General features: G+C 40.2%; 1 protein-coding gene across 1 annotated transcript; it reads right to left on the minus strand.

Moving 5' to 3' along the window:
* Positions 1–2,046: 2,046 nt before the first annotated feature.
* XPO7 (exportin 7) lies at positions 2,047–41,984 on the minus strand. Its single transcript, XM_087866628.1, has 28 exons — positions 41,702–41,984; positions 41,032–41,178; positions 38,539–38,632; positions 37,915–38,081; positions 36,825–36,917; positions 34,256–34,360; positions 32,752–32,917; positions 32,070–32,143; positions 30,339–30,458; positions 25,451–25,597; positions 24,128–24,300; positions 22,216–22,409; positions 21,648–21,753; positions 19,147–19,282; positions 18,564–18,637; positions 17,322–17,405; positions 16,347–16,407; positions 15,834–15,942; positions 14,832–14,938; positions 12,161–12,249; positions 11,327–11,434; positions 9,245–9,327; positions 8,817–9,031; positions 8,206–8,344; positions 6,675–6,835; positions 5,484–5,582; positions 4,674–4,801; positions 2,047–3,650 (listed from the first exon to the last, which is right to left on the minus strand). Exons 1-28 carry the CDS (start codon positions 41,720–41,722, stop codon positions 3,557–3,559), a joined length of 3,294 nt encoding a protein of 1,097 aa, XP_087722754.1. The 5' UTR covers positions 41,723–41,984; the 3' UTR covers positions 2,047–3,556.
* Positions 41,985–72,089: the final 30,105 nt, after the last annotated feature.

Here is a 72,089-nt window from a genome sequence, read left to right on the forward strand (position 1 = left end):
CTAGAACATTTTTCCACTTAGGAGGAAAAAAACCCCAAGTTCTTAATAAGTTCATGTTTGCAGAATATAAACCTCTTATTTTTTTAGCAGGTTGTCACTTGTCATTAGAAAATTAACAATTAGATGAAAGTCATTACTTCTTAAAATCTAAAAATGTAAAAATTTGACCCCGGGCCAAATAATTCTTCCTCTGATTTATACTTTAGTGGGGATAAATAACCCTTATTTGGGCAGAGTCCACAAAAAAAACTCCACATACATACATAATACAACTTAGGCATCTGCCACAAAGACTTTAGGTGTTCTGTCAACATAAGGTATAGTCTGTGTCACGAAACACTGTCTAAAGATACTTAACTACTATAGTGCTCAGGATACCCTAAAAACTAATAAACTCATGTTTTAACTGAATAAAGCCTCCTCATGACTCCTTGGGGGAAACCAATGTTTAAAGATAACTGGCTTTTTAAAGGATGGATCATGTTAAATGGCTGGTAATTTGACCAGAAAAAATTTTCCTACTTGGCTGTTTTTTGAGTGCCCCCTCTTTTAACTGCCAAGAAAGGAACAGCTTCACTGTTTAAAAAGTTCGATGTGGTTGTGGAATATTTTAACTATGGTGTTTGTCTGGACTGGGCTGCACTTGGGGCTGCAACAAGGAGACACCATCTATGGTGAGTTTCTTGCCTCTGAAATTGTTTTTGTGGAAGGGAAAGGAGGGGGCTGGGGTTTTGCTGATCAAGCAGCATCTCAAGATAGTTGGGGAAAGGGGGTTCTTTGTCAAGTACCTGTGAGAAAGTTGTTTTTTATCTTATTTACTACAGAATTAGAATTCCAGGTCACTGGGGCACATGACTAGACTGCTTTGCATATTAATGAAGCCTGACCATTTTATCTTTCTCTTAGGCTTAGAGACAGACTTGGCTAAGATGAATCAACTCTTATTTGCCTTCTAGCCCTGAGAATACAAATTTTTGCCTTCAAAATAACTTAGGACCAAGACAGTCCCCGGGACACTGAAACAGCGAAGAAAGGTAGCAGGATATTTAGATAAGGTGGACAAGAGTGGCACTCTAGGGGCCCCTCCCCCTCCGTAGCTCAGTAGGTTCAGCGTTGACTCTTGGTTTTGGCTCAGGTTGTGATCTCAAGGGAGTTCAGCAAGGAGTCTGCTAGAAAGTTCTCTCCCTCTGCCCCCCCCCCTCCCGAACTCACACACACTCTAAGGTGAATAAATAAATCTTTTTTCCTGAAGTAGCACTCTAGGGTCTGTGATTTATTGGATGTAAATCTACATTAAGGTACAGATACAGATACAATGTTCCTGGCAATTGAGTTCTCATATCTAGGTACCACATAGTATGGGGATGAGAAATAGTCCTCATTAACTATAGTGTTCTTCATTTGGTAATTCTGGCCCATGAGGCCTGCAAAGTAGTATAGGGAAAAAACTCATCCATGAACTTGTCAGGGTCTAATGAATGAAGCAAACCCCATAAGAGGAGCAGAGGTCAGAAAATTAACAAAGGGGCACCTGGGTGGCTCAGTCATTTGAGCATCAGACTCTTGATTTTGGCTCAGTTCATGATCTCAGGGTCCTGGGATTGAGCCCCACATTGCACTCCCCACTCAGTGGGGAGTCTCTTATCCCCCTCTCCTTCTGCCCCTCCCCCTGCTCACCTGTGTGCTCTCTCTTAAATAAATAAATCTTAAAAAAAAAAAAGAACATTAACAAAACTGGGCTTTCTGTAGTTATTGCTTCTCTGCTGGTTGCCGTGTTACTACCCAGAAGAGATAGCGTGGCTTCACCTTTATAGCTGTGGACAGCAGCACTGTATCTGTATCTATCTGTATAGATTTGTCTCAACTAGAACAATCATATTTTTAAAAGAAATCGAGTCAGACTTAGTTGAATGAGAAGCTAATTTTACAAGGGTGAGAGGCACCTGCCATCCACTGGCTTTTACAAATGCATGTTCCAAACATGTTTGTGTGTTTAGAGTGAGCCATGTCCCTACAGACACACTAGACTTGATTGCTGAAGCCAGGTCAGTAGAAACCATTGAAGTTTATTGGCGGTCACAATGCTTACACTGTATGCAGCAAACACCCTTACAAGTCTATCCGCAACCTGATCACGCCAGAAAGGATTCACCACACAGTCGCCAGAGGAGAAGGAAAAAAAAATTAACAGGCTTGTTTTTGGGGGCAGAGGAAAGAAATAAAGATAAAACCTAATTGATGAGTGTCCCATGGGCAAGAGCTGAACTAGAGATGCGTACAACTAGCAGCAGCAATTGTGGAAAAAGTACAAGGCAAATAGCTTTCTCCATTAATTTTCTTCTGTAGGTTAATTTTTTTTAATATTCAAAACATTTATTATGGTTTTCATTTTATAAAAATGTATATTTTTAAAGGGGTGGGAGACTATTAAATACTTCATGCTAGGCAGACCTTGTTATTAAGAACCCCTCCACTGTAGTAACTTCCTCCAGTTCATACATTCACGAGTGCAGGGTACAGACATAAATATCCATGCGCACACACCCACACACACTGCCTCAAGGGCTGGGGAAGACTCAAAGTTATTGGCCACACAACTGGGCCTCTGGTGGACTCATCCAAATCGCTCACCAGGAGAGCCACTGGCTCAATTCCTTCTCTCTGGTCTCTACCTTTACAGAGACCGAGAACCCTAAATCATAGAGTTACATCCGACTTGTAAAAGCAAGAGGCATCTGTCTGAGGATGAGGATAAGCGAAGTGGGAAAAAGGATGAAGCTGAGAACACCAAACACTTTTAGCTGGAGTTGTCTGTCACTGCAAGAGGCCAAGGGACCTAGGGCAGCATCTATGGTTGAAGGGGAAGGATGGTGCTCCACATGGCTTAGAGTTCCTAATAACAAGGGTAATACAGTAACAGGAAGTGATAATTTGGGGGGCAAGGAAAGGGCAATAAGAAAAAATATACATTTGGAATTTTTACTTTTTTTTTTTTTTTGCCTCTCTACACTGTGTCACTAAATATATCTCTGCATGTTCATACATCCTCGTCCAGTAAAGCTTCAGGCCACCAGAATACACATTTTTTCCTCACTCGCATACACAACCCCTCACATCAGCATTGGTGCACTAGACTCTGTAAAAATTTTTCAGTCACACTTTTTGTTTTTAAACTTGAGTCAATATAAACCTTGTTCAAAATGTTATGAAAAAATGTACATGTTTATACAAGGCAGGTTGTGGCAGGACACTGGGGGTCCTCCCCCCGCCCCCTGGGGTGGCCCCAGGAGGAGGGGCTGGAGTCTCACACATTTGTGTCTCTATCTCCTCCCACCACCCTTCCCACCCAACCCCCCAGGAACCAGCAGCGCCCTGCCCCCTAGTGAGTGCACACACACCCCTATTCCCTGGGGAAGTAGCCAGTTGACTTTGCCATTTTCCCCACACCCCTGGAGGAGGGAGCCAGGGTCAGCCAGGCCCTCTCCCTTGTAATTAGTTGCCCCTCTGGGCCAGACCAAAGGGGCGCTGCTCTGTACAGGTAGAGTCCAAGGGGGTGTCAGCTCATCATATCATTGCTATTCACGCCGTAAGTGGAATTCTTCATCGAGTCGTTGACTTCTCGACGGAAGGCCGACAGGTTCTGGGTGAACCTGCAGAGGGGATGCATGTAGGTTGGGGGAGGAGGGCAGAGGGGAAAGGTCTTGGCCTAAAACACTTCTGGCAGGGTAGAGGCTACTGAGAGGCAGAACACATGAATCTGTTCTAAGGTCGGTTAACCTCAGTCTTCAGACCTTAAGGGAGAGCTGGGCTAGTTCTGCAACCCTTTCAACCTGACAACGTTGTGGCAGACCTTGAGATCTGGTCAAATCTGGGGCTTTGCGGGCCACCTTGGGCTCATGGCAGCACAAAAGGAATCTGACAGAGGTGGGAAGTAACCCTTCCAAAGTGAGGGGATGAAGAGAATGAGGCTGTCTCAATGCTTAATGCTGAGACCTGTGGGATAGCTCTGTGCTGTCCAATAATAGTAGCCACTCGCTGCACAGGGCTGCTGGGCACTTCAAATGTGCCCAGTGCAACTGAAGAACTGAAGCAAATTAGATGAAAGTTAAAATTCAGTTCCCCGATGTGTGTACCTTAATTAATTTTAAATTAAAATACCATTTTTCAAATTAATTAAAATTAAATACAATTTAAACATTAATTCGGAAAAGCCTGATATTCAGTTGACAACCAGACAACTTCTAAGTATGTCTGGTATACCTGAATATGGTCATCTACTTTGTCAACTGTAAATTTTATGAAGTCTTAATACAAATCAAGTATTTCAAATGAATATTTAGTATCTGACTTGAGATGCCCTGGTAACTGTACAATACACAGGATCTTGAAGACTTAGTACAATAAAAAGCATGTTAAAATTCTGCATTTTTAAATATGGATCACACATTGACACGATAATCTGCATACGTTAAGTACAATGTATTAAAATGAATTTTGTCTATTTACCTTTTTTTAATCTGGCTACTAAAAAGTTCAAAATTACATACGCGGCCTGCTTTTCTACTGGACAGCACTGCTTTAAGATGGTCTCTAAAAAACTCTTAAGGAGTCTCCCCTGTTTCTGTGACTTGAGAAATTGCCTAGGACTTCTCCGCAGGGCCCTCTACACCTACCTGTCTCTGTTTTTCGTAAGAAGATTTCGCTCGATGCCTTCCATCAGGTTTTCGAAACACAGATGCATAGCCTGCTGTTTCTCTGGCGGCTGGCTGTTCACGATACTGTTCCTTAGGTCAGAAAAATACTGCGGGGCAAGGAGTGAGATAGCGTAAGGAGAGGAGATAGGGATTAGCCCTCCCTTATCTGCAGGGCTGAAGGGATGTTCTCTAAGACATAGAATTATCTACCAAAATGGGGTACATTTTTTTATTCAAGTAAGTATTTGCAAGATAATGTGTCTTTATCTTACTTAAAAATCAAGAGTTTTAAATTTGTTAACACTCTAAGGGTCATCTGATCTAGGTTCTATTTTTTCTCTTTAAGGATTTTATTTTTAAGTAATCTCTATACCCAGTGTGGGGCCTGAACCCACAACCCCGAGATCAAGAGTCTCATGTTCTACCAGCTGAGCCAGCCAGGTGCCCCTGATCCAGGTTCTTTTATAGGAATCTCTAGACTTCCTTAGGTTTGTGGTGGAGCTGGAACTAGAATTTAGGTTATCAGTGGTCTGTTCTCCAGGTATATTCTCTCTTGGTAACACTTCCTCATCCTTTCTCTGAACTGCCACACATGCTGACTTCTAACAGTTCAGTAATTATGTGCTGCTCAGGGCATGAACAGTACAGGCTCAGAAAATGGACCATTTCCCCTCTGCTTCACCGTCGTACGATGCTCCTGTAACGTTTCTCACAGTGCCCTGGAAAATGATAGTCAAACGTGTCTACCCGTGCTTCTGGCTCTGGGCACCAGGGAGCTGGCTCTCTTACCTTTTCATTAAGTAGTATCAAGCCAAGTAGGGGCCGGGACATTGACCACTGGTTCCTACAGTCTTCAAAGATGATGATGTTCAGCACCGTTGATAGCATCTGAAAATGGAGAATCTGAGGCAGTGATCTAGCGTGCAGCTACCCAAGACAGAATTGCAGGTTCCAAAGAGAGGAATTTATTGGGTTGAAGGCCTCTTCTGTCTAGGGCAAAACCAGGCATGTCCTGTTCTTTAAACTGGTTTGATAATTCCTTTAAAAACGGACATTCCAAGTTCACCCTGATTTTTGTGGGGAATGGTCACACAACGATCATAGTAGGCAAAATCACTTTACACTATAGCTCTCAGGTACTTGTCTCAGAGGAGACAGCTTTGTAACATTCTGGGGATGTGATGCAAATGTGAGTTACTTCAGTGTTTCTTTAGAGAACGATGCAAAGATGAGATGGGTTAAAATTAACTAGTAGCTAAAAGCTAAATAATTCTATCGATCCCATTTCCTTATCTACTTTTATCTAGTATAGTTGGGCAAATCTTGCTTCTAGAAAGAATGCCTCATACAAATAAAGCAATGGCAAACAAATGGTTTGATCTCTCTGTGGTCAGTTATTTCCTTTTATCCTGTATTCTTTTTTTTTTTTTTTTAAAGATTTTATTTATTTATTCGACAGGATAGAGACAGCCAGCGAGAGAGGAACACAAGCAGGGGGAGTGGGAGAGGAAGAAGCAGGCTCATAGTGGAGGAGCCTGATGTGGGGCTCGATCCCATAACGCCGGGATCACGCCCTGAGCTGAAGGCAGACGCTTAACCGCTGTGCCACCCAGGCGCCCCTATCCTGTATTCTTGTTCCCATTCTGCAAATGGGAGTACAAGCTTTACAGCTAGAAACTGCTAACTCATGCTCCATTTACAGCAACGGGTGAGCACAGACATTGTTGTAGGAGGATAGGTCCGAGGCATAGGGCTGGTGTGACACTCGGAAAAACAATTCAGAACCTGTTTTTTTCAGATTTTTTTAATATCTGATGGTTACTCAGCACACTCAAAATCCGCTGCAATTTTAAGGCATAAACTTCACTTCGGCAGCATGAGGCTGCTGAGATGTTAGACTCCTCATTTTGCTTGGCCTCTCCTCTCTCAGAGAGGTTTCCCGCAGGACATCCCACACTGCCTCCTACTCATGTGCCTTACCTGCTGGATCATCTCTGGATGCTGCTGCATGATATGCAGGAAGCGGTCACTCTCCTGGTTCAGGGGTGTCGTCCTCTTCTTGGTGCTCCGTGACAGCTGCTTAAAGAGGTATGTCACGATGTGGTCCAGGCAAGAGCAGCAGCCTGTGCATACCATGGTGTCTGGAAGAGGGCAGGGGTGGATTAGAGCAGGGGTATGGAGCTGCTGACGGTGACGTGGGCAGCTAAGGGATCGCCCTTAGCAGAGATCCTATAGAGGCAGAAGTACCCCAGCAGACTGGGAGCTGTCCCCAGCTCAGTCAAGGCCTGTGCCTGGGTGCTTTCTATTGACCTCTCACCCTCATCATACAGCAAGACCCAATTCTAAGTCTGAAAGTGAACATGTGGTAAGAGACAATATGAATAAATAATATCGACATTACTGACTCCATGTGGTACAGATGTGTCTTGTGCTTCATAAAAAATAACGAATAGTTTACATACAGCAAGTACTTCTACTATGCCAGATATTATGCCAAGGACTTTATAGGTATCAACTCTAATTTATCCTCTTGAGAACTCCGGGAGGTAGTTGTTCCATTTTAACAAATAAAGCAAAGTTTGGAGAGGTTATGTGACTTGCCTCCGGATCACACTGCTAATAACTGGACGAGCTGTGATGAGAATCCAGGAAGTCTGAGTTACTGGGGGGAGGTCATTAAACCCAGCTTCATACAGCCTATCAATATTCGGAGTTTGTCAGAGGTACCGTATTCTTTATCTACCAAGCATTTTGCGGGGAGCTGCAGACTGGTTTATGCATTTTACCAAGGGGACGCTGCCGCACAGCTTGTGGACAGAGTTCTGACGAGGTGAGGCACAGGCCAGAGGACTAAGGGCTGAGCCCTTAAAAGAGTCAACCATTCTGTTTCTGTTTACGCAGAGGTCCCTTGATTTTCAAAAAGCTATAAAACAGCCTTCAAGAGCAGGGTCGGATCCCTTGGCTGGACTGTGCGGTCTCTGGCTTCGCCCTGCCCACCTCCCTCCAGCCCCTCTGCACCAGTGTGCTGCACTGTGTGCCGGGCATCTGGACTTCCCGACTCTCTCTTCCTGCAGGTGCCAGTACTTGCTCTTCCAAGCACTAACCTGCTAACGCCTGTGCAGCTTTTTGGCCCATGGTTTTCGATCAGTGCTTTTGGCCAGCCTTGTTTGAAACCAGGAGTTTCGGTGTTCTTCCCGACAGTGCTCACGGCACTCCCTCCTCACCCCCACTGTGGTGCGGAAGTAGGTAAGTGCAGTAAATAGGCACTTATCTATGTGTCTGTTTCATCTACCAGCTACAAAGCTCCTAAAGGACAAGAGCTGTGGCTATGAATAATTACTGCATCTCAGTGCCTAGCACAGTGCTTGGGCCTCAGCAGAGGGTCGGTAAGTCCTTCTGGATGAGAATGTATCTGTGAGTCATAAATACCCCAAAGCAGTAACACTTCGATATCACGGCAAAATTCTCCCTTTCTGTTAAGTGGTAAAAACCAACCAATCCATGTGCTCACCAAGTGCAGTAAGTCCTTCAGAAATGGAAGAAAGAATATACATGATGACATGAGGTTCCAGGCTTGCAATAAAGTTCATGTGGTCCTGGGTGAGGACTTCCAGTAGTGAATAGTAAGACTGGCTGAGCTTGGGGTAGTCCTGTGGGAGAAGAGGACAAAAATCAGCTTGGGCACTATGCACCTCAATATGTCGGAGCAAGACTTTTTTTTTTTTTTTTTAAGATTTATTTATTTATTTTAGAGACAGCATGAGCGGGAAGGGCAGAGGGAGAGGGAGACAGAATCTCAAGCAGACTCCCCGCTGAGCGCAGAGCCTGATGAGGGATCAATCTCAGGACCCTGAGATCAGGGCCTGAGCCGAAACCAAGGGTTGGACGCTCAACTGACTGCGCCACCCAGGGGCCCCAACAGGGAGCAGGATCTTAAATAAAACAGCTCTGCTCCCTTCACGTGGAAGACAAAAGAACTAGCTGGAGTTAGCTTATAGTTCTCCAGAGAAACATTCAATCACAGTGTCAGGCAAAATAACAAAAAAACCAAACCCTCAAACAAACAAAAACACCTGTATACAATGAGGGGCTTGGATCCTGTCAATGAAGCTTGACACCTACCAGGAGGTCACTGTGGGGAATAGAGAGGAGCAGCTTGATGAAGGTCTGTAGAGCATTGTCCAGGGCATCATCTCCATAGAGACGGAAGACTCCAAAATTGACGTAGCTCCCACTGAGGGCTGCCTTCAGCATGGAGAAGCAGATGGAGATGCCCTTGAGCTTCAGTGCATAGACCTGATCCTTTGGGACCTCTCCTAGTGTCAGGATGCGATTGCCTGAGTAGACGGACATGTGATATATACATTTATTCAACCACATTACTACTGATAGTTTAGGTGACCAACTCAGCCCTCCTACTCGAAGGCCCTCGGTGCAAGGTGGCCCTGTAATACTAGTCCTGGCTGTTGCCAGGGCTCACCTACACTGCCGACAGTGTGGCGACAGAGCTGCAACTCCCTCCCGGGGTTATGCTCCTCTAAAGCACGTACCATACATCGTTATCATCTTGCTGGTTTCTCTGAAGAGTAAGATGCCATTGGGGGAAGAGACATCAAATTGGAGTCGCTGGGATCTGAGCAGAGAATACAGAAGCAGAGAAAGTCACCCGTATGCTGCTGGAAGAATGGGGTACTTCAGGGTCTCATCTGAGTACCCTGCGTGATTCTTTTTGCACTAAGATGTGCAGACTACCTATCTGATGTAGAATAACCAAGTTCAAGATATTTAACCAGTGATAGAGCTTCTACCTTGGAGACCTCCATGCTAGACTCAAGTTCTGCTTCTCAAACTGAAAACATTTAAAAGAAACAGAAGAAGGCAGATGAAACTACTCTCTTACAATTCTCCATTTTGATTAAAGTATGGCTTCTGTGACCGTCATTTCTTAGAAGTACTACATCACAACACTTCAGACATTAATTTACAGTTACCTTTATAGCTTCGGTGGCAACTAAGGGAGGGTACAAGCATTGTTACCACCTGGTAAGAAGAAAAGAGGCAAAGGGACTGGGAACGCAACTAGAGAAAGTAGGTGAGGCAAGCATTTTAAACAACGAGTTTTGAGTTCCTGACTGTTCCCTGGACCAGAGCACCTCTTTGCTTTGCGCCACCCTTTAATGAGCTGCCAGATGGTCTTTTTACTGACTCTAGCTGGTTAAAGCCTCCAATTCAGGAATCCTTCTTGATTCTTCTTTCCTTTCCTCCCCACTTGGCTCCATCGAGGTCTAGCTCTACAACATGCCCCGAATGTATTCACTTCCTGTACGTTCTCCTGCTTCCACTCTGGCTCCTCTACAGTCTTCCTCACATGGTAGAGGGGTATCTTTCAATAATGTCAACAAGATCATTTTAGTCCTGTGCTTCAAATACTTCAGTGGCTTCCGGCTGCCACGAGAGCGTGTGCGCCTCTGCACAGCTGCTGGACTGAGGCACTATAGGGCTGGGCCTCTGCCTGCCTGACTCCTCCCCTCCCAAGGCCTCCCGCAGTCACCATGCTCCAGCCAGTGGCATTTTTCTGTCTCCAGTCCCAGTGAACTCATCCCATCTTAGGACTTCTGCAGTTGTTCTCACGGTTTAGAATGCTCTTTCCCTTTATGTTTGCAGGGCTACCAGAATCTCTCTTGTCATTCAGATTCCAGCTTACACATCACTTTGTCTGAGAGGTCGGTTCTCTGACCCTCCTCTCCTTCAATTCCCCTGTTTTACTAACTTTTATCTTCATAGCTCTTACCACTATTTGAAATGATTTTCCATGCTTGTTTTACTGTTTGTTCTTCCAGAATGTAACATCTGAGAGGGGAGAGGTTTTGTCTGGCACAACAGCTAGGAAAGTGGCTGGCAAAGAGTAGATGCTCTCAAATATCTATTCTGGAAATGAATAACTCTTGACTATGAGCCTCCTGGGAGGCTACAGGCTCTTTGAGTATTACCTACCTCCTCACTAAGGTAATTTCAAAAATTAATTCTCTCAGGAGTGCCATGAGAGGCAAATACATGGACCTGAAATTCTGGGGCAGTCAAGGGGGTAGATTTTTCTTTTCCTCCATCCCTAAATTCTTGGGCAAATTTAAAATTTGGTTATTTTGGAAGTCTGTCTTACTTTCTTCTTAAGTAGGTCTTTAACCATCCAGCTGCAATTTGCTGAACAGACACCTCTCTTAAAACAGGGTATTCTAACGCGTCTGGCATCACTCTCAAGTGTCTCTCTGAAATGTGAACTTTGAAATGTGGTGGACATGACACCATTACTAAATGTTAACTTTTATATGTGGGCGGGGAGATCCGAATACTGGTTGCCAGATTCACCTCTCGTAAGAACGGGTTATCTTGAGACTCTTTCCAAAGTGACTTATTTCCTGCAAGCAGCTATGACTTTGTGTGGCTGGGACACCCTTCTTCCAAACAAACAAAAACATATACACATTAACTTTTAGAGATGTTTCTCAAATTCTGAAAGCAGTGAATCTTATTATCTTCCACAATCTGCCCAAACACGAGATAAAATCTATTGTCCCAGAATTCTCTCAGATAAAAGGGCAGTTGTGTCCTTTTAAAATCTTCGTCCGGCTTACCTGTTATGGACTAGTTCAGCCATCAGCTTGAGCACAGGAGTGGTACAGGCTGGATCATGGTACCATAGTTCAATGGCCCGCTGGAGAATTGGCATGTAGGATGGATATCTGTAAGTGAAAAGCTAAGGAAGAATTCTAAATCCAGAAAGGTACAGAACTGAAAGTAATCTCTCCGCATTGGCAAGCACAGCACAACCGCCTGTCTCCCGCTTGCTAATCTTGCAGTCTTTTTAACCCGAAGGTGCTAAGGTGACTGTGTGCTCCTGAAATTGTAACAAGCATCTAATATGCGCTGTCATTTACATAATGACTTCGTTCTGAAGAGCATAATGTATCTCATATTGTTAATTTATCTTCTTGTCCCTTCTGTGACATGATAGGAAGTAAGCTATTTTTGTTACATAACTGTTGGATAAACAGAGGCATTCAGCTTTGAAAGGATTTGTTCAAGGTTATGAATTCAACAAGGTTAGACTTTCTCATTTCTAGGAAAGCTGTCTTTTTTTAGTAGATTGAAATGTTTCTTTTTTCTGACTGTAGCAAACTTCACGTGCAGCAGTTCCACAGGCGTTTATTTGTATCTGGGACTCAGAAGAGAACATGGGGAGCGACCTCATTCATTTCCCCGTCTCTCTGAGCTAAGCAGGCAGCCCTCTGCCATTACACCACTGTGGAATGGCAGCTTACAAGACATAGGGCAGGTCTTTGGGGACAACTCCTTGCCTTCGTTGCCTCCCCAACCCTCCCGCTCTCCCTTCCCTTATGACTCCACTGCCCATCCACACTCCAGTTAAGGCTTTCAGTGGCAAGCCTTCCTGGTCTGCAGTAGGATACATCCACTCAAAGAGCATCATGAAGCTGGTCTTGGCATTGAAGGCGAAAGCTATCCCTCTCAGGTCTCTTACAAGGCCAACCAGAGTTCGCTGTAGTAGAAGGCAAAAATATATTAAAATAGAAGAAAAACCAAACCTATAACCACGTGATGGGGATTTCACAAATGTGTAATCAAATTCTTCCATCATTCAACAAATACTCCTTCCCAGATATTTGGAACTGATCTCTTCCACACAAGGATGGACACTTTTTCACTTGGAAAATTAGTTTTGGAAGCTTGTTATATACTAAGAAAAAGCAATGATTCCTGGTCCATCACAGCAAAAACAGAGGTTGATAGAATTTTAAAACACTAATGTGTTAATTCATATGTAAAAAGTGAAAAAGCAAAAAGCTCGATTCAAGAAGAGTTAGAAAAAAAATGGCCAAAACGTTTACACAAGAAGAGGGAGAAGGACTATATATCCTAAAGGTCCGGTACCACAACTAATTACAAAGGCACCAGTGCTCCAGGAAATCAAATGCAGACCCTGCTGGGAGGAAGACAATGAAGACTATGTGTTACCTGCCCCTTGGTTGGGGGGCCTGGAAATAAGACTATGTGTCATCTCGGAGCTGTAAAGTACAGTTTTGTAGAAGGGACTGCAGCCTAAGAGGTCAGACACCATGCCCACAGTCATGCTGCTAGGTGGCAAGAGGGCCAGGATTAAGACTCATACCATCAAGACTCCAAATCCAATGTTCTTTCTCAGTGGAACTTTTACTTGTCCCGCGGGCCCTGAACAGCAGTAAGACTGCGTTGAAAAGCTAACAGTCACCAACAGGCTCAAGGACATGGCACATTTGGGTATTCTGATTCATTTGTCAAAAATGATCGCACTTCTGCTAACGTAACAGCCTACTTTAAGCAAAGTTCTGTTCCTAAACTGATACATAAACTGTTTTCAAGTCTAAGACATGGTCACTCTAAAAGACTTATTACATGAAGTGTAACAAACACATGGATAATACTTGTAGTTCATGGCCAAAATGGTTTTTACTAATTCTACTTGCTTTGTATGGAACTAAAGTGATGGGGAAAAGGGCAGCTATTCACTGATATCCCTCAGTTATCCTTGGTATTCGCTGGTATTCTAGCTCAAGTTACTGCCGTGCTCCACACTAACTTCAGCTTTGAACGGTACCTATCTCAAGACATTGGTATAAAGAGGGAGAGCTGGACAAAGCAGTGTTGCTCTCTGACTTCCCTGATGATTTGGAGACAGAAAACCAAGAGGCTTTCTAAAGATGAAAACAGAATTTTAGAATATTAGGTGAAGCCTGGCATTTTGGGGGCAATACTCCTGGCTATTTGGTAACTGTAATTCAGCCTCAGTGTCATTATGAACACTGCAAAAAAGTCCTATAAATATTAATAGCCTAGTGTCTTTTTCTTTTTTTTTAAAGATTTTATTTATTTGACACAGAGAGAGAGAGAGAGAGAGAGAGAGAGAGAGAGAGAGTAAAAGCAGGGGGAGTGGCAGGCAGACGGAGAGGGAGAAGCAGGCTCCCCATTGAGCAGGGAGCCCCATGTGGGGCTTGATCCCAGGACCCTGGGATCATGACCTGAGCCGAAGGCAGATGCTTAGTCAACTGAGCCACCCAGGCGCCCCGGCCTAGTGTCTTCTGATTTTGGTGCAGAGAACTATAGATAAGGACAGCAGGCATGTGTGTGAAGATGAGGAGAGCAAAAATCAAAAAATGACAATTCTGAGAACCAGAAATCAATAACTAAAGGTAACTTTAAAATTCCATATATATGGAAATTCACAAACCCTTCTAAAACACTCCTGTCAAAGAAGAAATCTTAATGAAAATTAGGTAATACAAAGAACTGAATGACAATGAAAATGTTACATATAAAAACCATAGACTCTGGAGGCTTAGAGTATAACAATGTTAATATACTCAATGCTATTCAACTGTACACCTAAAAATGGTTAAGCTGGTAAATTTTACGTTATCTGTTATTTTTTACTATTAAAAAAACAACAACCCAAAACCAACGTGTAGAATAAGATACCTAGAGGGACAGTTATAGTTTTCAATGATTACATTAGGAAAGAAGGAGGGCTGAAAAGAAGTTAGAACAATGGACAACCCCCAGGAAAATATATGAAAATAAACATAAAGAGTAGAAACGAAATAGAAAATACAGATACAACAAAGGTTAAACAAAGCAAAAAACAAACAAACTTATTTTTGCAGAGACTAATAAACACATCTCTGGCAGGACTGATGTAGAACAAAAGAGAGAAAGCACTAATAAGCACTATTAAGAATGAAAGGGGAACACAACTAAAGATACAACAAAGATTAAAAAGGTTAGGAAAGTATACAAAATAACTTTATGCGGAAAGTATACAAAATAACTTTATGCGACTACATTTGAGAATGTAAACAAAAATCCTAAGTGCTGCTTAAGAACACACTTTAGCATAAAAATAAAAGACTTTATAAGTCTCTACTGGTTCTTCTATTTCAAAATCCCAGGAGTCCAAGAGATTAAATAAAAAGCGGAATCGGTGGAAGTGTATGGTCGAGCCCTATCTTCTGCAGTGCTAGCCAACCGAGTCTCTGTCAGGGGCTGCCAGGAAGCAGAAGCTGGTCTGTCAGCGGGTGAAGGCCTCACCTTTGCCTCTTGCTCGTTGAAACTATTCGTGCTAAACATCTGGGCCACAGCCTCAAACGCTGCTGTGAGTGGCAGCATGAACTGCTCATACTGATCTTCGTCCTCTCCTGTAAGGGAAACAACCCAGGCTGTGACTGCAGTATAAACAATTCAGAGCTGTGTATGCAAGGAAACAGGACGGTACGAAAGGTGAGCAGACCCAAGGGTAATCCAAGTGGGCCCTTTATCATCCCCATGGGTGTCAGTAGTAATTTCCAAATGAAATGTCAACAGAGAGATCATTTCTAAACTAGAAAAGGGCAGAAACCATCCAGTCCAGGGACGACCACATTGTTTTTCCGACACTGAGCCGTAATACGAGGTTCGTATGTGTACAAGATGCTATGTTTTATTTACTCCCCTTGAGTGAGGGCTAACAGTCAGCTGAGAGAGGACTGAGTCTGGTATATGAGAGCTGACGAGACTCAAACTTGAATCAGGTGCTTGTGGAGGCTCTCTTCACACTCTTCTTTGCACTAACCTCCATAAAGCTAGAAGGTTTTGTTACGTAGTAGGATTAAACTTAAATAGCTCAGAATGAGAATGAAAGCCTTGAGTTTCAGTCATTAGCTGACCCAAAACTGCTACTATCACAACGAGCTAGGGTTCACATGTGCTAGTGAGCGGGGGCATGGAAGGTTCTGTTGACAGTCGGAGGTGGGTTGCGCCTTCACTTGGGGTGGAGGGGTTATCTGGCCACTCTCAATTCTCTTAACTTTCAGAGGAAAAATATGAATAGGTGCACACCAGATCAAACTTCTGGCACATACTGTTCTTCTCTTCCAGTTACAGGGACCATGATAGCACGATGTGTTCTTGGTGAAACCAGACTGTTATTTCAGATAGTTCCGCTACTGTTGAAACAACAGGAAAGACCTCCCCCACATCTAGTTTTCTATGCTCAAGTAAGAATTTAGCACAGTGCCAGACTACTGCACCAGACTCTAGGATTTATTGCAGTACCTAAATCCACCATGAGGAGACGCCCAAGTGCTGTGTAGAAGGTAGTCCGACACCGCATGTCTGTCAGATTGGACTGATTGTTAATACCCAGAAATGAAAAGTGCTCGCTCTATTGAAAAAAAGAAGACAAGTTAAAAAGATAAAGACATGGGTCACAGGCAGAAGGCAAGCCAGGAATTTCAGAATTACTGAACCTTTTCAAGCTAATGGCTATATCGTCATTAAGAGTATGAGGGACATTAAAAAAATTGTTTCATTATTGTTGTTATCTACAACTAATTTATGTCTGTATGAATCACAGTAGGCAGCATCATCATAACTCAGATCATCTGGCTCTGAAGAGCAGCTCCGAGGCCAGCTCAGTGTGATCTGGCAATGTGAAGGGAGTCAGGGAGCAGTCTCTGGCTGGGGGGGCACTGCGGGCCTCAATTGAAAACAGCCCCTTTATATGGCTGAGGAAGTGTGTGTGGCTGGCTGGAGAGGAGAACCAGAGAGAGGTGCTAAATCACTCACCGTGTGATTGTTCAGCATGAACTGTACCGCACTAAGCTTCACTAGTTTCCTCACACTACTGTATGTGCAGACAAAGAGAGCAGGTCAAGGAAAGTGTGTACAAATGAGGAATCTCTAAGGCAGAATGCAGCTTTCTAAGATAAATAAGTACAGTTTCTTTCCTGAGTATGAGTTCCATACCTGGATTATTTTCCTTAAACACTTGATTATTATACCTGCCAAATGGAAAAAAGATGTGTTCTCTTCCAAGCAGTATTTAACTGATCAATGACAGAATACCCGTACCAAACTCCTATCTGTAAGAAAAGAGATAAACCCAGCAATTTCCCCCAAGAATCATGAATATCCTAGGGTAGCTTTTCTCGCTGGGGCTTCTGAGCGAATTAAGCCCTAAATCCTTGCCTGAGGCATCCGCGGTGTGTGGTGAATGAAGTTCTCTCCTATGCATTTAGAGCGGTACTAGCTATGCACAATCTCTGGGGTGACGGAGAAACAAGTCCCTCATTTTTAGAGGGCTTAGTCTCCTGCAGACCCCTGGTTGTGGAAGGCTGTGTCAGAGCAATTCAAACTTTACAGCACATGTGGTCCAAGTCAAGTCCAGAGCGCGTATAGCCACTACTTCTATTGCAGAGCTGTTACCAGGCTGCTTCTACCAAAAGGCTGACAGACTGCATCACCGAGGATGCAAAAGTATTGGCTACAGAGTGCAGACTGACCGGACAGATCTGCTGGGTATTTCTGGATCTCAGAGATAAGCAGGGTAAGTCTGCAGAAACTGTTTGTGGGGTGGCTCCGATCTGGCGTCTGGCATTATCCCTGGGTTCTGTGTGGGTACTGCCTTTGGCTTCTAGGAGAACAGAGGACACCTGAGCACACATAAAACTAAACCAAAGCGGAACGAGCGGGAGGCCATGATTTCTAAGGCCATGGCAAGCCATGGTTCCTGCTCTGCACAGAAGCTGGCTTAGAAAAGGATATCCAATGGAGAGGTCATTGAGAAGCTGTAGTGTCTTGGAGGTGATCGGTTCACAGCGGCCCCAGTACTTTAGGTTGGTGATGCTGGAGGACAAAAAGAAAAAAAAAAGCAGGAGACACTTTTGATTTGCCTGGTTTCCTTGAGGATTGGGAGAAGAAGAAAATCATCCATCAAGAGTCACCACACATCTGCATCACCAATTCACAGACATCACAACCACAAAAAATGGGTATAAAATCTCCGTACTTACATTTGGTTGACTAGAAAAATTATCCTTCAGATAATCTTCACTACTTGGTTCCAAAGCTACACTGGCCCATACCCAGGCCCTTGGAATTCTGGGGCACTCCAGGGCTGATTTCTGCAGCAAGGGTAAGAGATTTCTGCGGCAGTGATAACATGCAGACGTATGCAATTCTGCACCTGCACCATCCACTGTCAGCTGCAGAATTCTAGTAGCCCTTGCTTCTGGGTTCTTGGCTGGCAGAGTCCTTTAGACCCCCTTTGTTTTTTGCATCTTAAATTATTAACCAGCTCATGGATATGAGTGTTTAGGATTGGGATGGCTGGAGGGGGCAAAATGTCACTTTGCACACAGCCCTGGGTAAAATATTTGGCTCCTAGTGTGTGCTTTGAGATACTGAGCTCCTAAAAAGGTGAAAATGTGAACAAAGGGGCATAACTTAAAAAAAACCAAAACCAAAACAAACGAAAAAGGGCCAATGAGGAGCTCCAACTTTGAAGACAGTTCAAATAGCACTTGATTTTGCAGATTCAAGACTCTCGAAGGGTGTGATGCATCTTGAGAGGAAAAGCCTGTTTTAAAGTGGGGCTCTCCTCCTCGAGGGGTGGGCACACCTAGTGGAAATCAGCACCAGAAACTGAATGCCTACTCTGGGCATCCTCGGCCGCAGGGTGTTTGGGTGAGAGGCTGAGCACCAATCCCTGGGGAGGGAGGTCCATTTTACTAATGCCATGACAGGGTTTCACCAGTGATTCCAAAAGCTAGAGATGAGATTCTACATGAACAAAATTAAATCCTTGCCTGTACAAGCCTGGAATGCTCTGGGGCCGGGCCATATCTCTAAGCACAGCTTGTCACACACTCATATGCACAATTTTCTGACGCAAACGATCAAATGCTGGGATACCAAGGCACTGGCAGCATAACGCCAAGACCACATTTTACAGTTGCAACAGGACTGCAAGGGACTCTTGCTGACGGCAAGCCAAACACTTACATTTTTCCTATGAAGACGCTTAGGACCATGGTCTCATCATTCAAGCCCAGAACTTCTGAGAGTCGGCGGTACAGCTGGTGTGTTAAGGGAAGAGAAAGTAATCAGAAAATATGGATTAGAAAAAATCACATCCCAACATTGTTTTTGTCCTTATTCAGGGGTAAGATGTGGGAAGAAAATGAACAGAAGTGTAGGGGAGGTCTTTGTTGAGGGGATAAACTAGTTTCTAAGGATTACTTGATACTGGAGAGACACTGAGCTATTTTACCAGTCCCCTTCACCCCTGAGATTACAAAAACTGTCAAAACCTTCTGTGGTTCTGAACATCAATTCATGTCCAGAGACTGAGAATCGCCAATGTTGAGACCAACAGATGTTCTGACTGGCCACCTGTTAAGCACGTGGAACACTAGAGAAATGGACCCAATTCTTTGAGGAATCTCTCAAAATTCTACAGTTGAAGAAGAGACATCTGGACCATCCTGATACTAAAATCAATGTCTGAAGTGCTATCGGATGTTTCTTAGTCAGCAATTCCCAAGCGTAAGTGAGAACCAAGTGCAGCCAATTGAGAGCCTGTTACCTTAGAGGATTTTTGCACCTGGTCCCCAATGTAGATCTTACGAAACTGTTCAAAAAAGCTCAGCATGGCCAATTCTAGCTTCTCATTACCCGCTTGAGCCAGGCGAGAATCTGTTAGGTTCATCAGCTGGAGCACCCTAGAGGAAGAAGAGCAATGATTCTCTCAACAGCAGGGTATCCTGGTTGCTCTAGAAAAGCCAACCTACCCTCAAATAGTCCTGTGTGTCTCCTCTCCTTACCCATCCTATCTGAAAGGCATTCTCTGCAGGCTCTAGGCTCTGCTGAGAGAACAAAATTCTCCATTTCTGCCCCACAGGAACCACAGCTGAAGAATGAATATGAATGACTGGCTGGATGTTTAAAAGTTCACCAAGAGTATAGACTGAGGCAGAACTAATAATTGGCTTAAAAAAAGTGGGAAAACAAAACAAAACACTGGCACCGGAGTAATGGTCTTTCTTGAAACTTTTTTGAGACCATAAGTAAAAGCAATTTATTTTCTGAATCCTCATCTATAAAATGAAGGAGACTGGACTAAGCCCATGGTTCTCAATCTTTTTTCCCACAGAGCCATGAAGGGAATGAACACATGAAGGGCAATGTCCACAGGGAGGTAAAAGTTCCAGAGACCAAGAGCAGATATCCTACCCGTGACGTCATCTCTTTACCCCTCCCCCCACCAAAGAAAGTATACTGGAATGCAAGTGTGTAAATACTGAATGAATAAGAATGTTATTACAGGTGAGTCATTTGTCATTCTGATGGTATGAGAAGAGGTAAACTGTTTTTGACGTATCATGAATGAATTAGACTCAGGTATGATGTTGTAACGCTCAGTGTGAGAACCAGTATATAAGACACTCTCTAAACTCACTTTATATTATGACACACACACAGTATCACACCAGCTGGCTGAATCAGAAAGCTGATTAGCTTTCATCCTTATCAAATCTTTGCTCAACTCTTCAAAAAATGCCAGTGTGACACGCCATGGAGACTTTTGTCAGGATTAAGGCACCTAAGGGCAGGTTGGCATCTGATAAGAGAAATATGGGGATTTTCAGAATAAGAATTATGGATCGAAAAGTCTAGGAACCAATCTATTATAAAGCATCATGTTAAAATGTGTTTATTTCTAAGGAGAGCATCTGAAAGTTCAGAACTCATCAGGGTGGCAGTTCCCCAAGGCTGCAGTCCCTTCGCACACAATCCTGAAACATGATCTGCCCTTCCACTTGCATTCTGACAGGAGGGTGTAGTGGGTTGTCCAGGAGCTACTGGACATGTGACACCATGACAAACTGGATGCAGATGCAGATAAGAGAATCCAGCTGACTTCTGGGCCAGACATTAAAACAAAGCCACTTTCCTCATTAATTTTTTTGAAAAATATTTAAAAAAATAGTACTTATGTTCATATGTAATGGGGCTTATTGTTATTTTTAAGTGAATAAATTTAAATTTTCTCAGTTTTACTTTTTATTTGTTTACAAAAGATTTTAAGTCATCTCTCCACCCAATGTGGGGCTCGAACTCATAACCCCGAGATCAAGAGTTGCATGCTCCACCGACTGAGCCAGCCAGGCACCCCCATTTTACTTTTTAATACAATAAATACCAATAACTATACCTTATAAACAGAAGTTCTTTGAGATCCACTGAATAGTCCTGATGAAAAGGTTTGAGAACCTCTGTGGCAGAGTATTAAAAAATCCTGCCTTTTTATTTTTTTTAAAAAGATTTTATTTATTTGAGAGAGAGAGAGAGAGCACAAGGTGGGGGGAAGGGCAGAGGGAGAGGGAGAAGCAGAGAGCAGACTCCCCACTGAGCAGGGAGCCCGATGCAAAGCTTGATCCCAGAACCCTGGGATCCTGATGTGAGCTGAAGGCAGACACCCAACTGACTGAGCCACCCAGGCATCCCCAAAATCCTGCCTTTTTATTTCTATGTTAGGTGTATTTTTGGAAATTGTTAAGTGTTCACTTACAGGCTTTTAAAAAGATGGATGAGAATTACATACATACAAAATAACCTGAAATCCTCTAGGTGGAAAAGTGTATGTCAAGAGATTTCATTGAAAGGCTACAGAAACTGTAATTCCATATTTGGGGATATCTGAAGAACCATACTTTCCTCTTAGTCTTACTCTGCTATGGCAAAAGCAGTCCACATTTCATTAACTCTGAGATATTGTCCTTTAAACTAAAAGCTACTCCCTACTCTGGTTTTCCTAATTCTGTATCCATCATTTCCTTTCTGAATTACTACAAATGTTTTCTCAGTAAAGACTGTAGGTAGAATTTTTGCTGTATTTGTAAAATGTCTGAAGTTGGATCTATAACAGTCCTTCATTTTCATGGGCAATCAGCTTCATGAGATTATATTCTATAAATGGGGAGGAAAGCATTAATAGAAGCATGCCCAGTGCCTGTGATGTTAGGACCCAAAAGGAGGGGTGGTGGTCAAAGCAGTGCAACAGAAAGCCTCTGTGCGAGCACTTACCGACAGACGAGCTCGCCATCCATAGCATCTTGCTCATCAGTGCTGGCAAAAGAAACCCGGCCACCGATCACTGCGCCAATGATGTAAACCAGCCACGTCAGCCTTCCTGCAACAGAAAGAAGACCTATTAGTGTCCCCTCCAGTGGTCGTTTCATTGAAGAAATTTCCTCACGGTGAGGTGCGTTTCTTACTGAGGTACGTTTCCTAGTAAGCAGAGCTCTTAGTAAGTAAAGCCGTAACATCTAACTTTTCTTGCCGAGTATAGGTATCACCCTGCTCTGGTAAGGGGAATGCCGAGGGGGAGATTCATTAGATAACCAACAGTCCCCTATCAGACAAGGTCATTATGTTTAGAATCCAGTACTTTCTTGAAGTTAAACACATCCATGTGGACACGATTTCAGCTACTCTCCCCAGACCCATGGCATTTATTCACAATATTCCTTTGTGGGGATGGAGGTGATGGGTGACGGGAGAGTCCTTTCGGGGGGCAGGTAGAAAGAGAGGTGACAGCAAGTGAAGGGGTACGGACAGCAGCGCCTTTCAGGCTGCAGCACCGTCCGCTCACCTTCCTGCACCGCGATATCCATTGGGCTGGCACTGGCACTCTGCAGCAGCTCCTGATAGGACTGGGCAGACTGGTCAAACAACTGCACGAGGAGTGCGCATGTCTTCTCGTACTCACAACGCCCGATGGTAGACAGCTGGTCCAGCTGTTGCTGCACCAGGCCGGTATCCTCCAGAGGGTCTTCCAGGCCATCCCTGCTCCCAATGGAAGAAGGAAGGAGGCTCTCTTAAAATATGCCATTGATTTCCCCACCACGACAGCTCTGTTCTTCTGCATTTAGCCACCATTTCCAACGGTAGAGGCCCATATCCCAAAACGACTTTTTACCAAGAAAGGAATATAAAAAGTGGGAAGACAGGGGTCTTCAACCTAACATCTGTCTTCTTTATATACATTCCACAAGTTGGTGTCCAGCCCTTGGATCTGAACTCCTGCTCCCTTAACATTCGTCTGCCTTGACCCTCTCCGTCCTATGCTTCTCACCCCAGGAGCTCTCGGGTCTCTTGCTTGTTCTTGACCCTACAAATATCCTGTCCCTGTGTGGGGCCATTGTGGCCAGATGTGTTTTGGAATTCACAGATTTTCAGATTTTAAAGAGGCAACTAATGCTTCTACCACGTGATATGAACCCTCAATGGACTCTCTGTTGTATCAATTACAATACTCCTGTAGCAATAACCATCAGGAACAGTCATACAAAGCAGAAGTTTTTTAAAAAAAAGGCTCTAAATGGTCTCATTATCAGCACATGTCAAATTTTGCCACCAAATGAGTTTTGATTCCAAACTTATGAGAAAATTTAGTTTCACATCTTGGATTTCAGACCCGCAGATGAGGCACTGTGGATCTCTACCAGGTCCTACCTTAGCGATCGGCTCCTCGACTTAAAAATTATGTCATAGTCTGAGCTACTGCTAAATCACAGTATGACAATCCAGCAGCTGTACCACCACAACCATTACAACTAGAGTTCACAGCTGTGTGTCTACTACGGTCCACACACTGGGCCAGGACACAGTAATTTAATCCTTTGAATAACCTTGCCCAAGAGCACGCAGCTATTAACCTGCTATCCAGGGCCAGAGCCCACACCTGTAACTACTCCTCAAAATGCCTCACTGAAACCAGCTGAATCCTCAGGAACAGAAACTACGTAGTTGACAGAACAATGCTTTCCAGTGGACTTCACAAATACTTGCATTTTGAAAGGATTCAAGTCATTAACAGTTGAGCCTATAACTCTCATGACAATTAAATGCACTTGACTCTGAGCCAATTAAGATCTGATTTAAAGAAAACCCCAGACCCTCGGAATCGAAGTAAATTCCCCTGAAAAATAACCAACAAAAAAATATACAAGAAAGGTCCCTAAGCAAAGACCAACTTCACTTTATATAGGTCACTTCTGAAAGGTCTACCATTTCTTCGGCTATAGATTTCCGGTCCAGTTAACAGTCAAGGTAGACAGAAACCATGCGTTCCTGTAATGCAATCGGTGATCAGCTGCCTAGGAGTCTACTCTTCTAGTAAGCTGTGCATTGTGTCATCTTATTTATCTACTTCTTCTTCAGGGAACTCCAGCACCTATAACTTACAGATCATTCTTATCATCTACAGCTTATAAATGTTCCTGTCATGTTGAAAAGAAATCATCGGCAAGGACAAACAGAATACTGATATACTTGTATTCAAAGAGATCGCTACGGAGGGCAGAAAAGGGGACATGAATGAGGATGTTTCAGAGAAAGCCTGTTCTCTCAGATCTTATGCTCCACCTGCTATTCGGCTGACATGAGGAAATGGCCGTTAACGGCGTCAGCTCCAAGGAGGCCCATGTCAAGTGCGCTTTTGCCAACTGGGTGTCTGACCTCTGGCAAGTCTTGACATCAGGCGGCTGTTCCAATTTCCTTACCTCAGGATGATGTGCACAGATTCCAAACGGGATGTGATATAGGCTTTGGTGACCTCAGGAGTGTAAGTTTCCAGCATGTGGGGCTCTGTGGCTTTCACGTATGGCACAGAGGCTGCCAGCCGCTGCCAGAGGCTCAGGAGATAGTGCACACTATTTGGGGCAAATTCCCAGTGCTAAGGAAAACCAAAAGAGCAGGAGGCATATTTCTCATTTTTTGTACACATTAGTCCCATGCCACTTGACACAAAGGATAAAGGCTTAAAAAAAAAGGATAAATGTTTATGGGCTTTGTTCTGTGCTATAATGTGCTTATTATCATTTCAGAGATTAAGCATCTAATAAAAAGAGCTGTTCTGCGCTGGTTGTATAAGCCTTCCCACAAGGAAAGCCTTGTGTAAGTGGTTCTCCAATGCTGGTATCCATGAGAATCACCTGAAGAATTTGTCAGACATCAAGGCTCCACCCTGGAGCTAGTGAGGCAGGAATTAAGGGGGTAAAACACAAGCACCTGTATTTTTCATCAAACTCCCCAGACGATTTTGATGCAAGCCATAAAATTTGAGAACCACTGTCCTATACTACACGACTAAGAGGTCACTAGCTCTCTCTTAACTCTTCTGTCTCACTCTGTTCCAGTCTTGCCTTTTTCAGAGCGATAATCTAAATATTATCCTTGCAATTCCCACATGTTCCTCTAACCAAACACTCTGCACTTTTGTAAGAGTGAGCAGGCTGCATATTACTCTGCAGGGTTGCCCTATACTTATACTCACTTTTGCCTGGCGGGGGGGGGGGGGTGTGGAAAAAGGGAATACAGGCACACTTGGAAGATATTACTACGGGTTTGGTTCCAGACCACTGCAATAAAGTGAGTCAAGTGAGTGTATTGGTTTCCCAATGCACCTAAGAAAGTTACGTTTTGTACTACACTGTATTAAGACTGCGATAGCATTATGTCTAAAAAAACAATGCACATACCTTAACTAAAAATACTGTAGTGCTAAACATCCTAACCATCACCTGAGCTTTCAGGGAGTCATAATCACTGATCACAGATCACCATAACGAATATAAAAAAGCCTGAAATACTGTGAGAATTACCAAAATGCAACAGAGACATGACGTCAGCAAGTGCTGTTGGAAAACCGGCACCGATACACTTGCTCAACACAGGGTTGCCATAAACATTCAACTTGTAAAAAACACAGTATCTGTGAAGTGCAATAAAATGAGCTATGCCCGTATTCGTTAAAGTTTAAAACTAATGAGCACAAGAGAAGAGGTTCCAATGTGTAGGAAAGAGAGAGATAAGCAAAGACAAACCTGTAGGCTGGTCACTGTGAAGTTAGCTATCAATCGGATGACTTCAGGGTAGTTTTCCACCTTTACTAATTCTCCCAGTTGATAGTTACTCTTCAATCGGGCCAGTAGTCTGCAAAACTCATGGTAATTGTTTGGGTCTGATAAACTCTGGTGACAGCACAAGAGGAAAATAAAATGGAAAATGTGATGCACTATAGTTCCAGAATGACAGTGGGGGTGGCAGGAGGGGAGGGAAGAATCCACTTTAACTCTCGGCTATAGGTCCTCACTTCTAATGACACATCTGTAGAATGTTTAAAAACAATTTTTTAAAAAGTTACTTTTAAAAGAGATGGTTACATCTATTATCTCATCTATTCATAACAATCATCCTGCAAGATGAAATTATTAGCCTCAATTGAAATTCTGAAATGGAAGCCCAGAAGGATCACATTACTTGCCTAAAGTTGTAAAGCTGATCAGTAACAGAAAAGGGGTACAACTGAAGATGTGACTGGTCTGTTTGCTTCCCACTAGTCAAAGATCATGAATTTTTCATTTTTACATCTGCCAAATTTATTATTAAATAAGACTATATTTCAGTGGCAAAGTTACACAAATGTTTAATTTATTTACATTATACCATCATTGCTCTAACAATTTAATTCCTAGATTAGTATGTTTATATATTTTACTTTATACTTCGGTGAAACACGTTGGATTTGTTTGCATATTAAACCAACGTATTTGTTTTCTTATGTAGGTCTTCCTTGATTAGCCTACTTGTTTTGTTCAACACCACATCCCTGGCACACGGTAGGTGTTCTATGTATTTGTTGAATGACTAAATGCATTTTTAACAGCCTTCAATAAATGGTGCTGGGAAAACTGGACAGCAACAAGCAAAAAAACCGAAACTGGACCACTTTCTTACACATACACAAAAATAAGCTCAAAATGGATTAAAGACCTAAATGTGAGATCTGAAACCATAAAACTCCTAGAAGAAAATGTAGGCAGTCATCTCCCGGACATCGGCCACAGAAACATTTCTCTGGATATGTCTCCTCAGGCAAGGCAAACAAAAGCAAAAATAAACTACTGGGACTACACCAAAATAAAAAGCTTTTGCTCAGTGAAGGAAAAACCATCAACAAAATGAAAAGACAGCCTACTGAATGGGAGAAGATATCTGCAAATGATACATCTTATAAGGGGTTAGGATCCAAAATATATAAGCAACTCATACAACTCAACACCAAAAAACAATCTGGTTAAAAAATGGGCAGAGGATCTGAAGAGACATGTTGACATACAGATGGCCAACAGACACATGAAAAGATGCTCAACATCACTCATCATCAAAACCACAATGAGATATCACCTTACACTTGTCAGAATAGCTAGTTATCAAAAAGACCAGAAATAGTGGGGCACCTGGCTGGCTCCGTCATTAGAGCATGTTACTCTTTTTTTTAAAATTTAAAATAAAATTTTTAATTTATTATATATATTTTTAGAGCATGTACCCTTGATCTCAGGGTCGTGAGTTCGAACGCCACACTGGGCGTAGAGCTTACTTAAAAGAACAAAAGAAAAGAAGAACAGAAAGACCAACCCCCGCCAAAAAACAAAAAAAACCTACAAACTTGACCCAAAAAGATAAGAAAGAACAAGCGTTGGTGAGGATGTAGAGAAAAAGGAACTTTCATGCACTGTTGGTGGGAATACCAACTGGTACCACCACTGTGGAAAACAGTATGGAGGGTCCTCAAAAAATTAAACATAGAAATACTGTATGATCATACAGTAATTCCACTATTAGGTAACTACTCAAAGAAAACAAAAACACTAATCTGAAAAGATATATGCAACTCTATGTGTACTGCGGCATTATTTACAATATATTTCCAAGATATGGAAGCAACCTAAGTGTCCACTGACAGATGAATGGATAAAGAAGGGGTCTATATTGCATGTACCCTATATTTATACATACACATACATATACATACAATGTATTATATTACTCAACCATAAAAAAAGACTAACGTCTTGCCATTTGTGACAACGTGGATGGACCTAGGGGATATTATACTAAGTGAACTAAATCAGTCAAAGAAAGACTCATACCACAGGATTTCACTTGTATGTGGAATCTAAAAAATAAAACGAATGAACAAACAACAAAAAAAGCAGAGACAGACCCATAAATACAGAGAACAAACTGAGGGTACCCAGAGGGGAGGGAACAGGGGGATGGCCTAAAATGGACGAAGGGGAGTGGGAGACACAGGCTTCCAGTTATGGAGTGAAGAAGTCATGGGGATGAAAGGCACAGCACAAGGAATATAGTCAATGGTATTGTAATAGCTCTGTGTGGTGACAGATGGTAGCCACGCTTGCGGTGAGCATAACATAATGTACGTTCTAAGTCAACTGTACTTCAGTTAAAAAAAGAAAAAAGAATTATTAAGAAGAGGAACAGAACTGAGCATGTTTACAAATGAAATGCTTGTATGGTATTTCCTAGTGTAGAGAAGTGGTACTTTAAAAAAAGCAGGTGTTGCTCATGGATCGGAAGAATAAACATAGTTAAAATGTCCATGCTACCCAGAGCAATCTACACTTTCAACGCCATCCCGATCAAAATACCAATGACATTTCTCAAAGAGCTGGAACAAACAATCCTAAAATTTGTGTGGAACCAGAAAAGACCCCAAATCGCCAAGGAAATGTTGAAAAAGAAAAACAAAGCTGGGGGCATCACGTTGCTGGATTTCAAGCTATATTACAAAGCTGTGATCACCAAGACAGCATGGTACTGGCACAAAAACAGACACACGGACCAGTGGAACAGAGTACAGACTCCAGAAATGGACCCTCGGCTCTATGGTCAACTAATCTTTGACAAAGCAGGAAAAAACATCCGGTGGAAAAAAGACAAGTCTCTTCAATAAACAGTGCTGGGAAAATTGGACAACTACATACAGAAGAATGAAACTGGACCATTCTCTCACACCATACACAAAGATAAACTCCAAATGGATGAAAGACCTCGATGTGAGACAGGAATCCATCAAAATCATAGAGGAGAACATAGGCTGTAACCTCTTCAACATCGGCCACAGCAACTTCTTTCATGACACGTCTCCAAAGGCAAGAGAAACAAAAGAAAAAATGAACTTTTGGGACTTCATCAAGATATAAAATTTCTGCACAGCAAAGGAAACAGTCATCAAAACAAAGAGGCAACCCATGGAATGGGGGAAGATATTTGCAAATGAAACTACAGATAAAAGGCTGGTATCCAAGATCTATAAAGAACTTCTCAAACTCAATACACGAGGAACAAATAATCAATTCAAAAAATGGGCAGAAGATATGAACAGACACTTTTCCAATGATGACATACAAATGAATAACAGACACATGAAAAAATGTTCAAAATCATTAGCCATCAGGGAAATTCAAATCAAAACCACACTGACATACCACTTTACGCCAGTTAGAATGGCAAAAATTGACAAGGCAGGAAACAAATGTTGGAGAGGATGTGGAGAAAGGGGAACCCTCTTACACTGTTGGTGGGAATGCAAGTTGGTACAGCCACATTGGAAAACAGTGTGGAGGTCCCTCAAAAAGTTAAAAATAGAGCTACTCTATGACCCAGCAATTGCACTACTGGGTGTTTACCCCAAAGATACAGACGTAGTGAAGAGAAGGGCCATATGCACCCCAATGTTCATAGCAGCATTGTCCACAATAGCTAAATTGTGGAAGGAGCCGAGATGCCCTTCAACGGATGACTGGATTAAGAAGATGTGGTCCATACATACAATGGAATATTACCAAGCCATCAGAAAGAACGATTACACAACATTTGCAGCAACATGGATGGAACTAGTAGAGATAATGCTAAGTGAATATAAGTCAAGCAGAGAAAGACAATTATCATATGGTTTCACTCAATTATGGTACATAAGGAATAGCAGGAAGATCGGTAGGAGAAGGAAGGGAAGAATGAAAGGGGGAATGAACCACGAGAGACTATGGACTCTGGGAAACAAACTGAGGGTTTCAGAGGGGAGGGGGGTGGGGGATTGGGCTAGGCCGGTGATGGGTATTAAGGAGGGCACATATTGCATGGAGCACTGGGTGTTAAACACAAACAATGAATCATGCAACACTATATTTAAAAAAAAAAAAGCAGGTGTTGGCTGAACCAAAAAATACGAAAAGGGCAACTGAGTTATGGAATGAATATCAAATAGGCAATATCTCCCTTCCCACCTAAAAGCAGCCCTACACACTTGAGTAAATAATGTATATTAAAAAAATGTATAAAAAAATGGAAATAGAAACAAAACCCAAACTCTAGATTCTTAATTTCTTGGGGGAAAAATGACTAGCTCTCTCCTTATTCTCTTTTGTCAAAGTGATCCTTTCCCCTTAAGTCCTGTATTCCTGATGCCCAAGGATACAAACTCCTCATTTGTGTAAACGTTCTCAGGAATCTGCCTAGAGGATGCCTGGGTGGCCCAGCTGGTTAAGTGTCTGCCTTCAGCTCAGGTGATGATCCCAGGGTCCTGGGATCAAGTCCTGCATTGGGTTCCTTGCTCAGCAGAGAGCCTGCTTTTCCCTCTGCCTTCTGCTCCCCCTGCTTGTGCTCTCTCTGACAAATAAATCTTAAAAAAAAAAAAAAAAAAGAGAGAATCTGCCTACAGTTACAGACTCACTTAAATCTTCTGGGAACGACACACTGAACTGTTCTCTAGGATTTCTGCTAAGTGTGGCCTCTAGATGGATTTCCTTCTGACTTAACAGAGAGGCATATACTAATCACACACACCCACACACAACATACATTTAAATATGTATTCAAATAATAAATTCTCAAAAATCTTACCTGTGGGTTTTCCAGTATTCGTTTAACACCATCAACAAGATGTGAGAGAAACTTGGCCCTCTCTGCATTGTTAAACAGGGATCTTCTGACTGAGGCAATCTGTACTAAGCAGGATAATACCTAAAAGCAGGCACAACCAAACACAATTGATTAAAAAGATGATATGGCTACTCCATACTATTTTTTCCCTCCCTCCCCTCCTAGAATATTCTTCTTTACATATGCCATTAATTCTGTTCTTTCAACCTCTGCTACTATTATCACAATATAGAAAGATCAAGGAAGGTGCAGCTGAGGATACTGGAAACAGCTTTATTAAAAGAAAAAAAAAGATCATTAGATCCAAGTTACCACAACTTGGTTAAATTCACAGTCTGGAAATTCACTTACATATTATTATTCTTTGACCACCCTTGGCTTCTTTGGCTCTTGGTAAGATATATATTTAAGGCTTGGAAATAGCATACAATTCGTAGGTTAAGTAAAGCTTTAGATATAGTTTCCTCTGCTTCATTAAGACTTTCAGCTAATCAGGCTTGGCCATAATGAAATAACCAAGTTAGATCTGTGTCCTGAAAAGAACAGGCTTTACACTGAAAACATTTTAGCCTTTCCCCACTGTGCTAGATATTTTATATTGTTTGCCCCTCCCGATCTGTCTTCTATCCTTCTCCACACTGCTCTGTACCCTGGGAGGCTGACTTCTGTCCACCAACAGCCAGTGCTCCGCTGCCCTCTTGCCTCTGGTAGGCTTCAACCACTGGAAAGTACTAACAGGAGATTAAGGACAGGAAGAAAAGATGCGAACCCTTCTGGACCCCTGGCTGGGCCATGACTGGCAGTGTCCCTCTCTCTGCTGCCCAGCCCTCCCCTAAGCCACAGCTTCAGCTCTTTCCAGGGTTTCCTCCCCTTGCCCTCTGTGATTCCCTATGACTGCACCCCCTAGAGGGTGTACCTCACCTCACCACCCCTTGCTGGATTCCCTTAGTGTTGCCCACATCTTTACTAATAGTCTTTTCACGAACTACCTCTCTTGAGCGAGCTACCTTTTCCTGAAGTAAACTGAATGATACAAACAATGCTGAATTCATGTTTCTACTAAAGCTAAGGTCTACATTTGGAAAAGTACCATAGTAACAAGGAAAACGGCCTACTGTAGAAACATTATGTAAAACACCCATTACTTTACTGTTTTATCTGTATGTTTTGTACAGTAGCATTTTACACCAATCTAAAATACTAGGCCAATGTCTTTCAGGACCTGGATGAATTTTGAGATTTGAGGAGGGTAATTACTGCTTTAAAAGAGAAATGCATCATTTCCAAGAGCTCTCTAATGTCATCCAGGATAGTATACAAATTCGTCTTCCCCTTACAGCTTCCATTTATCACTTATGTAACATGTGCTTGAAGGATTTTCAAAAATTTTCTTGGGCAGGATAATCTTCAGTTAGACAATATGAGCTGACCGGCCCCCCACTCTAGCCCGTGACTGACTGAGGTACAGTATAAAGTCAGATTCAAGTCAGGAATAATTTAAAGAGAATTAAGTTAAGACTTTACTGCGAGAACCTTTAGGCTATAAGCTTTACCACAAAAGGCTAGATAACTAACCCTAATTTCTATACTTGTATGATTTTGTACAACAAAATGAACGAGCATATAAAGCCCGTTCACCATTGCTACTTTCTAGACGTCGGTTAGGCCTTAGGAACTGTGGTCCTGACTCACCAGAGGTGAAAATGAAGGAGGGATGGAATGATACAGGTCAAAAAACAGCTGCAGAGTTGAAGAATCTAAGAACGCTGAAAAAAGACAAAGGAGCCGTTACTGAGTATGTCGTAGCTCGTTACTAGCGTTACTAGCGGCACGCTTACAGCCCTGTGTATTAGGGGGCATGTCCTCTGCTTTAGCATCTCCAACGCGTTACTTCCTTTCAGCTGATATGCTAAGAGGGGCTTTCGGTTTTCTGGTTTTTTGCTTTTTAAAGCACTAGGTTTTAGCTCCTCTAAGGAAGAGATTCATTCTTGTGATTCTTAGAGAACTTAACAATCAGGACTATGTTCAAAGCAAGAAGTCTGATCCTGAAGAACACAAAAACAAGCAAAAGCACAAGTTCTTTTCTTTGATTTTGTGTTTAAACCTAGAAATGACCTCAAATGAGTACCATCACAGGAGTGTCTAGGTGATGAATGCGAGAAGGGCAAACTCACAACCATTAGTAACCCAGCCAAGCTGAGGGATCTGTAAGGTTGCCCCAACACCCTCTTCCTCACTGTATCAAGACAGATGCTGGCTTTCTAAGTTTTCTCGAAAAGCGAGCAAGGGATCACCGGGCTTCCTCAGACCATGCGGCAGACACGCGTGGGGCTGCGCAGCAAGCAGTCTGTTCCCGGGGGCGCAGTGCTCCTACCCGATCTCCAGCTCGTGGGAATCTGTACTGTGCACAGGTCGTCTGAGGACTCGTCCGTAGACGTGCCGATGAAGTCAAAGTTCAGGCAGTTGTGAGTGAGCTTGAGCAGTTGCATGAGCAAGCCGTGCTGACTTTCATCATTCAAGTTTAGATTCTTTCCTGAAGCCTGTAAAAATTACCACGTAATGAGCCCCACACAATCACTCCTCTCTTCCAAGCTTGCTGCCAGACTCCTGAGGAGGCTGTTAAGCCAGAAAAGGAGCGCAGTATTTCAACTCAATAAAGTGCTGTTTCCCCTGCAAAAGAGGCTGCTCTTCTGTCACCTTAATGTCACTATGAAAATCCGAGCTCCTTACTTACTACAAAAACATGAAACTGGTATTTAAAGAAATCCCCCTTTAGAAAGGTATTCTTTACATGTTGTCGACACAGTGACCACAGGGGATTCTGAAGCAAGATGGGATGGGTGGTTACTCCATCTGCTATGAGATCCTAGTTATTTCTAGATGGGGCGGTGACCTCAGTGACTAGCTGGCTAATTGTTTTTGATGGTATCAGCCAGGAGGAGCCAATCCTCAGTTTTCTCAAAAGCTTTCCCCCCTCAGGGGGTACAACAGTTTTTGCGCGGTAGCTTGCCCAGCCCGAGGACTGTTTGGGAATTCTGAGGTAGAACTAGGTAATTGAGGAAAAAGATGAACACCACTAACTGGGATAACACAGAATCCAAACTTGCTTCTAAAACTCACGACATAATGGAAAATGAGACTAAGAACAAAAAACGCCACAAAAACCCAAAACAAGCAAACAAACAACCCAAAATGAACAAACAGCCAGAGGCTAACCCCATTTAGCTTTCTACAGGGAGTTCCTATAGATTGTTATAAATGTGAGCATTTCTTCCCTAGTTCAACTTATCCATAAATGAACTTCGACACCCATTTTCTGTTTTAAAACAGGCAATTTCCTTATGTGATAACTGTCTACCCCTTCAGGTTATGAAATCTAAATGGATGGTACAAATTCAAACTCGACTTTTCCTTACAGACGCGGCTTGTGTATGTGCCGCCTGCAGCTCAGCAGGGGAGCCTGTTTCAGTATGCTAACAGTGCAGTCGGAACCTGCTTTTAGAGCTCTAAGAATCTAAGCACCATAAAGCTAACATGCCTTTATTCCATGCAGGAAGATTTTATGTGGGTATAAAAAAGCAAACAACAAAATCCCAAACTTTGTGGTAAACTAGATTCCTCGGGATACGTGTTTACTTACTGTGCTTTGCTTCGTGGAATAGCCCTGAAATAAGGCAATTCCAAACCCCTCTCTGAAGTCAGTGGTCAGTATGGCACTTTCTTCCACATCTTGGAGACCGGCATCATGTGAGAGATGGTAATGGGTCGAGCTGCACCAACTCTCAAGGGGTCAGCTTGTAGCTGACCTCTAACAGGTCTCCACTCATTCTCATCCTTTCAAAGGGGACTGGGAAGCAGGACCCAAACTACAATCTCACCTGTTTTAATAAATTGCAGGAAAGTGTGAAGATATCAAATAATGATGAATCTCGGAAAGAAGACGCTATTTTTCTGTGCTTGGTTAAAGGATGTGTGGTGTCGGCCTGTGCAAAAAGATAAACCAATCCAAGTTTTAGAATTAATTGCAAAGAAAAAAATTTTCATACAGACTTCAAATGAACTAGGATTTCCAATAAAACCAACTTACATACAAAATACATTTTTAACGATTAAATTACTGTTAACTCGCGTATAATGAGAGGATGCAAAGGACACTAAGCTGCTAACAGCTAGCAGGGTAGGTCTGTAGCTTACAGATGGAAGACAGAAAGAGGGATGAGCGTCTCCACTGCAAAGTGTTACTCTCCTCCGCATTCAGGGAGGTAGAACTGAACCAACCGCTGGCAGATATCGCTAATTACTACTAGCATGTCGGACTGTGGCTTAGTCTCAGAAACACAGTGGCAAGGCTTGCTAAACAATCTGCTCAAGGCTCAAGTTACCACAGAATTTTCAAAGCAGTCATTAACTGACAGCCATGAACGTAGGATAACTGACAATTGCCCGTGTAACACCCTCCACCTTCTCTAACCTATTTCAACACGTGGTCTCTCTCCCAGAAGTGAGCACTTAATTGAAGGGCGGCATCAGTCTCTCACTTTTTCCTCTGTTCCTCTCTTTTCAGCCAAACTTTTAAGGTTTTTACGGTTAGGAACTCTGTCTTTTACTACTTTATATGCCCTCTATTCCTGACACAGGCACTTCAGGAAGCGGAATAAAGGGATTTCAAGGTTACCAAAGGAAGTTTTAGTCCGACCACCTACTGAAAGCTTAAATCTCTTCTATATACCAATCAATTCATCTAAGAGGGGGCTCATCGGCTGCTGGCACATTAAAGAACAATGCAGCAGGATTTCTGACTCCTCTCGGTTTTCTTTTTTAAAGCTTTATTTATTTAAGTAATCTCTACACCCAACGTGGGGCTTGAACTCACGACCCAGAGATCAAGAGTCACATGCTCCTCTGACTGAGCCAGCCAGGCGCCCCTCCCCTTGATTTTATTTCTAAGTTCAGACAGGGTTGGTAATAGAAATATGCTTTCTGATTTAAATCTGACAACCAAGAAGATGACAGAAAACAAAGTTTTGCAGAGGTTCAAAACATCCCCCAATTCTAGCATCAGTATCACTGTGTTATCATAAATGTCTTGGATAATATGGCATTGCCATATTATATACCATATTTCACATATAATTGGTTATGCTGACCATAATACAGAGAATAACTGCACACATTAAGTACATTACACACATTTCTATTGTTCCATTAAGAGAGACAAATAAAATTTTTGAGTTTTAAAAAATAATAACACTAGCGTATTTCGTGGGGCCAACCTTCAAAGAGGAGAATGTTAACCCCGCAATCTCTGTCCTCAGTTAATAGGTGCTCTTGTATTACAAAGGTAATAGTGGTTCAATAATAAGTTATTTGTTAAGAGCACAGGCTCTGGAATAAGATTATGCAGGCTCAAATTCAGATATGGTTGCTTGCTAACCGTGACACCTTAGGCAAAGTACTGACCTTTATGTGCCTCAGGTTCCTCACCTAGAAAATGGGACAGCCACGGGACCTACCTTCCAGAACTATGGTGGGAATAAAATTAGCTGCTATCAGTAACGTGCTCAGAACAGCACCTGGCGCTCAGAGGTCACTCAAAAGTACAAGCTATTGTTATTTTGATAATTACTGACCATAGTGGGGATCGCATGTGACAGAGAACACAGTATGGACTCCAGAGTTTAAATGGCTAGAAGCTGATGCATTTAAAACAGTACTACCTCATGGTTAAAATTTCTCAGGGTTAATAAAAAGGTCTGCGTAAATATGCGCGATAGCAACGGTGATGCCGATGTAATTCAGAGCTGGCGACTGAAGGGTGAGATGTCACAACTAATATTAATACTGGCCTGTTCAATAATTACAAAATTTTAGCTGGATACAAAAGTAAATGACTAAAAAAAAAAATAGCCAGAGCGAAAGAAAGCCACTGGTGTTTCCTCTGTAGTAACCTGTGACAAGAAGGACTACTCGAAAAGTTATTTGGTATTTAGCAGAATGTTTTATGCGTTCTAAAAAGATCACCAGAAAAGTCTTTAATAGTAGCACATGGGAACCGAGTTTTAAATGGTTATAAATACATATTAATGTATTCAGCAGAAGTGGCACACAAACGGTCTGGTTCCACTTTTGTGATCCCCTTTTTTGGACGCATTCTCTTTCATTAGCAAAGCAGTAATTTATTAATGTTTTGACTTAGGACCATTGCTCTCATCTCTCACAATGAACATCAGTATCAGCAAGGAGAGCCGATGGGCAGATAAAATGTTCTGGAGACAGAAGGGGACCAGGACACTGAAAACGAGGTACACTGCACTTACAGAGGAAAACCCAATGGAACAATTGTTTCAAAGGGCATTAATCACTTACCGCAAAAGCACACAACTGCCAAAAAAGATCATCCCACACATAGCAGAAAACACCAATACTAAGAAAAAATATGGCACTTACTTCAAGGAGGAAGGCTGTAGCACTTACTTGATTAATTTCATTGGTTAGCTGAGATAAAATTGTGACGCCAATGATGCAGTACTCAACACTATCCTGGTAAAAACAACGTAAGGCAGAAATTGGTGTGTGCAGCGTGACTTCAGCTACGGCACTGCAGCCACGCTTCTGAAACGGCAGAACCCTATGTAGCTATTAAAACTGCTGAGAGAAGGCAGCGAGGAACTGTAGTTTAAAACTGTTGCTTTGCAGGACATAAACGTAACTGCCACAGAGGAAGACTGCTAAATCTGACTTCATCAAGACTGAAACCTTTTGTATTTAAAAAATAGTCATAAGCAGTATACCATACCCATTCTACAAAGAGAAACTGGCAAAATACATTTAAGATAAGTGACAAATGGATGCATAACCTAATTCAGAGACCGCATACAATAATAAGAAAAAGACAAAGAACCAGATTTTAAAAATTAAATAATATATAAATAGGAAGTTCACAGAAAAAAAAACAAGTAGTAAATTAACATATGAAAATTTGCTCTGTTTCATTCATAACTCTTTTTACCTATTAAATTGGAAAAATAAAAAAGCTGAGCTCCCAGGGTGAAAGTACAGAGGAATAGGCAGGCACTCTTTTAATTGTTGTAGGAAACAACTTTTTTTGAGGATAATTTGGAACTATCTTTGAAAGCCAAAAATACACATATCCCTTTTGATTGTATAATTCCAAGGCTAGGAATTCACCCTATAAACACACTTATTCCAAGTATGACAGGTGTATATATTTTAGGATATTCACTCAAGTGTTCACTTAACAAAGTATAGAACCAAACTAAATGCCCGCCTACAAGACATTAGTTAATCAAGCGATGGTATTTTCAGATTGGGATAGTATATAGGCATTAGAAAAAATGGAGTTTGTTTGTGCTGACATGTATGTATGTAAAGCCAAGGAATATTAAAGGCAAAAAAGACACAGAAAAGAATGTACAAAATTATTCCATTTTGTGTAATTTTTAAAAAAGTAGATCACTATATAAGCATATACATGTTGCTTCTCACATTCCTACTACATCACATATATACATCATACCTGTAAGAACCTTGTGACGTCTGTGATTGCATTTCTGAAGACATAGTCGTCCTTCTGACAGTCAAACCAGCCCAGTTTTGTGATTCTGGCATATAATTGAATAAGTGCTTGTGTCACAAAAGTAGCCAACTTTGGCCGAGTGGCAAGGTAGTTGAGCACATAGTTCCCTACAAGACAAAAAAACCCACATAATAAAAAGCTCTGCCAGAGAAGGGACACATCTTTAAATATATTAACCATCCAAGAAATGGTAAATTTAGCCTATTTCCCCTAAACTGCCTTAATTCTTGTTTCTGTTGTATTCCCTTAATTCTTAATGCGATAGAGAAATGGGACTTTGAATTTTAAGATTCGTAGACGTTCCAATTCAGGATTTTATACTTGTCACAGTGAAGACCCTGGAGTATGGCAGCCTTGAATCTACTCCTAGACAGTTAAATAACATGCCTGCATAGAATTCAAAATCCTTAACAACATTTTTCTTAGTGGCAGTAAAGACTGCCATGCATATTTTGTATGCTTTCCAATTTCAGAACATTATCAAACAAGCAACATAAATTTAACTATTACTAGCACATCACTAAACAAACTAATTTCTTGAAAACGGATTAATTCTCTACTTACGAATATCTATGCGTTGCTCCAATGGTAGAGGGTTGTTTGTGCGTGATACAAGCTTTGTAAGGCATGTAGCTGCCAGTAACTGGGAGTAAGAGGACTGTGAAAAGACGGGGAAAAGGACTCAGAATTCAATTTTATTGAGTTAGTCACGAGGTTTTTTATTAGGAGATCTATGCTGAGATTCAAGAAATAGTAATCAGTTTTGCCATATTCGATCCTCCACATTTTAGAGGGTCTAAGGAAAAATGAGTCCCACACAGAGTATATGTTCACTGAGCTGATTTCAGTTATGAACAAGGTGCAGTATGAAGTGAATGGGCTGATCGAACTGAATCCAGGGCAGATTCTGTATCACTTAGAGGGGCCCACACTGGAGAGGATAATTTCAGAAAGATATTAAGACAAATCTTTAGAAGATGTATCTCTTCTTTCATTTAAACCAAGAAATCTTTGTCAAAAGCCTTGTTATAGTGATGTTTCAAAAAGTTTCAACTCAAAATATTGCTATAGTATACCATTAGGAAGTTTCAAAAAAAAAAAAAACCAGCATTACAAGGAGTCATTACATTATGCTGTATAGTTAATCCCTAAACTATATCTTTACATCAGCACGGCTATCAATCAGATACAGCTTTGGGGGATGTATATGCTAGTTTTAAAGTAAATTTATAACAGTCATTTATGAGAAAGAAAAATTATGCCCTATGCAAGGGAACAGCATTATCATATTTCTCACATGTGGATTTTATGAATTTTAACCTTATGGAGAATAGAATATTCTGGTATTCTAATTGATCATAATGTATAAAAAAGAGCCATGTGCAAATTCTTCCATGTGGCACTATTATGATAATGTCCCATAACAGGGACAGACTCAGGACTATTAAAGTAATTTAATTAAGGGTCAAGGATAATTTCCTATAACACTAAAAATCCTTAAGACAGTAGGCTATCCACAGGCACTGCATAATGCCACCAGTTACAAAAAAATTTATGCTTAAGAAAAAAATCTAGGGGCGCCTGGGTGGTTCAGTCGTTAAGTGTCTGCCTTCTGCTCAGATCACGATCCCAGGGTCCTGGGATCGGGCCCCGCATTGGGCTCCCTGCTCCACAGGGAGCCTGCTTCTTCCTCTCCCACTTCCCATGCTTGTGTTCCCTCTCTCGCTGTGTCTCTGTCAAATAAATAAATAAAATCTTTAAAAAAATCTATAAAGTCACTTTGACATGTGATTTTTATTCAACACCTCTGAACATGGTTTAAACTGATTAGAGTAGGTGTGTCAAATCACTCTAACTACAGAATACAGCATACAACTGTAACGACACATTATACAACATCTAGATGGTTTTCATAATAATTCCAATAAACCTGCTAAGTCACTAAGAAGTCAACAGAGATTAAAAGGGAGATTCCAATATAACTGCTTTTAGTACTGCGCCGAGCCTGTTTTACTGCCCCTTGTTTTATTTACTGACTGCCAACATGAGGATCCGGAGTTAACAGGGTCAGAGACGATACTGTGGGGCTCCAGTGGGAGTCACCTGGAAGAGCTGGTTGTGAATTTCCCGTAGCACAAAATATACAAATATAAGTTGGTCAATCAGAAGACTAAGGGACTGGAAAGAAATACACAACATACTACATTCATAAACAGAACAGAGCACTATATGGTCTCTGATCAGGGCTCTGTGACCTTCCTATGCTTGGGAAAGGAGTAAGATCTCTCAGCTACTAAAGGATAACTTTTAGCCAACTGAACAAATACTGTAACATTGTCAATGAAAATTCAAACACGAAACCATCTAGAATTTTACCTTCAAAACAACTTCACTGCTTTTGTTCTTTCCACATGTCCTTCCAGTCTGAACTAGACACCAGCTAGACTGCTAGCTGCTGGTCTAGTTGGGATTCTTACTCTCTCGGGCCCTTTCAGGATACCTCGTTGGACGCTTAGCCTTCCTGAGACCTCCATCTTGCCCCCAATACTAATGTAATCAAACGAGGTCTTATTGACAGCATTATACTGACCACTGCACTGCCATTTTGAAAACTACGACTTCTTGCGGTTTTTGTTGTGGAATCTCCCCCCAGGCCTCTAAGGCAATAAGCAGCAGCTGTGGTACAGAGGGGGCAGCGCAGCGGCCACCGGGGAGCTTATGTGGGAAGAAGGGTCATTCATATATAGCTCTGTCTTCTTTGTAAAGGATACGAGGTGGTACTTAAGTATGAAAAACAGAAAAAAAAGTCCCAGAAATTTGATTCAAGATGAAAAATGACAGAAAAAAATACACGTTCAACGAGATTTTCCTGATGAGGCTGTGTGTCCTTTTACTATCAACCTGGCAGCTACTGATGGTGCTTTTTAAAGGTGAAATTAAGAAGGCAGAGAGGCACCTAGAAAAATTAAGGAACACAAGCTATCCCAACCCACCCTTAAACTCTGACTATATTTTCCTGAACCCCTCATCCTTCAGGAGTTTTCCAATCTTACGTACACTTCCTCTTTCGAGGAGTAGCTGGCACTTGCTCAGGCAATCAGGGCTGTTGGTGAATTCAACCAAGGCTTTCTCTGCCTGGAGTCGAGTGGTTGTGTCTGTTGTCTCATAAAGCTGTTTGCACAGATTCTCTAGTTGGGCCAGGCTCTGGAAGAGATCAGTCAAGAGAGAAATCAGTCCGGCCTCCTATGTACACAAGGTACTGTGCACAAAACCACTGGACGAAGATAAGTAATAATCAATGGAGAGAGACTTTTTTCTCAACTCTGAGGAGAATCTGGGTGACCTTTATCTAATAATAACCATTTATAGTTTTTAAATTTTACATTTTAGAAGACAAAATGATAAAATGCCTAAAATACCTGTATTTTTTAGGTCATTCTGTTGGAGATCAATCACAAGTGATAACACTCATTTTTCCTTGCAAACACCCATCCTCCTAAGCTTTTCCAAAAGGCTTTCAAATAAATATTCAGAATTTACTTGTTCTGCCATCAATTTCAAAACAATACTGGAGGCACTACTGTAAAGCTTAATTTTACAAGTGTCACATATATCCTTATATAATTTTAAATATTTTCCCTTTTCCCAGCAGTTATTAGCTCACAATTATGTGTACGAATAAAGATGGCCAACCTCTGTGAGAAAGCTTCAGAATGCATGTACGCACCTTCCTCCCTGGGTCCCTCATGTTTAAAGTTCAGCAGACTCTCTTCTCCTGTCGTACTTTAAACTCTTGCTTCGGTTCCAAATTTAAAGTGGAAGGGTCAAAATAAATTCAACCCTCGCATATGCTCAGACGGAGATAAGACCAGGGAAACGCCCCCAAACAAACCCTTCTCTCCAAATCTTGAACCAGTTCCAGGGAGGCAGGAAGGGGATGGGTGTGTGCTTCAGTCAAAAACCCAAAGGGATGCAAATCTACTTCCACTGAACGTGGTGTTGAAAAGCAAAGAGGAAAGAAACCAGTAAGAATTCACTTAACTGTCACCTTTCACTGATTCGAAGAGGAGGGCAAACATCTGTTAGTCTTTAAAGGAATGGTTTGGACTTTAAGAAGAAATCTGAGCACATCTGCTACAGCAGCAAGCAAGATTTGGTTTAAACAGTTTGAGGGATCCTACTATTAGAAATGACAATTCTAACAGGAATAGAAATAATAGTAACAATAGTAATATGATAATAATTAAACAAACTGACCTGGGTAAACAGCCTACAATTTTTCACACAGTCTGTCTGCCCAAGGCTTTTCATAATCACTTTATTTCATTACGGTGTTCCTTTATAAATCACAGCTTTTCCACTAAGTAGGAAAGCCCTTAGGGCACGATACCTACTTTACTCAACCTGATTAATAAATTTCAAACATTAACCTACAGGAAACAAGAAAGACAAATACTGACACTCAAAGATCAGCAGTCTCACTTCAGAGAGCTCCCCAACAACAGACACAACAACCTCGACCTCCAAAACAAAACCAACCAACCACCTTTCAAAACATCTTAGGACTCTGATTAGCCTTATGTTTAATTTGTTCCTGACTTCCAGGAGCCTCACTTAATACCTTCTTGAATTTAAAAGTGCAGAGGAAACTGCACTTGCAAAAAAGTCAGATCTCAGTGAAGTTCCGTAAGTAGTACCTGATTTTTTCACAAGCTTCTGAACACAAGGAGTATTGGATAAGGCGGATTAATTACATACAGTCCATAAACACCAGTGAAGGTGATACACTTACAATACTGGCCCAAGATCTGACAAATGAATTGGTTTAATTTTAAATCCCCATGTTCCTAAACGGGATTAAATCTCCTTCATAAGGTTTTGTTTCAATCTAGCAGGCTGGGTTTCCCCATCCCCCATAAATTGATTCATTTAAAAAAAAAAAAAAAGGAAAAAAATTATTTAAAAAATAGGTTAACAGGGGCACCTGGCTGGCTTAGTCAGTAGCACATGTGACTCTTGATCTCAGGGGCTGTGAGCTTTGAGTTCCACATTGGGTGTAGAGATTACTTAAAAAAAAAAAAAAAAAAAAGGTAACACAGAAACCATCAGCAGAAAGTCTCCCTAACTAAAACTGAAAATAGCTATAAAATCTGGTATTAGGTATTAGGGAGCAGCAGCCGCCTCATAACTCCACAGCCACCACACACTTGGAGCTTTCCAGTATCTGGAACAGACACTCCCTTTACAGTCGTGCTGCTTAAGGTATAATGACTCTCTTTCAAGTCTGATCAATCAGTTCTGGTAGCACCCCCAGTGCATCTCTTGTTTATGTTTATTACAACGAAGTTGTTCACATGACAATGGCTAGGCATCTGTCACCAGTACTTCCTTACTGCTGAAAACCTACACGCAGGTTATGGTGGGCTTTCTCCGTGGTAGTTCTGTTTTGATCTAATTCAGCAGAAAAAAACATACTGCAGGGTAAGTCTGTTAATGAGTTCTCAGGTCAGGAAACAAGTCTGTTTAAAAAACAAAAAATCTGACCATTTACACAAACGGTTTGAAGAACTATAGCCTTGTTTCTGTGTTTCCAGAACGAATGGGAAACAATTTTGTCTTCCCAAACAATTGGTGAAAACATCTAAAAACCACAGGGTTAATAGTCATTTCATTTGGGAGTATTACCCATACTGCCCATGGAAGGAGAGGAGAATGACACATTCATTTTTATGTCCTTTTGGATCCTAATGTTTCTAAAGCAAATCTAACAGATTATCCTGAATCACCCTTTTTGGAACCCTGATAAAACAATTTATCCTACTACTACTTGATTAGCTATTAAAAGTAGTACTTCACATTTATGATAGCAACAACACATCACGGCATTTCCCCCCTTTGCACAGTAGCACCTGGATTAACCTTCTCCCATCCACCTTAGTAAGGGCAACTATTATGTGATGCAAGTTCAGTCACAGAAAAGCCTCCAGAGCAGAATGCCTATTTTCTATTCCTGAAATTGCCAAATGTATAATCCACAAAGAAACTTCCACCTGGTCCCACTGGAACAGGAAAGCACATTTCGGTGAAATACTTCACAAAACTGGAAGGCGATCTTCCACTAGCAAAGTACTACTTTAGTACAAGAAATGTAAGACAAGCTCCAAACCTAGACCACACTGATTTCAGCAGTGATAGTTAAGATGAAGGTACTGTCTTCACTAATATTTAGCAACAATGTCATTTTATACAGTCTTTTAAACTTGAATAGAGAAAATACAGCTCATTTACTCTCATTTCAATATAAGGTGCAACCAGTTGAGACTACAGACCTCAGGATATACTAAAGACTAACCTGAAGAGCGTCCTTTAGATTAGAGGAAAATGAAGACTATTTCTGGATTAGACACTACAGGACTCGACAAAGCAGAATACGTTGGAACTTATTTTAACTTGCCAAATACTGCTTTTTAAAAAGCCTAACAGTATACATTTTTAGATTAGCCTCACTGCTTAAAAAAAACAAAAATTCACTTGGAGATTTTCAATCAGAGACTAGGATACTTAATTTTAGGAAGGATTTGATGACAGTCCCATAATGCTGAGTACTGAATAGAAAACAAACAGAACCCTTGGACAACTAGTCAGATCTGCAGGTTCTCTGCAGAGCACATCTTTAATCTGACAGCCACCAGTACCACTTGCAATGATCAGAAACCACCATCCTATTACAAAAGTGTGAAGCATAGGCTCCATCCGGAGAATTTCTCATGAAAAATGTAGAGTAGATTTACCAATTCAGTATCTGGATTTTCATGATTAGGAAGCCTTAAACATACAAAAAAAAAAAAAAAATTGCTGAAAAAAATCAACCCACTTTCAACCTGCTCATAAACTACATTAATTTACATCTTCTTTAATTGGAACTTTTCTATGTACTAGGAAAACACTGTGTTAATTAAAGATGCATAATGACACTGCCAGGTGAACCATTTTAAAGATCTATAAGTAAGGTTAATAAAAGTAACATACTAATTACATTTTATTATTTATCTATTCAATAAGGCATTCTTATTGTCAATAACAAGTACCCAGTTATCACAGATAATATCTTTTAAAACTCCTAAAGATCCAGTACCAACAGTTAATTGTTAGGTTAAAAAAAGCAAGTGGCCAAGCTGTATGTAGTGTGTATCATTTCTGATATATGTTAGCAAATTCACAGAAGGAAATCTGGAGGAATACAAACCAACCAATCATTTCTGGGAGGTGAGATTACGGGAAACCATCAACTTCTATGTTATGTATTTCTGTAACTTTTGAATTTTTGATGACTATATATTACTTGTAAGCAGAACCCCCCCCCCAACTATAGTAAGTATTTTTTTAAAGGACAAATTTGAGCTACATCCTCTTTCTAAATACACTTTTCTAATTAGAAACATATTACTAATTAACAGCTGATTCTGTTTGCAATCAGAATTCATAAAACCAATTACCAATTCAAAAAACCAAAAAGGCAAAAGGCTACTCTAAAAATGAGATTTTTAAAAACTATGTCTCTATTTATTACTACTTTTATTTTGTTCTTTCTTACCAATTGTAAATGCTGATGATTTAAATGGTCTAAAAAGAACATTCCACAAAAGGATTCCTCTTGTTTATGTTATCTACAAAGCAACCCTGTGGGCCAAAGCCATTATGGCTTTATACATATATCAGCAGATCTCTAAGATGTTATTTGGTGCAACAGAGTCAATGCGGGGAAAGTAGCTAGCTCTCCCATGTTTATAAATGCAAACTAATAATTAAAAAGTTAAAGAAAAAAGTTTACAAAGCCATGCACTTTACAAGATATCCAAATGGCCAAGAAGCAAATGACAAGGTCTTCAATCACAATAATTGTCAGGAAATGTAAATTCAAACCACATGAGACATCTTTAGAATGATTAAAATGAAAAAGCCAAGACCTAGTGTTGGTTTGGATGTGAAAACAAGAACTCACGCTGCTAGTGGAGTGTGAATTGGTTCAAACACACTGGAAAACTGGCCCTATATATTAAAGCTCAAAATATGGATATCCTACGACTTAGCTATTCTACTCCTGTGTAAATAACCAACAGAGATTTGTGCTAAATCCACCAAAAAAAGAAAAACAAACAAACCACATACAAGACTCTTCAAGGCAGCAACAAATACAATTGTTCGTAAATGGAAAGACAAATGTCCATCAATAGTATTACGGATAAATACCTCATTTCTTGATCTGGGTGCTGGTTACACAGGCATGTTCATTTTGAGAAAATCCACCATTTATTTTGTATATTTTTCTGTATGTTATACTTCAATGAGAAGCTTTAAAAAAAGATGGTTGAATGTCACAGTTTTCCCACAATTCTCCAGGTATTCACTCTCATATATTTCTAATATTCATATTCACACCCCACAGGTACACTCTAGGTTTAGAATGTTGTACTTTTATATCAGTTTATGTTTTTAGAACCATAACTTCCATCATTTGCTAAATGAATGAATGAATGAATGAATGAATAAATAAATAAGGTAAGGCTTCTGGGGGACACTCTATGTCTGAAAGTACTAAGAGACTGAGTAAAACTTTTTGGTTGCAGATGCTGTGTAATGTCTACTGCCATAAAACAAGATAAAATACGTATTTCCAGCAAGTGATAATACTACGCCAGTTTTGCATGCATTAGATAAGGACCGCAAGTCGGCTAACATATGAGACTGCAGAATTCTACACTTAGCCTCAAAATACTAATCAATTCGAACTTGTAATAAACACGTAAGATCTTTGCATTGTGGGTAACTAGCAGCCAAAACACATGTAAACAACCTATCCCAATAAGTAAACAGACAGATTAATTGTGCCTGGCCACTTAATGGCTTACTGACTTATAAACTCCACTCAAGTGTTTTCATTTAGCATGTCACTAAGCCCTGGTTTTGGTTCCTTCTCATTGTCACTCACAGAGCTAGGAATGAAAGTTGCCGTGTCAGCTGAATCCTCTAAAGTACGGGTTTCAAACTACTGGTAGCCTCAAACCGGCCCATAGACATTGTTTTTTATCTTACGGTGTTTTTTTTTTTTTAAGATTTTATTTATTTATTTGACAGAGACACACAGCGAGAGAGAGAACACAAGCAAGGGGAGTGTGAGAGGGAGAAGAAGGCTTCCCACCGGGCAGGGAGCCCGATGCGCGGCTTGCTCTGGGATCATGACCTGAGCCGAAGGCTGACGCTTAACGGCTGAGACACCCAGGTGCCCTTACCGTGTGGTTTTAAAGTTAGACATAGTTGCCAGTATTTCATAATATCTGGTTTTCGAGCTTCCCAGGAAAAATTCAAGGATCTGGTAACACTGGACCTGCATTTTCAAGCGTCACTAATCAGATGACACTTGCCGCAGGCTCTCAAGAGTTTACCACAGTTCCTGCAAGCCTCTGAGGGCCTTCACTCTGGGCTCTAATGTAGTTTTGTCTGCTATCAGGTGCTCGCTCTAGGCTCTCAAGGGTAAAAAGTAGTGAGCATACTGTAGATTTTGGCTTAACTTTGGGTACTAACTCTGCTGAATCTGTTTAAAACAATAGGGGCTACACAAAACTTAGAGAAAAGAGACAGATTGAGAGTTAAAGCAATTTGGACACTGGTCTTAGTAATTAACTGTGTGACTTGGGGCAAGTTAATTTCCTGGTTTCTGTCTGCGCATGTGTAAAATAAGTGGATTTTATTATATTTTAAAAGGCACTCCCAGCTCTAAAATTCTGTGATTGTAATATACCATTTGTCCTCTTTCAGTTAAATAAGGAAATCAGATTTAAAAGTAAGCAGATATTAAAATTAAAATAATCATGAAAGCCACAGTCAGGACAAATTTTTTTTAAAGAGAGAATTACACTTAAAAAATACAAAATAAATTTGGTAACACTCCTACACATCCCTCTCACAATAGCATGGGAGCTTTACTCACAAACAACTTCGGTGACCTAGCAGAACAAGGATCCTTTTGGAGGGGAGGCTGAGTACAGTGTAATGACTAAGACCTTAGATGTTAGACAAATCCCCACTCCTCTCTTTACTTAGCGGTGGGAGTATGAATAAGTTACTCAAATCTTTCAGACTAGTTTTTATTTCTTTTAAACAGAAATATTTACTTCATGAGGCTGTAAAAGTCAGTAAGGTATTATATGTACATTGTTAATGATTGCGTTTATTACTGGCTATTATAAATTACACTGACTATTAAAAACTCAGGGGGCGCCTGGCTGGCTCAGTCGGTAGAGCACGCAGCTCTTGATCTCTGGGTTGTAAGTTCGAGACCCATGTTGGGGGTAGAGATTACTTAAAAATCTTAAAAAAATAAAATAACGTTTTAGAAGCACATGGATAAATGCATATAAAAACTGCACTGTTGGGGCGCCTGGGTGGCTCTGTAGGTTGAGCATCTGCCTTTGGCTGAGGTCATGGTCCCAGGGTCCTGGCTGGGATAGAGCCCTGTGTCAGGCTCCCTGCTCAGTGAAGAGCCTACTTCTCTCTCTCCCTCTGCTGCTCCCTCTGCTTGTACTCTTTCTCTCTGTCAAATAAATAAATAAAATCTTAAAAAACAAAAACACAAACAAAATTGCACTGTTTCTTGTAGAGGGGCTATAAATGCCTTTCCCTGTAAGGGTAGGTAACTAGGGGTATTGGGGATAAAATATACAAGTGATCTTCATTATTTGTGGATTCCATATTTGTGAATTTATCTACTTGTTAAAATCTATTTGTAACCGCCAAATCAATATTTGTGGCAATCTGGTCGTCATTCACAGACATACTCAGAATGGTGAAAAATTTGAGTCACTCGACACATATTCCAGGCTGAGGTGCGACGCTCAGCTCTCATACAGTGAACAAGTGTAAGCATCCTTTTTGTGGTTTATTTAGTGCCATGCTTTTCACAGTTTTGTGTTTTCTGTTGTTTATTTTTCTTTTGAGTAAAGTATTTTTTATGTTAAATTTTTAAATTAAAGTATAGCCGACATATTTGATTTTATTGTTTACAATGGTTCAAGCATAGTGCTGGAGTGCTGTCCGGTGTTCCAACACCAAGAAGGCTGTCTGAAAATATGTGTGATAGCTTTACTCAGACATGTTAAATATGGTGTCTTTAAACAGAAACAGACCAAAGTTATAGGTTGATTGGTTGATGAAAATATTGTGACCAGAGGTCTGCAGGAACCTAACCCTGTATATCCTCTAGGGGTAACGTTCTAGTATTTCCTAATTCAGTGTCCGTGGTCACTCACACAACAGAACCACCATGAATAATGAGGTCCAACTGTATTTCTAATATCATTAGGTGGTATTCAGTACATGTTTCCCCACAGAAAGTGAACTACATTGCCACTGTTAAGGGCATTTGTCTCAAAACAGAGGTATTTATTAACTTTTATAACTTCCATATTAATGTCTATCATACTACAATTCTTGCACAATTGACTCAAATCTTTGCTGAAACTGCATTTATATTATTTATGTATTGTGATTTTAGTTAATGAGCAGTAATGAACACACTAGATGGAAGAGACAAAAATGTGCATTGTCTGGCACATAATAGGAGCTTTGTAAAAATGTCTTGTATAAATGGTTAAGTCTAACTTTTTAAAAGCTTCTAAAGGGACTTTGGGTTAAAATGGCGGATTGACCACACATCTAATTTTGTTCCCTCCCAAAGCCCAACTAAAACAACACTACTGGGATTTTTAAAAGTCATAATCCCACATGGATGGGGAGGATAGAAGAGGAGACAAATAGCCAACAAAATTTTGGAATCCAGAAAAATCAGCGGTAACTGACTTAACTGACTCAAGAAAGCCAAATCCCTTGCCACTGAGAAGATCTGAAAACCAATATGATTTGTACTCCACACTCAGATGTTAAAATGAAGTGCGGTGGCCAAAGCAAGGAAGAACAGGATGAAAATACTATTGAGAAGTTAGATTCCAGATTATTTTCCCTCACTCCATGACTCTAAGTGACGACCCCTCTTTCTCTAGAATGGAAAACACCAAGCCACTCAATAGCATATCTGAGGATATGGGCACCACATAGCTAACAGGTCAATTACAAGGACACTGAATGGTATGCAGTCTTCCCCTACTCAGTTCCTTCTACACAGAAATGCCAGTATCCAGACAGTACTCTCTAGGCAGGAATTCGGAAGATATTCCCCTGAGAAAGGCAATACTTAAAGATCACTGATACAGGGGTTACCCAACAAATGGTATAGTCAGATTACCCTACAGTGATGCTCCAAGCAAAGGAGCCTTACCCCCACACTTAGAATTTTCCAGTCAGCTTTGTAGTCTCTTAATTTTGATTACGAGCAAATAATCAAGGATTACTAGAAATCTAAAGGCCTTTAACAGGGAAGACAGTGTTTTAAAACAAGACAACAGGCCCAAAATGGAGCTGTTTATGCTAAGCCCCATGTCACCAAACTGAGACTTAATTACAGGTTTGGCTCTCCCAGGAATGCAATCCTAAACCATGTGAATCAGGAATCACCTGATCAGCACGGGTTAGATAATCTGCCCAATAGACCCCTGCCATCCCCTAAAGGAAAGTGACTTTGCAATAACCAACCCCCCCTTTTTTTGCCTAGTATGACTTCCTTGTTCCCACTGCCTTCTTGCCTGTAAGTGTTTCATTTTGTACAGCAACTTGAGCTCCTGTCTGTCTGCTAGACTGGATGCTACTCGCTAATTTTTGCCCAAATAAACTCTCGCAAGTTTTAATATACCTCGGTTTATCTTTTAGCAATTGAAATCTAAATAAGCACACAAAAAGCAACCTCTGACAAATGGAAGTTGTGCAGGGAGAAGGAAACATGAAGAAAAAGAAAAAAAAAAAAAGAGATAAACGTAGCGGGGGCGGGGGGAATATTAAGCTCACCAAAGAGTTCGGAAAATATACTGCAACTGTGGAATAAGACTAGGGTGCTCCAAAAAAGATTCAAAGAACACAAAAAGAGATCTTAGAAATTCAAAATATGATAGATATATTTTATCAGAAGTTTGGAAAATTAAGTTAAATTCTCGCAGAAAGTAGAGTAAAACGGCAGAGATGGAAAATGAGAGAGCACAGATAAAATCAGAGACCAAGTTCTGGAGGTCCAACATCCAAGTAACAGGAGAGTTCCAGAAAGAGAAAACAGAAGAGTACAGGAGAGGAAATTATCAACAAAATAATTCAAGTTAACTTCCTAGAACTGAAGAACATCAGCTGCCAGAACGAAAGGGTCTACTGAATGTCCTGCATCATAGGTGAAAATCAAGCCAAGGCACCTCGCAGTAAAAATCTGAGACCTGAGGACAAAAAGATTCTACAAGCTGCCCAGGGGGTAGAAGGATGGGAGTTGGGGTCAAAAAATAAAAACAAAACCCAAGTCAGGTCACATACAAATGATCAGGACTCAGATGGCTCTGGACATCACAAAAGCAACACTGGAAACAAGCCAACAGAACAGTATCTGCAAGATTTTGAAGGGAAATGAAAACACAGAATGCTATACCTACACCAGACACACAAGTAATCAAGTGTGAGGGGAGAACAAAGCTCTTTCTAGCCTGTAAAGCCACAACAATCTATGACCCATGCTCCTATGGAAAGAAAGTGCTTCACATCAAAATAAGAGTAATCCCACATATAAAGGTAAGCATGGAATGCAGAAAATGGGAACTGCCAACGCTGGAGAGACATCAAAGAAACCCCTGGGCGGAGGCGGAGGGAGATCCTAGGATGATAACCGTGCTATCCATCCAAGCAACCAGCCTTTCTCAAGCAAAGTGGCTCAAGGGCCAAGTCTCGTTCAAGAAGTCATCACTAAGATCCCTCCTGCCACGGAGAATACCTGGGTGAGGATTCTTACGTTAGGAAGATTTCACCTTAATCCACGCTGAAGTAGAAAAGCCCTCAACTGGCAAAGTGACCACTCTCTATTAAACTTTGGAAAGCTTGTCTATAGACTGTGTAATCATTTTAAGCTAACATTCCAAGAACAAAGGCAGTTGTGCAACATTAAAGGATGGCTTTGAAATTAATACTGCATCGTATGGTTACTCACAGCATTTTAAAAATCTGTAACAGGCTTTAGGCATAAACATTTTGCACCCTATGATTTATAAATGGAGTTCCAATAAGAAAAAAAAAGGAACAATATACTTGGTTTTTGCCACCTTCACTTCCTTTATAAATAAGGTTGTTTGTCTCTCAAATGCCTTTTATGGAACTTGATTCTGTCATGCTGACAGTAGTAAAAGACAAAAACAATGTACTCTGCTATGAAAATGGCTGAGTAAGAGAGCAGACTATGTAGGCCAAGCATATCACCTTACAAAAGGAAGCCAACACCCAGCCATTTGGGAACCCAAATTTGCAGTACAAAACAACACACCTTTAAATTAGCCTTTTTGGTATATTAACCATCTCCCTAAGACCTCTTTTTTTAGTAGGCTCTACACCCCACGTGGGGCCTCAACTCACAACCCCTAGATCAAGAGTCGCAAGCCAGCCTGAAACCTCATTTTTAAAAGCAGACCTTGGGGCGCCTGGGTGGCTCAGTCGTTAAACATCTGCCTTCAGCTCAGGTCATGATCCCAGGTCCTGGGATGGAGCCCTGCATCAGGCTCCCTGCTGAGTGGGAAGCCTGCTTCTCCCTCTCCCACTCCCCCTGCTGGTGCTCCCTCTCTTGCCGTGTCTCTCTCTGTCCAATAAATAAGTAAAATCTTAAAAAAAATAAAATAAAAGCAGATCTATACAGGGAGAACAATCCTATAATAGCTCAATACTCCTGTTCAGAGTGTCAAACCATATCTCTAACAATTTAAGTTGGAATGACACTGTCTCCTGATATCATCAGATTTTTTCCTTACAAATTTAATAATGATTTTTACCATACAGCAAGCTTGGTCACACATACTTCTAAAGGTCAGAAAGTAATAGCCTGTTGGTTAAAGAAGCCAAACTATGCGATTTGTACAGACTTTATCTTCCTTTAGTCCTGGTTTCCAAGAGTGATTTGTTTTTGAGTTCTTTATTAATCTAGGTGACACTGTAGAGGCATATCTTTGGGTCGGGGTGTGTTTATTATTTTAGTTTTGTGTTCTTGATATCAATTTGGTACAAGATTCAAACTTTGGAGTTTTGGGTGTATTTTGTACAGAATCATTAAAAAATATTAAAAGTGGGGCGCCTGGCTGGCTCAGTCCGTAGAACATGCGACTCTTGATCTCAGGGCTGTGAGTTCAAGCCCCATGTTGGTTGTAGAGCCTACTGAAAAATAAAAGATTAAAAACAAACAAAGACTAAAGGCGCCATTTAAACACTTAATTGTATATAATAGAGCAAAGAAAAGGATCAAATGCAGAATTACCAATTATCTTTGGTCACCAATCACCAAACTTGATTAATACATTTCACAGTGATTAAATAAAAAAGGACTCAGATTAAAGATTTATACTTAGTTTTACCAACAGGCTATCCAAATAATGTGACTGGCCTGGTGAATATTCAGGGAATTTCAGGAGCCTTAGGGTTTTCCCCCTTCTCTGCATGTTGCCAGTTCTTACAATTTCCATGGCTGATAGGAATTCCATTTACAAACAGAATCTAATTTGCTTAAGAGAATGAAAAGACCAGCCACAGACTGGGAAATACCTTTGCAAAACATATAGCTGAGAAAAAACCGGTATCCAAAACATACAAAGAACTCTTAAAACTTGACAATAACAACGCAATTAAAAATTTGGCAAAAGACCTGAACAGACACCTCACCAAACAAGATATACAGATGGCTAATAAGCATATGAAATGATGCTCCACATTGTATGTTATCAGGGAAATGCAAATTAAAACAACGATGACAAATTACTACACATCTATTAGAATGGCTAAAATCCAAAACACTGAAAACCCCAAATGCTGACACGGATGTGGAGCAATAGGAATTCACATCCATTGCTGGTGAGAATGCAAAACAGTACAGCCACTTTGGAAGGGAGTTTGGCGGTTTCTTAGAAAACTAAACATTCTCTTACCATATGATCCAGCAATTGCACTCCTTGGTATTTACCCAAATGAGCTGAAAACTTATGTCTACACAAAAATCTGTACATGAGTGTTTACAGCAGTTAATTCAGAACTGCCAACACTTGGAAGCAACTGAGATGTCCTTCAATAGGTGAATGGATAAACAAACTATGGTATACCTAGACAATAGAACATTATTCAGAGATAAAAAGAAATGAGCTTTCAAGCCAAAAAAGACATGGAAGAACCTTAAATACATATTACCATGTGAAAGAAGCCAATCTGAAAAGGCTATATCTGTGTTATTCCAACCATATGACATTCAGGAAAAGGCAAAACTACAGAACAGTAAAAAGAGTAGTTGCTGCCAAGAGTTTGGGGGGGGGGGGTGGGGAGACAGGGATGAATACGTGGAGGTGGAGCCCAGGGAATGTTAGAGCACAAAACTATCCTGTATGATACAGTAATGACAGATGCATGTTGTTATACATTTCTCAGAACCTACAGAATGTACAACACAGTGGACTTTAGTTAATAATTATGTATTAATATTGGCTCATCGATTGTAATGCAAGATGTTTATAAGAGGAGAAACTGTGCGGGAAAGGATAAGTAGGTATGTGGGAACTCTGTGTACTTTCTGCTCAATTTTTCTGTAAACCTAGAAATGCTCTTAAAAGTACATTAAAATATAGTCTATCAAAAACAAATCTAACCTGACAGTTTAAAAGTGCTACTTTCCCTCCTCAAATTTTATTTTAATGTTGTCTGGTTTACTAACCAATGTTCTATAATAAAACATTTATATCCTAGCTTTCACCCTGCTGGTTCATCTGACAGAGCAATAAAATGGTTAAAATTCTCTAACACAGGCATTATAACACCGCTATTCACAAAGATGATGTAGCTGACAGCGACGCTCTAGAGATCTAAATTAATGTTTTTAATTAAAAAAATTCTTTTAAAGTAAGTTCTACATCCAGGGTGGGGTCCAAACTCAACAGCTCTGAGATCAAGAGTCACATGCTCTGCCAACTGTGTCAGCTGGTGCCCTTCCGCGTATCTAGATCAGAATCCATGTCGCACCTATGTGGTAAACGATGTTCCTCTGCTAGAGCATCTACGTAGGAAACATCTGTAAAAGTTAGATTCATAAGGTCATACTAAATGAATGTTCATTTTAAATAACTTACTGTTACTTTCTTTAAAGATTTATTTATTTTAGAGAGAGAGAGAGGGAACATGCACATGTGAGCAGGGGGAGGGCAGAGGGGGAGAGAAAGAATCTCAAGTAAACACTTTCGCAGAGCACAGAGCCCAACTCACCACCCTGAGACCGTGACCTGAGCCAAAACCAAGACCTGGACACTTAACTGACTGAGCCACCCAGGCACCCCTGTTACTTTTATTACCCCTTGTCACCCAAATATTATATACATATAGAAAAGATCGGCAAAATATATCTTGGTTTGCCTTATGGGTCTTCTATTTTATATAGCCATGTTCCGTCCTTTCAAAATTCTGAATACAATTCTGGCACACTTTGACAACTGAAAGGATTTTCTCTATAACTTGCCGCAGCTTAATCATGCATTTGTTTCAGTTTAAAAAGCAAAACAAAACAATACTCACTTCACCTGAAGAACCAAGGTTACTGTACATTTTAGAAGATCTGTTGCTACATATGAAGTAACAAAATGTGCACTAAAAAAAATGTAGTGTGTGCAACATATCAGTATTATATTTGGACAGTCCTAATGTTTTCATTCACAAACTTATTGCAGGAAATGACTACTGGTATTTTACCACCTCTGACATCCTAAATTGATGTTTTCTGAGCTAAATTCTCAAAAGAAATAGGCAGGCCAAAGGAATTTGATATCCTAGAAAAGAAGACAAGTGACATCTGCTAAACAGGTCACTAATACCAAGGAGGAACTCTAACAATAGGGGGGATGATACTGAAGAATTTTTATTTAAATTTGTTGAGACTGCGTTGGGTTATTACCAATCACTTCTATCTTGATTCTGTTGTGTCTCAATTAACTGTTTTGTCTCCATCACCTTTAAGGATTCTCATTGTTCAAACAGCATTGGGATCTTCTTTCGAAGGCAACATATGAGTCACAGTTAACTGTACACTTTATATACTCATAATTAACATAAGATCTTAATGTAAGTTCCAGTACCATATAAACAACATAAATACTCTTCAAAAGCAGTTTTCCAAAAATACTGGGAAGGGAACACAAGGCTCTGAAAAAACATTAGCAGTAGCTGGAGACCAAAACAAAATAGTTGCTAACACATCTAGATGGCTCTTGGCTTCTCCAAGTGTGACCAAACGCTGGAGGCTGCATCAGTATTCTAACCACATGGGCAGAATGGCAGGCTAAGGACAAGAACAGCGAATTTTAAAGTCAGAAATGAGAGTTTTACCTAGAGGTTTCACGGGCAGCTCTGCTTTAGACTCTTTATGGGACTCTGGAAGTTCCTCAACTTGATACCTCTACTCCATTACATAGAAAACAGGACTCATTCATTCAGTGACAAATATGTGAGTCCCTACTATGTGCCAAGCACCGTTCTAAATGCTTGAGATACATCAGTGAACAAAACAAAGACCCCTGCCCTCTTAGAGGTGACACTATAGTGAGGAAAGACAAATCATAATAAACATAATACATTAACTTCAGGGTATGTTGGAAGGTAATAAATACCTGGAAACAAAGAGAGCAAGCAAAGGACGATAAAGACAGTGTATGTGTACGGGATGGAGGTAGAAGAGCTGCAGGTTATATTATTCTAGAGTAGTTAAGGTAGGCTTCATAGAGAGGTGAAAAAATGAGCCAAATGTTTAGAAAGTGAGGGAGTTAACCAAAGAGGGCACATCTACTTATGACTCCTAACAATGATTCCCTATGGATTAAGACAACACACATGAGGTCCTCAAAAGACAAAGACTATATTATTCACTTGGCTGGGTACCTACCAACTATGTGTTAATCCCTGTGCTACGCACTTATATGCCTCATTTCCTATACAAATTTAAGGCAGAATATTAAAATCCTATTGGTAGTTATTATTTTTCAAAAGTAAAAGGCAAATACAACTTTATATGAGTTAATTTAAAGGTTACCAAAAAAGAAATAGGAATATATGTGTAAATATACACAAAATTCAACCAATCAATGCTGTTTTTTGAAGTTAAGAATGGCCTATTGCAAGATACTTCCAAAGAAAGTCCATGTGACATTTGCAGGCTGGTAAAGATAACCTGAAATTGACAATCTAGCAGCTGAAAAAAACAATAATAATCCCGGAAACAGACATGATGTGACCTAAACCTCTCCACATAACCTCACCAACAAGTCTTACTTATTTGATGGGGAGAACAATTTACTCTTCCTTTTAGGGACAAAAATCAACTCCTACAGTTTAGGAACATGAAATATTCCTTCACAGAATGGTACAAATGCTAATTAAATCTTCAGACAAGTGTTTCTTTGAAAATGTCCATAAGAGCCCGTGAGACAAATGAGATTAAAGAAACTACTTCTAAGGAAATGAAATGACTTTAGATTCATTCAGCCCAACTAGAAACAAATATTTTAGGATATGGCTGTGAGTTAAGCAGAAGACTAACCCATCTAATAGTTTTGTTTTGTTTTACCCCAAACCAAACCAAACCAAACCAACCCAACACCAACCAGATTCCAGTAAGAAAGACTGTAAAATTACCTTCTGGAATTTAAACGTGTTCCTACTTTGGTAATTAGGTTTAAAGCAAAGTGCTCCTAACTATACATTTTCAGAAAGCTAGAAAGACTTCCTAAACTGTAATAAAGTTAAGTTCTGTCTGCATTTACCTACCAAAAATAATCAACAGTGCTCAGTAAAGTTTAGAACTGAACAATAACGACAGTGTGACTCAAAGACTGAGGCGGTCAGCTTTTTAAGAACCTTGTCCTTGGCATGAAGAAGCTTTACCTGACTCCTGGCAGAGTTCAGAGCAGCCGGTGAGACACCTTAGTTGTCACAGGGGGAAAGGAAGTCCTTAAGCACTGAGCCTTTAAAGCCACAGTTAACACCACTTTTTATACCACACTGCTTTCCTTCCCCTCTCCCAATCACATTGCTTTTAACAAATTAATTCTCAAATGCTAAACATGTCTGTAACTACTCTGGTACAATGAATGCACAAATAATACTTTCATTTGAGTAGTGATGATGGTAGAAGTATTGCATACAGCAGGAATCTCAGTTGCCTGTCTGTTTCATGTTATTCAATATGTAGGCTTTGGAGAAAGGTGGCTATGCTAGCAATTGCCTCTGGACGGGCAATGCACTAAGGATGATGTCTGTGGCAGCCTTTTACAATTACTAGAGCAAGAATGGAATCCAAAGGACAAAAGTTGGTTAAGACAGGAAGATTTACGTTACACAAGGAAAAGTCACTTAATTATAAATGTGGAAATTAAACTTCACAGTGTGAGAAAAATAAACTCATTTTGCCTAGGATGTTAATATCTGGAACAAGTGTGTCAATGTATGAGATTCAACAGAAACCAGAAAACAGAGGGCATCTTGAGTTTTGAGCACAGAGATTCGTAAAACTTTAGAAAAGTATTTTGAGTTGTGGGAACTTTCAGGACCCTGTTCCTATCTCAGGACCCTTCATTTGCTATTGCTGGCAAAAGTCCCCAGGCCCAGGGGCAGTGTTTCTTTGTGACGACTCAAACAACTATGTATGAGACCACACGTTCCATATCAAGACCCTCTAAAGCACTACTGGTTCTTTAAGAATCCTGGGAGGAGTCAAGATGGTTTCTTTGAAATAAACCCACCACATCCTTCCAGTCTGAAAATATGTCATTACCAAAGCCTGAGACATCTTCTCAAGTACAAAACATTAAACAAATTAAAGAAGAGTTTGGCACGGATGCTTCTGATAGGATGTTGAATTCTGGCTTACTAATACTTTTTTCTGGAAGAGATGAATTAAGAAAAAAAAAAAACCCGAGAAAAGCTCATTTCTTCACCTTGTATTAGCTTGAGCTATATGAAAGTGCCAAATATCCAATCACTCTTCATCTATAAAAGTGGCAATTTTATGTGGCTCAACCTAATATATATAAAAATAACACTTAAAAACGGCTTCAAGAAAAGAAAAAAAAAAAGGCTTCCAAGTACTTTGATATCTATGTTCTGCTTCTAATTAAGGGCTGGATTTCAATTTTATTTTATTTTTTTAAAGATTTTATTTATTTATTCGATAGAGAGAGAGACAGCCAGCGAGAGAGGGAACACAAGCAGGGGGAGTGGAAGAGGAAGAAGCAGGCTCATAGCAGAAGAGCCTGATGTGGGGCTCGATCCCACAACGCTGGGATCACGCCCTGAGCCGAAGGCAGACGCTTAACCGCTGTGCCACCCAGGCGCCCCTGGATTTCAATTTTAAAAAGCACTTTTTTTTCCCCTTAAGATTCTATTTTTAAGTAATCTCTACACCCAATGTGGGGCTGGAGCTCACAACCCTGAGATCAAAAGTTACATGCTCCACAGACTGAGCCATCCAGGCACCCCTTGATTTCAATTTTAGATCAATATATTAGAGTGAGTGCTATTTCGAATCTGGTAAACAATCTGACTTGAAATCTATCCATTCTAAACCTACTTTCCACTCACAATACAAACCCTCTGGTCTCTTTGGTTTTCAAATCTATCATGCTCATTCTTCTGGGCTTACAGAGCCTGCTTACCACTCCAGTTTTCTAATTCTTGTTCATTTCTTTTCTTTCTTTCTTTTTTTTTTAAAGATTTTTATTTTTAAGTAATCCCTACACCCAATGTGGGCTCAAACTCATGACCCCAAGATCAAAAGTCCCATGCTCTGTAGACTGAGCCGGCCAGGTGCCCTCTTACTCCTTTCTGCAGCTATTCCATGTGTGCTTAAGACCATGTTTGTGTATGTCCATCGAATCCAACCTGTTGTATTCAAATCTTCTGTAGCTTTACTCTTTTTGGCTCCCTGTCCTATCAATGACTCAGTGACTTATTTTTTTACTATCTTAATAGTAAAGATTTCTAGTTTTGCTCTACACTTTTACTAGTTTTTATTTTGTACATTCTGAAGCTATTTCATGAGGTGCATAAAAGTACAGGGGCCGCATCTTTTGTTATTTAGTGACTTTTTGATCTCTAAAGCCTTTTTTTTTTAAAACCGGTTACTGTTACCAATCTCTCCTGCTACTTTGCAGACTTTTTTTGTTTGTTTTTTCTTTTTTCTTTTTTTACTGTTGATGGTGTCTTTGAGGAAGAGAAGTTCTTAATTTTAATAGTCTGATTTATCATTATTTTCCTTTATGATTAGTATTTTGCTTGCCCTGTTTAACAAATCTTTTCCTAAGATCACAAACCTATTCTTCTATATTATTCTTTTTAAAGTTTGTTTCTTTTACTTTCACCTTCAGATCTAAAAGCCATTGGAAGTGACCATGTTGCGGGGGTAGAGGTCAAGCCTTACTTCTATTATTATTTTTAGTGCACTCAGACAAACTGGATTTTAACTCTGAGATTACTTAGTACTTGTGATTTCTAATGCACCGAGGACTCATTCTTCCTTCTTCCTTTCGGCTATATTTGTCCTAGTTTTGTTTTTTCTTTCCATTTTTTTGGATTTAAAAATGTTTTTGTTTGCTGGTTTTTGAGTTCTGTTTTTCTCAATACTAGTTATCACACACTCTCAAAAAAGTCCAAAGTTAGGATAAAGTTCCCTCCTCCTGAATAACATAATGGCCTTAGAACATGAACTATGATCAGTTCTCTCCTATGTTACATTTGTTATTGTCCATTATTTTGGTTTTTGTCTTTTTAGTTCTAAAAATTAGACATTACTATTATTTCATAAATTTGTTTAGATTTGCTTATATTTACCAATCTCTTTGCTCACCTTTACTTTTCACACAGCCAAACTCTTCAAGGATATTTTCCTTCTTAAGAATCCTTTATACAAGTTGTTAATGATTTACTGATGGTACACTCAGTTTCTGTTTATCTAAAAATGACTGATAACGCCTTCATTCTCGAAAAATTCTTTTCTTCGGTATGCAATTCCAAGCCGACATTTATTCTTCTCTGTACTATCCTTTGGGTTCCAGGTTGCTGTTGAGATGGCTCTCTTCCATGCTCTCCTTCTAGGTATGTTAGATATTCTGCCCTCCATGTCCCTTGACCATTCATGTTTTTCCTGTGCTTGGCTCCCTGTGTTGTATTCTGAATAATAACTTCAGATCTTCCAGATCTCTTTCTTCCTCACTGTGTCAGATATACTAACCCATTCACTGGGTTAAAAATTTCAATGGTTATATTTTTAAACTTATACTCTACTTGATTTTTTATCAAATGTGCCTTGTCATTTTTGATGATCACTCTTTGCTTGATTTTTCTTTTAAACATTCACTACTTTGTTATGCATTTCAAACAGTTTAATTTGTTTTAATTCTCTAATGATTTGCAGTATCTGGGGTGAGCGGGAAGGATGGGGTAATCTAAAACTGTTGCTTCTGGTTTCTGCTAAAGCTCATTTACAGGGGCCTTTTTTGTGTATGGGATAATACAAACTCCTAATTGCTCAAGATAAGTCTGTGGAAATCCTGAGTACCTATGTTTTCTTATTTCTGCTAGTGGCCAGCGAGAGCTAACAGCTCTAGTTGTTTTCTAGGGTCCTGGATTAACAGAGAAACTTCAGCGTTAGCTTCTTTACTTTGCAGTAGGAACAACTGTTTCATTTTGGCATTTGACCCTAGAGCAATGTTCACTTCAACACTCCCTCCCCATACTCCAGTTTGGGTGGGTTCATTGAAGTTATTTAATAGGGCCGGGGGAATTTGGAGATTCCTTTACTTCTTGCAAGCTTGTCAATGCTTGTTCAAATTCTAACAGATCTACTTATAGCGACAAGGTACTTCAGAAAAATTAGTTTGCCACACAATAGGAAAGGGAACTCTATCCTCCTACTAATTTTTGCTCCCAAGGGACTTCCCTTACTTTTTTTGTGTAAGGTTGACTATGTATTTAAAAGGAATTATTTTAATTTTAATACTTTAGTAAACATTTTTGAGTGTTGTATAGAAGAATTGTACTCTGCCACTCTGCTAGAAATTTCAGAAGTCCTGTTTTTTCCCCCAAACATGTTGTTAAACTAGATCTCTCCCATTTTATACCCATGTACATGCAGGATGTTGCATTTATTTGTATAACATTTTATCTTTTCAGATTTGGAGAATTTTTCTAGTCAATATATTGAGATCTTTCTAGTTCACATTATCAAACAATCTACCCCTTTATCCTGTATATGAACAGTGTGTTATACTTATATTCTAGCAGTTATTTGTTTATATGATCATTTCCTTTATTGCCCTTTGAGATTAAAAAATAGGAAATATCTTAATTACTTTTGATTTCTGAGCCCATGTTGGAGAATATAACTCACAGGGGGTATTCAATAAATGCATGTTGAATGGCTGTCCTTAACTAAGTTACTGCTAAAAATATCAAACAGGATAAGCCCATGGCCAAACCCCTAAGCCATAAGAGGGACTTGGTTCCTAGATGTTAATAATCCATCAATAGCATTCTTTGTTATGGTCATTCAACTAGTTATCCAATTCAGTGATTCAAAAATATCTAAGACTAAGAACAAACATCTAAGGAATTTTACATATCAGCCAATTATCTAATGTCTAAGACAATATTCTGAGAGATTTTATCAAATGCTTTGCTGAAATTCAGATATATTCTGTCTACAGTATTTCCCTTTTCTACTAGCCTTATTGACTACCTTAAATCCTTCATGAAGCCTTTTTGAATATTCAGATCAAACTGAACAACACTGAACTCAGAAACACATATTTTTACACTTCGACTAGATGCTGCCTTACTGTTCTTTTTGCTTTACTGACTAGTGAACTTATAATTATCTTCCCATGACATTTGGGTTTTTTTTGCCATTTAAAAACTAATTTATTTTAAAAGAATTATATGCACATGATTAAAAAAATTCATATAGTAAAAAAAGATTTTTAGATATTATCTTCCCTCCACCCTAATCCTTTGTTTCATCTTCGAGTCAACCACTGTAAAAGTTGCTTTTACCCTTACAGAAACTTTCTTTATGCAACAAGCATAACTGTGTGTGTGCCCACAGACACAAACGTCTGTGTTTCTACACAAAGAGAAACAATTTCCTTACACAAACAGGAACATTCTGTATTTAGTGCTAGACCTTGCATTCTTGAATTAATAATACAAATGGGTAATTTGTTTTCATATCCACACATATAAATACACCTTGCATCTGAACGGCTACACAGAATTCCTTTAATCTAGTGTGACGATAAAGCATACCAACAGAGTGATGCTGAGTGCTCCCTGCATTCCTTAAAAACTGCTTAGGGTTTGGGACCCATGACATTTAACATAGTACCGAACAAACAGCAAACAATCAATAAATTACAGCTTTCCCACAGCAGAATGTCTTTCAAACGTATGCTATTTGGGGGAGAGAATGAGAAATCTCATTGCTAGTCCCACCCTCGCTAGGGAAAATGGAAGGGAAGAAACAGGAAACAGAAATTTTATTTCTTCCAACAAAGTAGAGTTACAAACACTTGTGAAAGAGATGTATCCAGTTACAGCAATCCAAAGAATAAAGGAGCCTATACGTCTCTCAGATGATATGAAATATTTTGAAACACACTGTCAATCACCATAGCATCCTAACACTACTGTCCTAAATATTTATTTGATGACACCCAAAGGAACTTCAATAAACTATTAAGTTCTTAACTTGTGGCAAGCCTGGGAAAGCCATATTGAATGCCAATTCCTTAAAAACACAAGAAGTTATTTCGTATCTTTCTCAAGAACTAACCAAGCTCAATAGAACAGCTAGTAAGAAACCATAATGTTCTCTAGTTCAGTGGTTCCCGAAGTACAGTCCATGGACCCCTGGGAGTTACTGAAACTCTTTCAAGTTTATAAGATCCAAGGTACTTTTGAAATAATACTAAGATGTTATTTACCTTTTTTACTGTATTGACATTTGCACCAATGGTGCACCGGTGGTACAAAGGCAGTGCTGGGTAAAATTACTGGTGTCTTGGCACAAACCAAGTCAGAGGCATCGAAGTGTACCAGCAATCATTGTACTCTTCTTCACTGCACATACTTATTTAAAAAAAAAAAAAAAAGGCCAGTTTTCACTTAACGATGTTCTTGATGAAGCAGAAAAATTATTTTTTACTAAATCTCAACCTAGAGAACGCATCTTTTTAATATTCTATTTGACAAATAGAAAGCATGCATAAAAACGTCTGCTGCATGCCAATGGGTTTTCGTGTAATAAGGGCAGTTCAGATATGGTTTCGGTTCCACATTACAGCTAACCTTCACAAAACTACTTGTCAAAGAAGTATCGAAGAAGAACATCCATAATTATCTGAAAGGCTTTGCCAACTACATATTTGTGTGAGGCTGGATTTTGTTCATACACTTTAACTGAAACAATGTATGGTAATGGACTGAATGCAGAAGTAAATATGAGAATCCAGCTCTATTCTATTAAGCCAGATATTAAAGAGTTACAAAAAAATACAAAGTAATGCTATTTTACTAAATTTTTGTTTTGTCTTGGAACATTTCTTCATAAAAATGTTTATAATGGGTTATGGTTGTTATTTTAAATGAATTAAACACATTCTAAAAATTTTGTCTTAATTTCTAATATAGTAAATACAGTAGCTATAAATCACATTAACAAAAGCTCTTTGGGGTGCACAATATTAGAAAATATAAAGGGGACTGAAAAGTTTAACGACTGCTGTAGTTAATGAAAACATCACCTGGGCGAGCCCTGTTCCGCTTCACACACAGCAGGACTTAACACACTACCTGATTTTTTTTCCTTAGCAAGAAATACTTCAGATCACTATTTGCAGGGCGCCTGGCTGGCTCAGTCGGTAGAGCATATGACTCAGTATAAGGGTTGTGAGATCAAGCCCCAAGATGGGGGTAGAATTTACTTAATAATAAAAAAAAAATAAAGAATACTATTTGCTACCTATACATCTTCCCCAGTACTACAATGTAGGACCTAATAAATTAGTATAAGGTGAACACCAGTCAAGTCCAGAAACAGAACTTTACCAGCCACCCCAGCAGCCCTTTCTCTGCTGCTCCATCCCAATCATAACACCTTCCCACTCTTGCTGCAAGTAACCATGACCCCGACTTTTATATTAACTACTCCTTTGACATTTTCTTCTTATGGTGTACTTGCCTTGACACTGCAGTTTTGTTTTGCCCGTATGAAAAATTTTCGCGTCTTTTAGGTCTCTCTTAAGCCGCAGGAGAGCCAGCATCCCCTTTCCTTCCCTATAATTTACCCAGCGAAGGACCCGGGCTGTTTTAACGATGGAGCTCCCCAGGTTTGGACTCTGCTGACTGCAGCGTCTTGGTGTGCTTCAGCATGTTCCTGTGTTTGGTATGACCTAAAAACTGCCAGATGAATCCAGGTTCTGCCCCTCTTCGGCAAGACTAGAGGAGACACACAATGCCCAATCTGGTCTTTTTGCCATCTTGGGAGCCACTGAGGCTCACTGTCTGTATCTATTTAGTCGGTGGAGACTGTAAAATATAATTTTATAATTTATTTTTCATTTATTAATTGGAATACATTTTTAAAGCGATTCTCTCCCTCAGCTACTATTGGTTATCTACTGGTTCAGATCACATAGAAAAGGCAGGGGAAATACCTGATGCTTTTCCTTTACAAGTTTTCAAGATAATGAATTGGTTTCCTATCACCCTCTGATGGTGATCAATCATTTTAATTATTACTTTTAAATATCATTAAGAATTAATGGATTTAAACATACTTAATCTTCCTGTCAAATTTTCAAACAGCACATTTGGGCCACCAAGAGCTAGATTTAACTGCATTAGATTTAGCTATGTGAAGATCAGCTTCACACCTGCAAAAGTACCTCTCCACAAGCAAAGACATTTTAGTTACAGAAAACGCTGGTAAGTAGTTAGTTCTTAAATGAAAAAATTCAGGGTAGATTAAAAAATATGATTTTCTTGGGGTGCTGGGTGGCTCAGTCTTTAAGCGTCTGCCTTCGGCTCAGGGCGTGATCCCAGAGTCCTGGGATTGAGCCCCACATCAGGATCCCTGCTCTGCTGGGAGCCTGCTTCTTCCTCTCCCACTCCCCTTGCTTGTGTTCCCTCTCTCACCGGCTGTCTCTCTGTCAAATAAATAAATAAAATCTTTAAAAAAATATATGATTTCCTTAACACTTATGTGGAGATAATAAGTTCAGATAAAATTAAAAAGGCTGGGAAGTGTTTGCTAATTATATTTTAAAAAATTCTTTAATGACATCCCCCTTGATTTTCAAAATACAATGAAATCTCATTAACTTAGCTCATAAAGCACATCACCATTTGGTCTCTGGCCTCTTCTCCGGCCACTCTGCCCCACTAACCCTCTCATCTTTTTGGGTAGTACAAATTAAAAAAAAAAAAAAGAAAAGAAAAAAGTTGTGTTTTGGTGATGCTGTTTCCCTGAAACATGCTAAAAAAATTATCCACGTACATCTAAACACAGTTCATACTACAATTGTTTTATAAGAATCTGACTCCATTAACTTGGGCATTAAGTAAAAAACAAAACACTGCCACTCAGTTGTTGGAAGTAATTATTCTATTAATCTCTACACCCATCACAGGGCACAAACTCACAACCCTGAGATCAAGAGTTGCATGCTCTACCAACTGAGCCAGCCTGGTGCTCCCGGAAGTAATTAAAGTAATTTAAAAAATCCAAAAGTAAGTTACTGCTTGAAAATCCTGGGCACATTCTACAATTTTTTTTAAAGTTATAAGGATATATAAGGAACAAAATAAGAATAAAAGAGCTAGAAATGAAGTTATTTCACTTTATTATCAATATGAAGTTTTCAAAAGACAGAAGTATCGTGTTCCCAGTGGGGGAAAAATATGTAAACAAAAACCTTGTTTTTACCAAAAGGAATAAGATTTTTTCAAAAAGATATTTTCCACACCACAGGGCAATCATTGTAAAAATTTTAAAGTAGAAGAGGTTTAAAATGCCCGTGCTCCCCATTCTCATTAAGTAGACACAAGACCTGAACAATTCTATATTAACAATGTTTCTCAGTCTGGGATCCTCAGAAACAGTCTTAGTGTTCCTTGCCTTCTCCACAAGAATTTTATAATGATGTATCCATATTTATGACTGTTACAACAAATAACCATATTTTGGATCATCTGGCTGATCACCTTAATATCAAGTACTGTCTCATGACTTTGGTGCTCACATGCCTGCTTGGGGCTTATAATTGAGGGCTAATAAAAAAGGTGCAGAGGTAGACTTAATATGTAAACAAGGCGTTCTACAAAGTAAAGGTCAAGTTAAAGTATAAATAAAGAGTTTCCTAGTCCTCTGAATACAGAAAAATGGTGGCAGGACTGGGTCTTCACATGGCACCCAGTAGTCCTGGCATGCTGAACTCAAAACAGAACTTACAGAAACGTCTTAATGGGTATGGGGTCTCCTTCTGGGGTGAGGACAATGTTCTGGAATTAGATAGCACTGATGATTGCACAACACTGTGAATACACTGGAAAAGTGAGTTATATATTTTGAAATGGTGAACTTTATCTCAACAAAAAAGAAAGAACTCAGAGCACAGCAGTCAGTATTACAGACATCCACACCTGGCATATTCAATCCATGTGGCCAACTGGAATATAATTGATCTTGTGGCTTGTTTTAAATTTGTAATTGTTTATAATGGCGGAAGAGTGACGGCCCTGTGGAATTTATGCCTAGTTTTATCTTTGTTAATATCTCTTAAGCCAAAATAACTTAAATCAATGTTGGCGCTCCGTGACACTATCTGCCCTTTTAAGAGGGACTACGCAGTTAAGAAAGTTTGACAAAAACTGTTATGCAAGATTCATAAACATCACCCACATTCTATTTCTCTGAAACTTTAGAAAGTTTAGTAATAAAACAGTTTAACACAAATGGGACTTAATACAAATTTTATCTCTTCTTTATAAACTACTCTAAGACCTCTGAAGATTCTCATTTACCCATACAACATTTCTACTGGCAAAAACTGAATACCAATTTGAACTTAGCAGCTGCTCAACAAATACACAATGCTTTAAAAAAGAGTAACAAAGATACCAAGAATCAGGCACTGAGAAACAGAAATGCAGGTTTCTGTGTTGGTCCAGGGTACTTCAGTTTCTGTTGATCCTCTACAATTAAACAAAGTTACTAGTCAATAACTTCTAGTGATTTTAGTGAGCCTTTCAGTAACTAATAAACTCAAAAAAGGAATACCATCCCTGCTTTGACAACTGTTAGGCTGTTATAGATAGAGACACTGCCGTGACTAGAACACTGATGGGAAAAGGAAGGAAACAGCTACGAGCTCCTTCAGAACCCTAAACAACTAGACAAGCACAATTTGAAAACTATCCTAAGCTCAGCTCCTCTTGGTCAGCCAGCAAAACATGAGATACCAGTCTCTCCTATTATGTGAATACTAAGATTTAATCTTCTTAGGAGTAGAGAGAGCAAAAGTGCTTCTGCCTGAAACAACAGATCAATATGTTTTAAAAAGCAAATAAAAAGTTTAATGACTGAACTCAAGTGTGTTTTGGAAATACATTTAATAAGCCCAAATACAACTGACCGATTGATTCATTCAATCAAAATGAATTTGTGTGTGCTTTATGGGGGCTAAATTATAATCTACCAATAATTATGTAAATAACACACATGCTGTAAACATTTTCTGGCCATGTTGAAAATTCCAGAAGATATGCAAATATGAAATTTTTGGAGCTCTTATTGTGCTAAGTATTTTAAATATAGTACAACTTCGGAACTCAAACATTTGATTAGTCAAAGTCTGAGTCTGTCTCGAATGACAGGTTCACAGGTTGATGACAAAGTTAAGTTTTTTATCCTGCCTGAGCCTGGTATGTGCAAGGCGCTTACACAGGTGGCGGGTAGCCTAGCTTCTCAACATTTACCTCTCAACTCTCACTTCATCCTCAGAACCACCCAATATGAAGTAGATATTATTTCCTCTTTCAAATGAAAACAAAAACAAAAAAACACAACAGAAAATTCTGCCTACAGTGCAGTGCATGTTCGACACTGGCTACTAATAAAATTGCACAAATAAAAGAGCTTCCACTTTGGGAAGTGACAAGTTAAACAAAGCAAAGAGCAGTTTTCACCTGAAGAATTTCTAAGGGTCCCTCGGTGTGCTAATGTACACCCTAAATTTCGGAGAAATACAATATATAGTTTCTCAACTTCTTAGACCAAATAACTGTTTTGTGTGTGGAACAGGTGACAGACCAGTGAGCCAAGAAATACATTACTTCACAAATGCTGCTACTATGGTCTCACAAAATTTGAAGATTCATGAAAGTCTGGGGATTACTCTTTTGAGACTAACAGAATGTGTATGATTTAGTCATTACAGCATCACTGGTTAGGACAGACATCCTTTATAGGGTGGAAATCTAATGACCTGGATGTGATGAAGGACCGCAGATTCAAGCTGCTTCTGTGAAACAAGAGGGCAAAAATTGTTCTGTTGATTATATCTTCTACATATGAAGAGAGGTCACGGTGGAAGAATAATTACCAGCAACCCCTAAGGGACTGCTAATCAGAATCACTTGGGGGTGCTCTTAAAAAAAAAAAAACCACATTGCCATAATCAAGATTCTGATTCAGGGGCGCCTGGGTGGCACAGTGGTTAAGCGTCTGCCTTCGGCTCAGGGCGTGATCCTGGCGTTATGGGATCGAGCCCCACATCAGGCTCCTCCGCTATGAGCCTGCTTCTTCCTCTCCCACTTTCCCTGCTTGTGTGCCCTCTCTCACTGGCTGTCTCTCTCTCTGTCAAATACAAAAATCTTAAAAAAAAAAAAAAAGATTCTGATTCAGCAGGTGGAGGTAGGGCCCCAGGTGATTCTCCTAGAGGTAGGGCTAGAAGACAGAGGGAAGAGACCAGAGAGCCTGGTTTACAAGGGAATAAAACGAAAGGGCAGGTGCCTCCAGCTCCGTCTCAGAAGAGAGTCAGGAAACAAATCATGGGCCTCGACCATAAGAATTTGGTGTGGTTTAGTGTATACAGCAGAACTGTAGGAAACAGTTCATTTGTGGGTTCGAATTTCTACTCTGTAACTCACTAGCTAAGTGAAACTGGGCAAGTTAGGTAACCTGTCTGTGCCTGTTTTCTCACCTATAAAATGAAACTAATAATATGGACACGACTGTGTTGTCATGAGATTTGTATGAGATACTGTATAAACATACTCAGCAAAGCACCCACTATGTGAAGAGGGCTCAGCATACACTGCTACTCCTGACCAGTCCTCTACTGGTGATCAGGAGTAAAGCCAATAGGAAAGAAGAGGCCGAGGACGTTGTTTCAGGGGAAGACACTGCATAAAAATGTTTAGGGAAAGAAGGCCCCAAGGGACAGAATAGATAGTGGCAACTAACAAAAATAAGGAAAGCAGATTGAAGCCCCGGGATCTGCAGAAACTGAGCAAAGAAAGATCCTGCCCATACAGACTCCTCACAGGGACTCTGAATGGGCATGAGAGGGGCCACAGATTTAATTAGGAGGCAGTACCAATACCTCAGACAGCATTTCACAGACAAGAAAACTATAGCTCTGACAGTGAATCTACCCAAGGTAGCACTGCTATTAAAATTTAGAGGTGGCTTCAAATCCAATGCTCCCTCCTCTAAACCAGACTGTATGACAAAATGAATTCCTCTTAAAATCCTATCTATGAGAAAAAAGCCAAGCTATTTAGTGAAAATGAATATACATACCAACAAATACATCTATTTGTATAAAGTCTATTTGTATTCAGTGGAAGAGAAGGAGTGTTGGCAAGAGACCTACACTTGAGCTTAATATTCAAGTTTTAATCCTAGCTCTCACTGACTGTGACTCTGGGCAACACGTTTAATTTCCAACTAGTCTGTTTACCTGGAAGAAGCTTCCACCTTGATATAAAAATCAAAAGAAATCATGCATTTGGAGATACACTACAAATTAGGTTTAGCCTTCTGGTTCCAGCAAAACGGCAAACTAGTTAGCTTCCAACCTTCCTGACACAAACACGTAGAACTGCTATTTAAAAATAAGAAAAAATCCTTTTATATGCATGGCTGTGTCACTAAAAAGCAGAAGAAACCAACAAGGGCCCAAAACTAAGAGAACTAAAAACTAGAGAAGCCAGCATGTCCTGTGACTGTCCCGGTGCAGATGGGGCATGTTGGCTTTTGGTATTAGGTTCTGATATCAGTGCAAGAACTGGAGACGCTCTGGGCCTGCACTGCCTGGGGAGCCAGAACCAAGTCCCCAGGGATTCTGGATTCATACCGGAGAATAAAGTAGCTCAAAAAGAGGGTGCACTAAAAAAAATAATACTAAAATACAAGTAAAATCTGCTCACCAAACTGGGAGATAATAAGAAAGCTTGTCTACCTTAATCGGAACTCAGTAAAGGAAAACAAAACAAAACCCAAGAATCTGTAACTAAGGACTGATGTGAGACTCCAGTTTAGGAAATCGCAGGTCACAATACTAACAAGGAATTGCCTTCGGGCCAATGATGGGCGAGGTGGAGTTAAATGCAAAACCTCTCTGGAAGAGGATACCTCCAAGCCGGACCACAGAGGTTCCCACACACAAATCTCTCTTCCAGTTTAGCTCATAATCTAAGACTGAAAACACATGAAGAAGGCAAGAATCAGCAGACCAACGGCAGAATTAAACCTCTAAGAAATTCACGTAAGAAATAGGACAGAGGTAAGTACAGATGTTGAAGTAATCAAAACTTTGAGAGAAGACACTATGGAAAAAAAGAACAGGCAGATTTGAATAAAG

Source organism: Ursus americanus, chromosome 13 (assembly GCF_024610735.1).
Source record: "Ursus americanus isolate L20-20 chromosome 13, mUrsAme1.1.p, whole genome shotgun sequence".
In the NCBI taxonomy this organism is placed as follows: domain Eukaryota; kingdom Metazoa; phylum Chordata; class Mammalia; order Carnivora; family Ursidae; genus Ursus; species Ursus americanus.

Bases quoted from the DNA above. Each gene is read 5' to 3' on its own strand.
- XPO7 (XM_087866628.1), bottom strand. From the start codon at position 41,722: ATGAGGGACCCAGGGAGGAAG. The intron at 38,633-41,031 runs GTACGTAAGATT...GTCTTTTCACAG, and splicing joins TACTCCTCGAAAGAGGAAGT to TCCTCTTACTCCCAGTTACT. The intron at 38,082-38,538 runs GTAAGTAGAGAA...TTTGTCTTGTAG, and splicing joins GGAGCAACGCATAGATATTC to GGAACTATGTGCTCAACTAC.